Source organism: Salvelinus namaycush, unplaced genomic scaffold (assembly GCF_016432855.1).
Source record: "Salvelinus namaycush isolate Seneca unplaced genomic scaffold, SaNama_1.0 Scaffold862, whole genome shotgun sequence".
NCBI lineage: Eukaryota > Metazoa > Chordata > Actinopteri > Salmoniformes > Salmonidae > Salvelinus > Salvelinus namaycush.
The window spans coordinates 37,855-109,943 of record NW_024061600.1 but is presented as its reverse complement, the minus strand read 5'-3'; the positions used below and the strand labels follow the sequence as shown (position 1 = coordinate 109,943).

Genomic DNA, 72,089 nt, shown 5'->3' with positions numbered 1-72,089 from the left:
ATTGTAGCAGCTGTTGCTAACTCGACGGCTAGGAGATATCACTTCTGTAGTGAATACGAGTTCAAAGTTCATACCATTCACAATCAAAGTCCATGCTGCTGTTGGCTTAGTTCTGTAGTTATTATCTGAACCATTCTGACACCGGATCGTCATCCTGGTGTGCCCGGAACAGAAAGTTATATTCTTGTCAATGGCTTTTATAGTGGAGGGAGAGGGGTGTGTCTGAAAAGTTTATAACCCATGCCTCTTCACAGGGGCATGCCACTGTGAGCAGAGGAAAACTTATGAAAGCACAAATCTCTCATTTGGAAGCTAAAATTAAATTTCATCTCTTCACAAATAATTTCATATTCAAACATTTGAATTAAACAACAATTCCATGTGAATCCGATACCTCTGACGTTTAGACTTTCCACAGTAGAGTTTGTCATTCTATCATTGATGAGAATGTCAGAGGAGCCAGAGGAGCGTGCATTAATCCTGCTGAAGGACTCATTGCGGCCAGCACTGGCAGGTCAAAATAACGACTAAAATGAACATAGCCACGAGTAGGTCAAAAAGCGTTGATCAAAAATAATGAATTGTTTGAAAACTGCACACCTCTACCGTCTTCCAGCTGATGGCAAAACTCAGGTGGCACCGCATTATTTCTGCCTCATGCACAAATTGTTGTTACTCCTATGAACAGAGAGTGACATATTCCTCGATATTGAAAAAGACCCCTGCCACTATTAATAACAACGCAAGCCTATCGATACACTTTCCTACTCATTCATTACAGCTGCAGTGCTGGCTGTAGCGCAAGTGGAAGTAGGATGAGGTTGCATTTTATTGCTCATAAAAGTGTTGAATAAAAAGTGTTGACAGTGCTGAGTAGGAACTTAAACATGAACTCACTCGTAAAAACAGCAGCTCTTTGCTGTATTAATTGACAGTCTCTCTCTAGTCATGGTTTTAAATGTTTTAATCTCACAATATCAACTTTGCTGTACCTTTCTTTTACACCTGCTACGTTACTGCAGACACTGTAATCTGAGCCATGCGATTGGCCAGCAGTAGGCTTGTAGTGCACTTGAGTTGCTCTCTGGACCCTCCGGGGGAAAGAATGGGGACACTTCACCTATCCAGTGCGCAGGGCAGCTGAATTCGCTGCACCTACCGCCAACACCCTCTAAAAAACAAGAACAGCAAATATAAATAAAAACAAATGTAAGGCTTCATGTTTTTTTTTTTACATAAATGTTTGCCGATTGACTAGGAATGCCTTGGAGATCAACCAGTTGATCGCGATTGACCGGTTGCTGACCACTGATATATAGCCAATAATTATTTACTCCATTGTTTGTAAACCACAACTTTTACAGGACAGAAACCATGGCAGGTAGCTGTGTTGGGGAGAGCGACGGCCTGACATTCTGGGTGGCTGAACAAAAGGACTACGATGACGTCATGTCCATTTCTGTTAACATCTACGGAGGGAATGACTACCTGCCTCATCGATATGCCGGTTGGATGACGGAGCCTGACAGAGTAGTTATCCTGGGACGCAGAGACCGGCAAATTGGTCAGTGTGTAGTGCTCTCACTCTCTCTCGCTACTTCCATCCATCCCTATTTATTCCTTCTGTATCTCTCCCTCCCTCCATCCCTCCCTCTCTACCATCCATCCTTCCATCCCTAAATCCATCGTCATCCCTCCCCTCTCCCCCAGGTGGCGCTGGAGTCTGGTCTAATCGTTGACGAGGGGTGTACGGTGGTGGTGGAGGGGTTGAGGGTGTGCCCCAGCGAGAGGGGTCGTGGCGTGGCTAGGGTTATCCAGAGGTTTGCTGATCTTTTTATATGATTTATTCCTTTGCAGATTTTTTTTTTACACACAACAAAAAAGAACAGCAACAAACATAGTAAACACCAAATAACGTCACATACACAGCTCAAGTCCATCGTAAATTAAAGACAAATGTACGAAATGTATACATATACAGATTTGCTGACCAGTACATCCAGCAGCTGTACCCCAGCGTCAGGACCAAGAGACTAACCAAGGTTGACGACCCTTCAGCTGGGCCCACACAGGCATTATCCAAGTTCACAGAGCTAGGGAGACGGGTGAGTTATAATTCACACTATACTAATATATACTATACTACTGTATACTTTACTATATATATTTTTCTGTGTATAGTTTACTGTACTATACAAACCCTCAACTTTTTTTTTATCTGAGTGGTGTAGAAAACTGTTTGAAGGGTTTTGTTTACCGTAACCCTCAACCACAACCCTAACCCAAACCCTCAACCACAACCCAACACAGGGACCCAACCCAATACACACCAAGACCTCTCTGGGGTGGTGACTATGGAGAAAGGGGTAAAGGTGGAGAAAGTTGTGATGATCGGACAAAACAAAGGGAAAAACAATCCTGACAGTTTCCCTTCTGAACCCTCCCCAATACTAACCTCTCCACCTACCTCCTACCCAACCCACACAGTCTGTTTCCCAGAGCCCATTGTGAGACTCTCCCGCTTACCTTCACCAAGACAATCCACCACAACATCCCCAGCCTGAGATAAACCTGACACGGAACCCAAACCGGATACGCGGGTGCGCCATCGTGCATACATTTATTTTGTCCCCCCCACACCAAACGTGATCACGACACGCAGGTTAAAATATCAAAACAAACTTTGAACCAATGACATTAATTTAGGAAATGGAATTATGGAAATGGAATGTAGCTAGTTAGCTTGCACTTGCTAGCTCATTTGTCCTATTTAGCTAGCTTGCTGTTGCTAGCTAATTTGTCCTGGGATATAAACATTGAGTTGTTATTTTACCTGAAATGCACAAGGTCCTCTACACAGACAATTAATCCACACACAAAACGGTCAACCGAATTGTTTCTAGTCATCTCTCCTCCTTCCAGGCTTTTTCATCATTGAACTTATATGGTGATTGGCATCTAAACCTTCATAGTATTACCACGACGACCGGCAACACAGTTCGTCTTTCAATCACTCACGTGGGTATAACCAATGAGGAGATGGCACGTGGGTACCTGCTTCTATAAACCAATGAGGAGATGGGAGAGGCAGAACTTGCAGCGCGATCTGCGTCAGAAATAGAACTGATTTCTATTTTAGCGCTTGGCAACGCAGACGCGCAGTGTGGGTGCAATAATTGAATAACATAGATTTCTACATTTATTTTGCAACGCTCGTGTGCGCGACGCGAGCGGTGTGGTCAGGGTATAAGACTTACTCATAAGTGTTCATAGCATGCTTTTCTTGAACAGAAGTCCGTTTCACAATCTCTAATATGATACGGCGTAGCCTGTATGTACCCAACACTCCTTGTGTAAAAGTGCGTACATTCATGTTACGGCAAAATGTCCGTTATTTTATTTTTTACATAGGAGGATCAGAAGAGATATTACATTATGTTTCAAGTTATAACAACATGTCATGAGTCCTTCAGTTTAATACAGTGTTTATAAAACGTGTTTACATGTAATTTGCGCTATTGGCGCCATTTTCTCTTTGTGACAAAGAGTAGGAATAAAAAGTCCCTCCCTTGCAATCTCTTAGTACTCATATCCTGATTGGTCGTTTATCCAGTAACATATACAGATCATAAGATGTTCTGCTGACTTGCCAAAGGCATCTGTCTTCTATCTCCTGACCTCCTCAGGGCCATTCAGAGTCGTAAGGTGAGGAAGGGAGATCCGTTTTTTGGTCTTGTGATAGGTTGAAAGGGGGCGCTGTCAATAACAGAACTGTTATTAACAGAACTCGTGGGCTCTCGTTACAAACTATGCAACACAAGGGTTACATAGTTTAATAACACAACAAAAAATACTTGAATTCAGCCACAGAACAGATTGCTTGATTTTCCCCCTAACCCAGTGGTCACCAACCTTTTCTGAGTCAAGATCAAATCGCAGATTTCCCACTCCGGGGAAAAAAAAACATGAAAATGTAACATTAACCAAATAAAAACAGTTCTGTAGGAATGAGGTTTGTGAAGTAGGCCTAATACAGTATCACAGCATATTGGCTATATTATATTTCAAAACTCGAGTTTTGATAACAAAATAGATCAGTTTGTGTAACACTTGCAAGGCACAGCTGGGCAAAAATTTGAATAATTTGTTAATTTGCTTTTTAATTTGACTGGACTGATAATAACTGCATCTGATGGTCATGTTGCTTTCAAGATAACTGGGAACTTGGTTAGAGTTTACGAGTTGTATAACCGTTCAAAACGATTTATCCCGGTCTAATCCAGTTCCCAGTTGTCTTGAATGCACTGAAGTCGGAAGTCAAAGATTACCGACTTCTGAGTTCCCAGTTTTTTTGAACACGGCATTAGTATCAGCGGAGGGAGAGAGAGAGAGCAGCAGAGGGGTCCACCTCTCACGGTCTCTACTCTCTCCTTCCTTTCCTCTGGTGAGACTGACCAGAGAGAGAGGACACAGTCTTCCACCTGATGGCGAAACTCGAGTCGCACACGACGGGCTAATAATAATAATGAAAAGGCAGGGCTATCGATACATTTGGCTACTCATTCATTGCAGCTGCAACGCAAGTGGACGTAGAAAGAAGCGCGTTTTATGTTTTGTAGTAGTGTTGAATAAAAACTTACCCCATGTTCCCCCACCCTCTCCAGACCAGACTGATTTACCGCCCCATGTTCCCCCACCCTCTCCAGACCAGACTGATTTACCGCCCCATGTTCCCCCACCCTCTCCAGACCAGACTGATTTACCGCCCCATGTTCCCCCACCCTCTCCAGACCAGACTGATTTACCGCCCCATGTTCCCCCACCCTCTCCAGACCAGACTGATTCACCGCCCCATGTTCCCCCACCCTCTCCAGACCAGACTGATTTACCGCCCCATGTTCCCCCACCCTCTCCAGACCAGACTGATTTACCGCCCCATGTTCCCCCACCCTCTCCAGACCAGACTGATTCACCGCCCCATGTTCCCCCACCCTCTCCAGACCAGACTGATTTACCGCCCCATGTTCCCCCTCCCTCTCCAGACCAGACTGATTTACCGCCCCATGTTCCCCCACCCTCTCCAGACCAGACTGATTTACCGCCCCATGTTCCCCCACCCTCTCCAGACCAGACTGATTTACCGCCCCATGTTCCCCCTCCCTCTCCAGACCAGACTGATTTACCGCCCCATGTTCCCCCACCCTCTCCAGACTGAATTTCCATATACATATGCAGACCGAGGAGGAAGTTGCAATAGGCCCGTGCAACCCACGTTTTTATATCAGCACAAACAGAAACCCTCTTAAACCTTATCCTATAGCTTCATGTCCACATCCCGATTCAAACCTTACCCTAACCTCAACCACAACCCAAACTCTATCTTCATGTTCACATCCTGGTTCAATTTCTAAATTCTGACTCAGCTTATCAATGACAATATTATTCTAGTAATAAAAGTGGTTGAAATAGTCAGCAATTCTGTACATTGTATTTCTACGAATTTTATTTTTGGAATTTTTACTTCTGTGTCAAAGCCATTTGAAAGGCAAATGTCCAGACAGACTGTCTGCATTTCCTATTTCTTATCTTGTCAGTATCTTATAACTGGAAACACAGAGTGGTTAAAAGTCTGTCTCAGCGTGTGGCGTGTGGTGCTCTATACAACTGCCTTTCAAAGAACACCTGACTAAAGGAAGAAACAGCATGTGTGTCTGTCCTAAATGGCACCCTATCCCCTATATAGTGCACTACTTTTGACCAAGGCCCATATGGCTCCAGTGCACTACAGCGCGAATAGGGTGCCATTTGGGATGCAAGCCTGTGTCATGGGTACTGGTGTGGTGAATACAATACGAAACAGTGCTGTGTACTAATGGAAACACTTAGACTGGTTTATTGCGGCAGTAGTCCAATTGAGGACCACATGGAGACCGGTTATATCTAATTTAACTGAGTCAAAGGGTGCGTCCCAAATGGAACCTGTTCCATATAGTGCTCTACTTTTGACCTCAGCCAATAAAGTTGAATGGATGATTTATTCATTGAGTTTCTGAGGGAGCTTGTTAGGGATAGGCTGTGCTTGTATTGCTAAGAGACTTGCGCGCACACACAGATACACACACACACACACAAACTATTGCTGCACCTTTCACAAGGGGGAAAACACCACAATGGACTCGTAATTCAGGTGTCAAACCACCCCTCTTTTTCTTCTTTTTACATCTACCTCCGCTTCATCCCCCTCGTCTATATGTTTGCTCTGTACTGTTTTCACCCACTCTTTTTCTTTCTCTCTCTTCATTTCTCTCTCCCACTCCCTCATTATCTCCCTCCCCCCTCTCTCTCCACCCCATCCCCTCTCAATCTCCCTCTGTCTTTCTCTCTCTCTCTAGGCTGCTCTCTCATTCATCGGGGAGGCCGACAGTTTCGAGGGTTTCGTCTCACACCTGAGGAACAAACTACATTCCACCACAGGAAGTGAGCCAGGTGGGTCCGTCCCTCAAATGGTTCTGATAGAGGATGAGCAACACCTGAAGAACATCCTCCTTGATCCTGAACTCCCCTCCAGGGTTCAACTTCCTGGTGGTGCCATTATCCAAGACTGGCAGCCCTTACAACCAATCGAAGGAAACCTTGAGATCTTAGCAAGGCGAAACCTCACCTGGTTGGCCGACAAGCCGGAAAGACCTTCCTTCCTCAGCTTTTACACTCCGCCTTATCCAATCCCGTACAAGGGAGGATCGCTGAGATTCAATATCGATATGTTTGGAACTGATCTAGTTTCAGCAAAGAGGGCACTTGCCGGCCATTTAGAGAAAGTGAGGGAGAGGAGGGAGGTGAAGGGGAGGGTGATGGTTCATGTGTATCTGAATAAGTCACTATGGGAGGGGGTGAGGGAGTTCTGTGAGGGATACACAGGGGTGAGGAGGTGGAGAGAGTACCGGGAACAACTGTTTCTGGAGAGAGGGATGTGAGGAGATGTGGAAAGGATGAGAGAGAGAGAGAGGGAGGGAGAGAGAGATGAACAGAGGATAGCAAAAGAGAAGACAGTGAGAGAGTGTGCAAATGAGACTTAGAGAAGGGTTTTCCACATTATCTTGCTTTGATTATTTGAATCAGCTGTGTAGTGCTAGGGAAAAAGCTAAACATACCCCCCTGAGGGGGGTTAGCCATGTAATCAATATACATAATATATCACACAGTATGTAAGACTTTTTATATTGATTTGATTGATTGATTGGAACAAAGCCAGCACTTTAGAAGTTAATATGATACAAAAAAAACGATTGGGATGATGCAAGAATTTATAATGGGACATTACAGGAATAACTGTTTTCTTATTAAATCATTGTACATTTTTGTAAAGGCAAGTCTACCAAATCACTGTGATTCATCATGACTATGAAATGCAGATCAGTATCAATAAGAATAAATGAATAGAATGTCGCTGATCATTCTCTCTCTCTCTCTCTCGTATCCATTTATAACTGGAGCAGGTGGAGCTAAAAAGGGGGGAAATGACAGCTAATTGTGTCCGTGTGTCAGCTGCAATGAAAGGGCCATGGAAAACATGAATGAAAGCCTGTTGCTGTCTAAACGATACAGTATGTCTGTTATTCAGTACTGTAGGTAAAAGGTGATTCAGATAATTGAACTCAATGAACTGAATGAAGACTGACGCTGTCGTGCTACTGTACAGTAGCTCTCACAAAACATGGTTACTGACTCACTACATCTCACAGAGAAAAGAGCTGGATATTGTTGCTCCAGTAAACTCAATGATCTTTCTCTGTAAGACAATGAATACATGGTTACTGACTCTTATCTTATAATACAATTGTATCCAGTGGCTTTAGTTTATGATACCTTATCAGCCAGTAACTGTAGCATATCAATATGTGTGAAATCATAATTGACGTCATACCAGACCAGACAAGTATTTCGCTACACCACAAGCATTTCGCTACACTCACAATAACAACTGCTAACCATGTGTATGTGATCAATAACATTTGATTTTATATGTACTGTACAGTACCTGTATATCTTAATAGCATTTGATATCTGACAGTTATCAATGAAACAGGATGGTGTATAGTAAAATATATATTGTAGTTAAAAGGAAGGCCCTTGGTTGGAGGACAGAGCTTTCAGCTTTTAGGTGTTTGTCTGTTCAATCAGAAACACACTCCATTCCGTCCTTCTCAACCAGGGTAAAACGTGTGTGTGTGTTGAGTGCTTGTTCCTGAATACTAAAACACTTTACATACGTATTTACCTAATTAGAATGACTAATTGGATCCCAAAGAGAATTAAAGAACATTACTATCCAACACAGCTCTGTGAGTAACATAGCTTTCATACATTTAGTTACATTGTTGTTCAATTAGGCGCCACCTAGGTACTGTAGCTCTCAACGGGCTGTGTGGTGTTTTCAAGTGGTTTTATTTGGAACAAAATAAAGTACTGGCAGGGGTAACATAAACAGTAGCCAAGGATAAAACAGAATAAAGTATATAAGGAAAGGAGGAACAACAATATTAGACTTACCTATTCAATTATACCTGGTGTATTGTAAAAGCCTTGCTAAGGCAATATAGGAAATGAGAAAGCTTTATAATTTCTAATACATTATCTACAGAATAAGCTTGGTGTGTCAGATCCTCTACCTGCACGTCTTTACTTATGACTATCGCTATTAAGCTCTCAGAGACAATACTGATACGGTTCTACACAGGCAGCCCAATTCTGATCTTTTTTTCATTCTTTGGTCTTTTAACCATCAGATCAGCTCTGAAAGAGATCTGATTTGAAAAGATCTGATGTGATTGGTCAAAAGACTAATTAGTGGGAAAAAAGATCAGAATTGGGCTGCCTGTGTAAACACAGCAATAGATTCCGGCCTCACATCCTCGATCACTGTCTGGTTAGGGAATACGTTTGCCCGGTCCAAGGGCAAACTGCAAAGGATTATCCGGTCTGCTGAGAGGGTTATCAGCTGCCACCTGCCCTCCGTTAAGGTCCTGCACGACTCTAGGGAAAGGTCAATGTGCAGGAAAGATCATTGCTGTTCCATTCTACCCTGGTCTCCCCCTCTTCCAAAGACTCCCCTCTGGAAAAATTGTTCAGGTCAATCACGACCAAACCCCCAGCTCTTTTGTTGTTGCTGACGTTGAGGGAGTGGTTGTTTACCTGGCACCACGCCGTCAGAGTGCCTACCTCCTTGTCGGCCTTTTCATCATTGTTGGCAATCAGGCCTACTACTGTCGTGTCGTCAGCAAACTTGATGATGGAGTTGGTACTGTGTGAGGCCACGCAGTCATGGGTATACAGAGAGTACAAGAGGGGACTGAGGACGCACCATTGTGGGGCCCCCGTGTTGAGAATCGGTGTCGAGGAGGTAACGTTGCCTACATTTACCTCCTGGGGGCAGCCCATCAGGAAGTCCAAGACCTAAGTTCAGTCCCAGGGCCGTGAGCTTTGCAGTGAGCTTCAAGGACACTGGGGTATTGAAGGCTGAGCTGTAGTCGATGAACAGCATCCTCACATGTGCATTCCTTTTGTCCAGGTGGGTGAGGGCAGTGTGCAGTGCAATGGCGATTGCATGGTCCGTGGATCTGTCAGCGTGGTGGACGAATTGGAGAGGGTTGAGTGTGTCGAGGTGGAAGGAGTTGATATGTTTTTATTTTATTTTATTTATTGAATATTCGAAACATACAATATACTTGCGGTGAAGCCGCTCAACAACTACATCATACCAGTCATCCAACAGATTCCAATTCAGAGTGACACACAGAAGCATCCAGGGTCAATGCCCTGCTCAATGGCACGTTGACCGATCTACCACCAGGCCAAAAAACGTGAACCCGAACCCTCCAAGATCCCCCCACAGTTCCCCAATAGCTGTCCCTCAACCATTCGAGACCCCTCCCACAGCCCCCACCCAAGAAGAAGAAAAATAAAAAATACAATTAATTCCATTCCCCAACTCCAAGAACCCCCCAATGCACCAACAACCAAGAGAAAACAAGGAAAAGACAGAAGAAAACAGCAAACAACAACGCAAGAAAATAATAAAACAAAATAATACATGTAAAACAAAGGACATCAAGGACAACTAAAATCACAACAGCAATGCCAACTGTATATGTTTGTGTGCATGTCTGGCACTATTACATGTATGTGTGCGTTTATTTGAATGAGAGTGTGTGTATATGTGTACAAACACCTGCATGGCATCAGCCTCAGGCAAACCGGCATTAGTTGTAAAAACACTGCCCCTCAGTGTCATTGAAATGTACTTTTTTATTATTTTTTATTTAAAAATGTTTTTTAAATCTTTGACCATCATTCTATCTCCCACACAGCAACTCCACTCCCACTTGTCTCCAATTCCGCATACCAAGGTGATATGGTCTTTGACTAGCCTCTCGAAGCACTTCATGATGACGGAGGTGAGTGCTACGGGACAGTTGTCAGTTCAGGTTCTTTCCACTTCTTGGGGACAGGGACGACAGTGGTCACCTTGAAGCAGGTGGGGATAGCGGCCTGAGCTAGAGATGCCGTCTGGCTCGGCAGCCTTGCGAGGGTTGACACGTTTGAATGACTTACGTAAGTACATAGCCCTCGTTTTCCTCGGGGGCTCTCGGCAGCTCAGAGTCGTCGTTGTCCTCAAAGTGTGAGGAGAAAGTGTTAAGCTCGTCCGGTAGGGCGGCATAGTTGTCTACGACGTGACTGGCTTTCTTTTTGCAATCCGTGATCGTTAGGAGACCCTGCCACATACGCCTCGTGTCGGAACCGCTGAATTGCGCTACTTTTTTCCCCTGTACTTGTGTTTTCGCCATCTTTATCGATCTGCGTACGTTGTAATTGCACCGTTTAACCATACTATTGTCCCCGGGTCACCTTGCCGTGTTTATAAGTAGCATCTCTCTCATTCAGTTTCCCTACAAGGCTGCCATCAAACCATGGTTTTTGATTGGTCGGACCAACGGTGTACAGACCTGACCCCCGGAACTTCCCTCTTGAGTCTTTGTTTGTAGACAGGGATCAGCAAATTGTCATCGTGGTCATTTACTGAAATGAGGATGGGAGACGGCCTTATACCCGTGTCTAAAAGGCGTGTAGCAGTGGTCAAGCGTAGAATTTCCACGAGTAGGAAACCTGCATTGTTTAATAATAGGGGCTCGGAGCGAGGGGTCATCTTATGTATGATATATACAATTCTTGTACATTCAAATGTCTTTGGCGTATTTAGGTGATTCTGATTATTTTCTCTTCCCTCCCCCCCATCAGTTTTTATGAATGGACTGCAGTCCCCGCCTCTAGTGGGCAGTAGAGTCAGTCAGTAAAGCTGTCAGGGTGGTGTGTGTGTGTGTGTGTGTGTGTGTGTGTGTGTGTGTGTGTGTGTGTGTGTGCGTGTGCGTGTGCGTGTGTGTGTGCGTGCGTGCGTCCTCTAGTGGGCAGCAGAGAGTCAGACAGTAATTTGTCAGGGCGGTATTGGTGTGGTGGTGTTGCAGTGTAGTGAGTCATAGAAATAATAGCTGGTGGGGAGAGATAATGTAAGTTGCCAGAATGGATGGATGGAGGTAGGGTGGAAGGGACGGAGGGGGCGTAAGAGTCGAGGGGGGAGGTAGGCGAGGGGGGAGTAATGAAAGGGAAAGGGTTTTCAACGGTAAAGTGAGACAGAAAGGAAGAGGGGGTGGGGGGGAGTGAGGCGGAGGTGAGGAAGGGAGGGAGGGAGGTATAGTGGAGTAATGAAAGAGAAAGGGAATAGTTTTAGATGGAGAGTGAAAGTAAGTGAGCAGAAGCAGGTTCTTCAGATTCATTCACCTCGCCTTTCAGAGGGTTGATGGTGCAGTGTGTGCATGTAAAGGGGTAGCAGGAGGTGGGCTGATTTGTTTTCACTGTCTTTCTCTGTCTCTCTCTCTGTCTCTCTCTCTCTCTCTCTCTCTCTCTCTCTCTCTCTCGCTGTCTCTCTCTCTCCCCCCTCTCTCCTTCTCTCTCTCTTGTTTCTTTCTCAACTCTTCATCTCTTCCTTTCTTTCGCTGTCTTCCCCTCTCTCTCGCTATCTCTCTCTCTTTTATTCTCAATTCTTCAACTCTTTCTCTCCCTCTCCATCTCCCTTTCTTTCTCTTCATCAACTCTCTGTCCTCTCTCCAATCTTCCTTTCTTTTCACCTTATTCTCTCTGCTATAATTTTACACTGGTTTCCCACTTGACCCGGCAGTTTGAGAATGACGCATCCCTTAGATGGAGAGAGAAAGCGAGAGAAGGGGGGGGGGATGGGGAGAGAAGGCGAGAGAGAGAGAGAGAGTTAGAGAACGGGGGAGAGAAAGGGGGGGAGAGAGAGACAGGTCCTCAGCTAATCATGATACTTAGGATGGCGATGAACGTAATGACACACTTCCGTTGCTGCTCACACACTAACACACACACACATACACCACACACACTGCTCTCTGTGGCAAATTATCATCAATTTGGACGGCGAGGAAGCTCAAACACGCCTACTTACACTCTCATATTATCTTCTCCTTATCTTTGGATAGTTCTAACCACAGGGGGTTAGTGGTAACTTAATTGGGGAGAACAGGTTCGTGGTAATGGCTGGAGCGGAATCAGTGGAATGGTATCAAATACATCAAACATTGTTTCCAGGTGTTTGATACCATTCCATTCGCACTGTTCCGGACATTATTATGAGTTTTTCTCCCCTCAGCAGACTCATGTAGTTCTAACAGACTAATGCACGTAAAATAATGTGCTATGAGGTAAAGAATATGAATTATGGATACTAGATACAGTAGTTCTTCCACAAAACATTAGATAATAAGTCAAAGCAAATAGGCTAGCCCAAATTGGGAATAGCAGTAGGCTACAATGACATATGTGGCGCTTGTTACAATGACCTATATTGCAGTACAGGTTTCTGACATTTCCAGTCCAAATCCAGGTGAAAAGTCAACTTTAATAACTATTACTCAGAAGGCCCCAATTGGGACTAAAGTTCAATCCCTTCCTGGTATTTATTAGGCAGCCTGGTCTCACAGAAGACGTAACATACTAAATGAAAAGCTGGGACACTCAAATTACTAGGGGCCGATGAGATGTTACATTTGGTATGGTTACATAAGACAGATGGTTACTTAAGGCAAGTAACGCGAATGTCAAGCAACCCAAAGGTTGGGTGTTCAACTCTCATCACGGACAACTTTTGCATTTTAGCTAATTAGCAACTTTGCAATTACTTACTACTTTTTAGCTACTTTGCAATGAATTAGCATGTTAGCTAACCCTAACCTTAACCCTTTAACCTAACTCATAACCTTAACCTTAACCCCTAATGCCTAGTTTAGCTAACCCCCTAACCCTAACCATAAATCCCTTTAACCCAGAGTTCCAAAACTGGTGGCACGCCAAAGGCTGTAAAAACACGAGCAAATCAGCTCCAAGTGATTTCAAATTAGAAAGGATTCCCAGGCATAGAGAGATATACAGTAATAGTCAAAGGTTTGGACACACCTACTCATTCAAAGTGTTAAACAAATCAAATATTTTATATTTTATATTCTTCAATGTAGCAACTTCTTGCCATAATATGGACTTGGTCTTTTACCAAAGAGGGCTATCTTCTGTATACCACCCTTACCTTGTCACAGCACAACTGATTGGCTTAAACGCATTAAGAAGGAAAGAAATTCCACAAATGAACATTTAACAAGGCACACCAGTTAATTGAAATGCATTCCAGGTGATTACCTCATGAAGCTGGTTGAGAGAATGCCAAGCGTGTGCAAAGCTGTCATCAAGGCAAAGGGTGGCTACCTTGAAGAATATAAAATATATTTTGATTTGTTTAACATTTTTTGGTTACTACATAATTCCATATGTGTTATTTGATATTTGTGATGTCTTCACTATTATTCTACAATGTAGAAAATAGTAAAAATAGAGAAAAACCCTGGAATGAGTCGGTGTCCAAACTTTTGACTTGTACTGTATGTGATTGTATACAAATGTAAGAAAGGATTGACATGATGTTTTAGTCAAATATTATATCTGTTTGGGCTCATTGCGGTCAATTTGCAGTTTCTTTAATACTTGAAATAATTTTCCGGCCCCCTGACCATTCGCTCAAGAAAACAAATCAGCCGGCGGCTGTGTCTAGTTAACCTAACTCCTAACCTTAACATTAACATTAACCCTAACCTCAGCCCTAACCTTAACCTTAACCCCTAACCCTAACCATAACTTCTAACTCTAACCACTAGCCTAGCATACAGTTGAAGTCTGAAGTTTACATACACTTAAAACTCGTTTTTCAACCACTCACACTTCTTGTTAACAAACTATAGTTTTGGAAAGTCGGTTAGGACATCTACTTTGAGTATGACACAAGTCATTTTTCCAACAGTTGTTTACAGACAGATTATTTCACTGTATCTCAATTCCAGTGGGTCAGAAGTTTACATACACTAAGTTGACTGTGCCTTTAAACGGCTTGGAAAATTCCAGAAAATGATGTCAAGGCTTTAGTGTCACGTTCGTTGTATTCATAATAAGCGGACCAAGGCACAGCGTGAGTAGAGTTCCACATATTTATTAAAGTGAACCATCAAAACAACAAAGAATAAACGAACGTGCCATACGTAGCGCACATAGCACTAAACCAAAACAATATCCCACAAACGCAGGTGGGAAAAGGACCACACTAAATATGATCCCCAATTAGAGGCAATGATCATCAGCTGCCTCCAATTGGGAACCATACTCACACCAACATAGAAATTCATGACTAGAACACCCCCTAGTCACGCTCTGACCTATTGCACCATAGAGAACCCCGAGGGCTCTCTATGGTCAGGGCGTGACATTTAGAAGCTTCTGATAGGCTAATTGACATCATTTGAGTCAATTGGAGGTGTACCTGTGGATGTATTTCAAGGCCTACCTTCAAACTCAGTGCCTCTTTGCTTGACATCATGGGAAAATCCAAAGAAATCAGCCAAGACCTCAGAAAAAAAATTGTAGACCTCCACAAGTCTGGTTCATTATTGGGAGCATTTTCCAAACGCCTGAAGGTACCACGTTCATCTGTACAAACAATAGTACGCAAGTGTAAACACCATGGGACCCCGCAGCCGTCCTACCGCTCAGGAAGGAGACGCGTTCTGTCTCCTAGAGATGAACGTACTTTGGTGCGAAAAGTGCAAATCAATCCCAGAACAACAGCAAAGGACCTTGTGAAGATGCTGGAAGAAACAGGTACAAAAGTATCTTCATCCACAGTAAAACGAGTCCTATATCGACATAACCTGAATGGCCGCTCAGAGAAAGGAAGAAGGAAGAAGCCACTACTACAAAACCGCCATAAAAAAGCCAGATTACGGTTTGCAACTGTACACAGGGACAAATATCGTACTTTTTTGAGAAATGTCCTCTGGTCTGATGAAACAAAAATAGAACTGTTTGGCCATAATGACCGTTGTTATGTTTGGAGGAAAAAGGGGGATGCTTGCAAGCTGAAGAACACCATCCCAACCGTGAAGCACGGGGGTGTCAGCATCATGTTGGGGGGTGCTTTGCTGCAGGAGGGACTGGTGCACTTCACATAATAGATGGCATCATGAGGGAGGAAAATGATGTGGATATATTGAAGCAACATCTCAAGACATCAGTCAGGAAGTTGAAGCTTGGTTGCAAATGAGTCTTCCAAATGGGCAATGACCCCAAGCATACTTCCAAAGTTATGGCAAAATGGCTTAAGGACAACAAAGTCAAGGTATTGGAGTGGCCATCACAAAGCACTGACCTCAATCCTACGGAAAATTTGTGGGCAGAACTGAAAAAATGTGTGCGAGCAAGGAGGCCTACAAACCTGACTCAGTTACACCAGCTCTGTTAGGAGGAATGGGCCAAAATTCACCCAACTTATTGTGGGAAGCTTGTGGAAGGCTACCCAAAACGTTTGACCCAAGTTAAACAATTTAAAGGCAATGCTACCAAATACTAATTGAGTGTATGTAAACTTCTGACCCACTGGGAATGTGATGAAAGAAATGAAAGCTGAAATAAATAATTATCTCTACTATTATTCTGACATTTCACATTCTTAAAATAAAGTTGTGATCCTAACTGACCTAAGACAGGGATTTTTTACTAGGATTAAATGTCAGGAATTGTGAAAAACTGAGTTTAAATGTATTTGGCTAAGGTGTATGTAAACTTCCGACTTCAACTGTATCATACGAAATGAATGATGGACTTCCACAAATTAAGACATACCATAACAAATGTAAAATACCATAGTCATTGACTTTCCATGATTGCTTATATTATGTTACATCTACCCCTGAGTCCAGGTTGCAGCAGGGGAAAGGGAAAGGCTTCAAACTCGCAATTACTGTTCTCCTAGCAGCAGGATATTGTGCTGGCAGCAGGGGAGTGCAGTTAAAAAAATAAATAAGAGTCCTCCTGCAAAGACATGATAAACTTTGGGGAAAAAAATACATATATATATCGGACTATGGTGCATTACAACTGTTTTACAAAGCATTGCAACCACCTTTAAAAAAATACATAGTTAATTTGATGTATTTGATTTTTATACCAGCATTTCTTTTGAACGTTTACACAAATGCTGGTATGTTGAAAACTATTGTGTAGGCTGTATTTGAAGAAATACACTTTTAATAAAATACAAATGAATGTTATTGGAATTACTCAATAGAGTTTCCAAAACAGAATGCTGGCGACTCCTTACTCCACCCATTTAATTCACTGCAATACAATACACTATACATGGCAGGGGTATTCAACTACTACCCTATGAGGTCTGGAGTCTGCTGGTTTTCTGTTCTACCTGATAATTAATTGCACACGGGTCTAAATCAGTCCCTGATTATTGGGGAACAATGATTGGATTAACTGCGACCAAGGTGGGTTTAAGAAAATCGTTGGAAGGCTCTACATAATTGGAGTGTTAGAAACCTGTAGCAACATGATTTTACTAGGATACTACATCAAAAATATTTTATTTGCCAGGCCAAGTGATTAAATTGATGCATATTTTGGCTCATGTTAAGGCTGGCCTTGGGCTGATCTAAATGTGTAAAGGTGCAGCCATCAACATGACCTTTAGGTTAATGTAGGTCGTTAAAGGGTATGCCAGTTCATCAATGCTGACATTGTGTTTTTGATGCAGTCGGCTTCTCGAACAGTCAACTGCTAAGAATCTGTATTTGGCACCTCCATCTGGGCAAGGACAAGAGTGCTTGAAATTCTAGTATGGAAAGGCTTTTTATTTCACACTGGAAGCAAACAGGGTAAGCAAAAAAAAGTGTTACGGTGTATTGTCTTTCCAACTGATATTCAACACAACATCAGTACATTACTGTATTGTTTTGGAATTAATATAACATACAGGACTAAATGCATATGTCCACAGTGCATTCGGAAGGTTTTCAGACCCCTTCACTTTTTCCACATTTGTTACGTTACAGCCTTATTCTAAAACTGTCTGGGGAACTCAAGGACATTCAGAGACTTGTCCCGAAGCCACTCCTGCGTTGTCTTAGCTGTGTGCTTACTGTAGGGTTGTTGTCCTGTAGGAAGGTGAACCTGAGCGCTCTGTAGAAGGTTTTCATCAAGGATCTCTCTGTACTTTGCTCCGTTCATCTTGCCCTTGATCCTGACTAGTCTCCCAGTCCCTGCTGCTGAAAAACATCCTGCCACCACCATGCTTCACCGTAGGGATGGTGTCAGGTTTCCTCCAGATGTGAAGCTTGGCGTTCAGGCTAAAGAGTTTCATCTTGGATTCATCAGACCAGAGAATCTTGTTTCTCATGGTCTGAGTGTCCTTTAGGTGTCTTTTGGCAAACTCCAAGCGGGCTGTCATGTGCCGTTTACTGAGGAGTGGCTTCCGTCTGGCCACTCTACCATAAAGGCCTGATTGGTGGAGTGCTGTAGAGATGGGTGTCCACCTGCAAGGTTTTCCATCTCCACAGAGGAGCTCTGCAGCTCTGTCAGAGTGACCATCGGGTTCTTGGTGAAGGCCTGACCAAGACCCTTCATCCCACGATGGCTCAGTTTGGCCTGGCGGACAGCTATAGGAAGAGTCTTGGTGGTTCCTAACATCTTCCATTTAACAATGATGGAGGCCACTGTGTTCTTGGGGACATTCAATCCTGCCAAAATGTTTTGGTACCCTTCCCCAGATCTGCGCCTCAACACAATCATGTCTCTGAGCTCTACGGACAACTCCGTTGACCTCATGGCTTGGTTTTTGCTCTGACATGCACTGCCAACTGTGGGACCTTATATAGACAGGTGTGTGCCTTTCCAAATCATGTCCAATCAATTGAATTTAACCACAGTTGGAGACAAATCAAGTTGTAGAAACATCTCAAGGATGATCAATGGAAACAGGATGCACTCAAGCTCAATTTCGAGTCTCATAGCAAAGGGTCTGAACACTTATCTAAATAAGGTAATTCTGTTTTTTAATACATTTGCAAACATTTCAAAAAAACTGTTTTTACTTTGTCATTATGGGGTATTGTGTTTAGATTGATGAGGGATTTGTTTAATTTAATACATTTTAGAATAAGGCTGTAACCTAACAAAATGTGGGAAAAGTCAAGGGGTCTGAATACTTTCCGAATGCAGTAGGAGGACGCATGCTCTCGTTCTTCGCCTCCCCCGAGTCCATAGGGGAGTTGCAGCGATGGGACAAGACTGTAACTATCAATTGGATATTGCAGGGTAAAAAGTAAAATGACACCGTGTCCTAATAGCCTGGTTAATATTCATTACACTTAACATTTTGATAAAAAAACATTTAGCTTTTGTGATTCTTTTTTGTTGTTGAGTGGGTATTGATTTCAGGACAATGGATAGTACCAAGTCATTTAAAGCTGTGATGCTGGATATGTACGACACGGTCCCCATCCAAAACTAACCATATCGAGTTAGTAGAGACCCTACTAAGTATTTTTCACCTCACTTTAGCTGAGACAGGTAGAAAAGTTCTCTCTACAAGCCAATATGTATCCCATGTACAGTCTATAACAGTGTTTTGTATTGGAGGCTATATAGCGGATAGAGTGAAAAGCCAGCAGCAGACCGTGTGACATTATCCCCCTCAAAAACTAACCATATTTGGTTAGTAGAGACTCTACTGAATATTTTCCACCCCACATTAGCTGAGACATAAATTACTAATAGCCTTTTATTGTTGGGACAACAAAAGTGACCATTGCTGAAAATTAAACATCTTTTGAATGATTTAACCATATTGCAATGTTTTGAAATGAGGGCTTTTATTTTGAAGGTTTCCTCATTACCATATAAATATGACGTTATTTTTTGTGCTGCTGGCAGATTACTAGTTAACTCAAGGATTTCCAGGCGACAAAGCAAGTCACGGGGTATGAAACGTTGTTCATTCTCTGTATATAGATTCTTTACACATAAAGTTAATATTTTTTATATCATATTATTTTTCGGATAAAGTTGCAATGAGAAAACGTCTGCTATTGTGATAATGTCCAATGTTTGCAAGTCTAGCCCTATGTTTAACAACTTCTTAATGGAAAAGTAATTGTAACATTGCAACAACAAAGTTGTATGTTTTGTTGGGGTGCATTGAAAACGGATCCCTATATAGCCTAAAATGATTGGTTTTCGATATTGGCTGACATAGCCTGCGTGTATTGTTCTGTGTTGAATGCCTAACTACACCTGCTGCCTGTCTGTCTGATTACAAGCCTACAGTAAATTACAAGCCTACAGTAAATTCAGGGTGGTGATGTTGCAATGTAACAGCTAGGACACTGAATGGCTTTAGAATAGGGTGACCAGACGTCCCCATTCACCGGGGACAGTCCCCGTTTTTGGTGGCCTGTCCCCGGCTGGAGCTGTCCCCGGAAATGTCCCCGTTTTTAACTGTGCGTTAAAAACAGACCGCAAAGTGAAATATTTTACTTGGCAAGAAAGACCGGGCAGCAGAGCCTACCGGCTGACGTCTCAATCGCGTTGTGCTTGTTTTGTCCAGTAGAGGGGGTGCTCGCTATAGCAGCTTCATTCACTCTTCTTCTACTACCTACTTGCTCGCGATAGTTTAAGTGGAAAACTCGGCCAGAAGCTAGCAAGTGTCAAGTGAATCCACAACATCACCACAAACGTATTTTCAAGCCAGGTAAGTTACACTCGTTTGAGATCGTTTGAGATCCTAGCTAGTGATGTTAAGTCACAATTTATTATATAGATAGATGATCTGCTCTATAAGGTTTTAAATAGGTTATGCTAGCTAACGTTAGCTATGTAGACTAAGTTAGCTAGCTAAGTTACTGTTATGGTAGCTAGGTTAAAAAACGTTCACATGTAAACATGCAGTGGACGGGCTATTTTGAAAATATGATTATATTAAATGAATGCACAATTAATTCTGAGAATATTTTTGTAGATTACAATTTTAATGGTTTGGCATTATAATAAGTAGTGTGAAAATATATTTAGAAATGTTCATGGATAACATTAGTAGTGGAGAGGAGGAAGGAGAGTGAAGGAGGCAGAGGAGGAAAGGTAAAGATATGGTTACAGAGCCTGCCAATTTATTATTCCAAACAATGTTTTTGAGATAAAATACAAAAATGAGGCAAGCAATGTGAATCAATTAACCAAAGTATTTTATCTAATAGTATGCTGTTTATTAATACAGATTGGAGAGAAAGGAGAAGGAAAAATTAAGGGAGTAAAAAGAGTGAAGCAAGGAGTGTAGAAGAGTGAGGTGGAAAGGTGAAGAGAAGGAAAGGAAGACCAGTGAAGAAAAGAGGAGGAGAAAGATTGGAGGAGAAGAACAAGTTAAGAGACTAAGAAGAGTGACACAAGGAGAGTGAAGAAAGGAGAGTGAAGAAGAACAGACAGAGGAGATACAATGACTCTTTCCAAGAAACGGAAATGCACTTATGAAAAACATGAGAGAATTTCCATTTATACGCTCAGGTCAAGACGATAGAATTGTTCACTGCACCCTTTGTAATTCCTCTCTTTCAATTGGCAGCCGGAGAAGAACGGCAGTGGTAGAACATCAGCAGACGAAAAAGCATAAAGCCTCTCTGATTGCCCGTGTTGGTATGCCCTCTGTCACCACATTCTTCAAGAAGGTAGAGCCTTCCCAAGAAGAATATGGTTTAGCTGTGCAGGAGGGTGTCTTTCCATACCACACTGTGACACAATCATAGTTACAGATCTATGGACTGCACAGCACAACTGACACGGAAGCTTTGTGAGCCAAAGTTCACATGTGCTAGGACAAAATGTGACGCCATATTGAGTAACGTGTTAGCACCATGGGCAACCACTTTGGTAACACAGGACCTAGACCAAGTTGAATTTGTGTCCCTGTCCATTGATGCGTCCAATCATGGACATGTAAAGCTGCTGCCAATAGTAGTCATATGTAAGATATATGATGGCAGCACATCTGTGGAAACAAAACTGCTTGATTTTGTTGAATTGAATGGAGAAACAGCAGAGGAAATTGCAGCTGAGGTCCTGGTGGTCATCCAAAAATGTAACCCGGAAAACATTCTCTGCCTACAACAAATACCAACTTTGGAGGACTGAATAGGCTGGGGAGGGTCAATGTCCATACTAGAGGTCGACCGATTATGATTTTTCAATGCCGATACCGATACCGATTATTGGAGGACAAAAAAAGCCGATACCGATTAATCGGCCGATTTATTTAAAAAAAAAGTTTTATATATATATCATACACACACACACATTTTTGTAATAATGACAATTGCAACAATACTGAATGAACAATGAACACTTTTATTTTAACTTAATATAATACATAAATACACACACAGCTCTGAAGTGACAATGATACTGAAGAGTCTGCTTAGGAGACAAATACTCTCAACTCTTTGAATAAAAATAGAGTTTAAGTTACCTGTGATGAATGTTGAAAACAAAAACTTGAATTTCTATATGCAGGAAATCCTATTTTAATAATGGGCATGGTAAGAATTGACAACCAAAGTGCGAGTCATAATTCCCATGACACCTTCTAGCAAAATCTGAAAAGCGGTTCCTTCATTTATTCCATAGGATATTTTTAGATTCACTTAAAATAAGGTCTGTGCTTCGTGTAGGCTTACATCACCGTGCCAATTTTATAACTGTGTAGATATCCATAGGACAAGGTAACTCTGATCAATATTGGCTAAATATAAGCGAAGAAACTTTTTTGTAGAGTGGATTTATGAAAATATGTTGACAAACGTTACCTTATCCTAGTGACATTTACACGGGTATCAAAACGTCGAGGCGGTTTAAGCCTGCACGAAACACAGACCTTATTTGAAGTAGATCAAGACATTCTCTATGGAAGACATGAACGGTAAAATAACGAAGGAACCCCTTTCAAATTCAGCCGCAAGTTATTACAGGAATTATAACGCGTCGACTATTTCTCTCTAAACCATATACCTTTGACTAATCCGGAAACTATCACCTCGAAAACAAAACGTTTATTCCGTTCCGTATTTTATCTAACGGGTGGCATCCATGAGTCTAAATATTCCTGTTACATTGCACAACCTTCAATGCTGTCATAATTACGTAAAATTCTGGCAAATTAGTTCGCAAAGAGCCAGGCGGCCCAAACTGTTGCATATACCCTGACTCTGCGTGCAATGAACGCAAGAGAAATTACACAATTTCACCTGGTTAATATTGCCTGCTAACCTGGATTTATTTTAGCTAAATATGCAGGTTTAAAAATATATACTTGTGTATTGATTTTAAGAAAGGCATTGATGTTTATGGTTAAGTACACATTGGAGCAATGACAGTCATTGATTGATTGTTTTTTATAAGATAAGTTTAATGCTAGCTAGCAACTTACCTTAGCTTACTGCATTCGCTAACAGGCAGGCTCCTCGTGGAGTGCAATGTAATCAGGTGTTTGTAGAGTGAAAACTCTAGATGTGCAATACCATTGATCACTCCCACTCCATTGATCACTCCCACTGTCCTGTGGGTTTTCAAGAAAGGCAAATTAATGAAACTGTCTGAATTACATTCCCCTGCTAAGCACAATAGATAGGGCCTATTATATAGTGCCATTGGACTAGTTAACTGTAAGGTTGCAAGATTGGATCCCCCGAGCTGACAAGGTTAAAAATCTGTCGTTCTGCCCGTTCCTAGGCCGTCATTGAAAATAAGAATGTGTCCTTAACTGACTTGCCTAGTTAAATAAAGATTAAATAAAGGTGTAATAAATAAATAAATCGGCAAATCGGCGCCCCAAAATACCGATTACCGATTGTTATGAAAACTTGAAACCGGCCCCGATTAATCGGCCATTCCGATTAATCGGTCGACCTCTAGTCCATACCAAAGTTAAAAATGCTCTGCAGCGGGAGGTGATTGGCTTAGGTTGTCCTGCCCACATCATACATAACACGGCCAGAATAGCTTTGGATATGATGTTGAGTACCTACCCACATCATTCATAACACGGCCAGAACAGCGTTGGATATGATGTTGAGTACCTGCCCACATCATTCATAACACGGCTAGAACAGCGTTGGATATGATGTTGAGTACCTGCCCACATCATTCATAACACGGCCAGAACAGCTTTGGATATGATGTTGAGTACCTGCTCACAAAGATATTTGGATATATTCATATTTTCACCGTCAGAGTAGAAAGACTGAAGGGCTTTTGTGAGTTTGTTGGCCAGGAGTACCATAACATTTTAGGACACAGCAATGTTCGTTGGATCTCCATGCTCCCTGCTCTAGAAAGAGTGATGAAAATGTATGTGCCATTGAAATCCTTTTTCATTTCTGAAGACAAATGCCCTGTTGTCCTGTGAACAATGTTCGAAGATCCACTGACTGAACTTTGGCTGGCCTTTGTCCATGGAAACTTGACCGTATTCAGTGACACGATCAAGATGCTTGGAGGCCAGGATCACTGTGCTGTGGAGTCCGCTGCAATTCTGAGAAACGTTGAAGCAAAATTCACTGCAAGACGTGATGACAACTTCATTCCAGTTTTGGTCAGAGGACTTCTGAGAGAGCTAGAGGAAAATGGAGCCATGTCTAAAGAGTGCTTTCTCAAAACATCCCAATCATTCTTCATTACGGCTGTGAACTACTTGCAAGCATGGGGAAAGCACACAGATAATCTAAAAGATTTACATTGTCTCCTTTTAAAAAGGCAACCTCTGCGTGAAGAGATCCAGAAGGCAGCAGGCAGGCACACTGCAGGAAAAATGCCCCAATGTGACCATCAATGAGGATGCATTGTGTGACGAGGTTACTGGCCTGCAAGAGTTCATAAAGGGGGGATCGCTTGAAGAATGGAAAACATCGGAGACACCGCTTAGTCAGATGGAGCACAGTGGTTACCCACTTCAAAGAGAATGACATCCCACACACTAACCTGGCTAGATTAGCGTCTGTTGTCATGTGCTTACCTGGAAGTAATGCGCCAGTCGAGAGAGTGTTCTCCCAAATGAATGATCTATGGACAGCAGCAAGAAATAGGTTCACTGTTTCTACCATCAAGGCCATGCTTATTGTGAAGATAAACTTCAACCTCCCATGCCAGGAGTTCATGGAGAAGCTGGCCAAAGCAATCCTGAAGAAGATACCTTCTTCTGAGAAATATACAGATTAGGTTGGTATAAGTATATTATGTAGTTACCAATCTCATCAGCATCTTATTTCTTTACTATGTTAAGTATTTCACATATACTATTGTCTGTTTTTTCAATTTTGCTCATGTTCTCTTTTGCTCTTATTCTACCAGGACCACTGAATGGCTGTTCAGATCGGACAGTTCTGTTTTGTCTGTAGTGTTTCTGTAATATAGTTATTTTCTCTGTATCACAGTGTGCCTGTTAGAATAAATACATGAAACCGGAATTGTCCCCCTTTTTTATTTCATAGATAATATAACATTGGCTATTTTAATTATACACTGCTCAAAAAAATAAAGGGAACACTTAAACAACACAATGTAACTCCAAGTCAATCACACTTCTGTGAAATCAAACTGTCCACTTAGGAAGCAACACTGATTGACAATAAATTTCACATGCTGTTGTGCAAATGGAATAGACAAAAGGTGGAAATTATAGGCAATTAGCAAGACACCCCCAAAAAAGGAGTGATTCTGCAGGTGGTGACCACAGACCACTTCTCAGTTCCTATGCTTCCTGGCTGATGTTTTGGTCACTTTTGAATGCTGGTGGTGCTCTCACTCTAGTGGTAGCATGAGACGGAGTCTACAACCCACACAAGTGGCTCAGGTAGTGCAGTTCATCCAGGATGGCACATCAATGCGAGCTGTGGCAAAAAGGTTTGCTGTGTCTGTCAGCGTAGTGTCCAGAGCATGGAGGCGCTACCAGGAGACAGGCCAGTACATCAGGAGACGTGGAGGAGGCCGTAGGAGGGCAACAACCCAGCAGCAGGACCGCTACCTCCGCCTTTGTGCAAGGAGGTGCACTGCCAGAGCCCTGCAAAATGACCTCCAGCAGGCCACAAATGTGCATGTGTCAGCATATGGTCTCACAAGGGGTCTGAGGATCTCATCTCGGTACCTAATGGCAGTCAGGCTACCTCTGGCGAGCACATGGAGGGCTGTGCGGCCCCACAAAGAAATGCCACCCCACACCATGACTGACCCATCCCCAAACCGGTCATGCTGGAGGATGTTGCAGGCAGCAGAACGTTCTCCACGGCGTCTCCAGACTCTGTCACGTCTGTCACATGTGCTCATGTGCTCAGTGTGAACCTGCTTTCATCTGTGAAGAGCACAGGGCGCCAGTGGCGAATTTGCCAATCTTGGTGTTCTCTGGCAAATGCCAAACGTCCTGCACGGTGTTGGGCTGTAAGCACAACCCCCACCTGTGGACGTCGGGCCCTCATACCACCCTCATGGAGTCTGTTTCTGACCGTTTGAGCAGACACATGCACATTTGTGGCCTGCTGGAGGTCATTTTGCAGGGCGCTGGCAGTGCACCTCCTTGCACAAAGGCGGAGGTAGCGGTCCTGCTGCTGGGTTGTTGCCCTCCTACGGCCTCCTCCACGTCTCCTGATGTACTGGCCTGTCTCCTGGTAGCGCCTCCATGCTCTGGACACTACGCTGACAGACACAGCAAACCTTTTTGCCACAGCTCGCATTGATGTGCCATCCTGGATGAACTGCACTACCTGAGCCACTTGTGTGGGTTGTAGACTCCGTCTCATGCTACCACTAGAGTGAGAGCACCACCAGCATTCAAAAGTGACCAAAACATCAGCCAGGAAGCATAGGAACTGAGAAGTGGTCTGTGGTCACCACCTGCAGAATCACTCCTTTTTTGGGGGTGTCTTGCTAATTGCCTATAATTTCCACCTTTTGTCTATTCCATTTGCACAACAGCATGTGAAATTTATTGTCAATCAGTGTTGCTTCCTAAGTGGACAGTTTGATTTCACAGAAGTGTGATTGACTTGGAGTTACATTGTGATGTTTAAGTGTTCCCTTTATTTTTTTGAGCAGTGTATATTGACCACCGAACTGGAAATGTCCCCGGTTTTCATTTCAGAAATCTGGTCACCTTACTTTAGAACCGACGTGGGACACTGACCGGTGTTGGGGAAGCTACTCTGAAAATACAGTTTACCAAGTTAGCAATTACTTCACACTGGAAGAAGTTAAGCTACACTAAATCTACCTTTAAGAAAAATACTGTTGACTTAATTTAAGTTACTTTGAAAAAGTAGTTCACTACATCGTGTAATTTAGCCTATTAACTATTAAACACAAAAATGATGTTTCAAGTGAGAAATAGGCCAGTCTGAAGCTGAAAAAGAAAGGAAATGATTGCCTAATTCACCAATACTTTGTTTTATTACATTTTTTATTAACTACTGAAAACACTTCCTAGATTTTAATTTAGTTCAACTACCACCAACCCCCTGGGCACAGGTTTACATGTGGTTGAGTTGTCAATGTGAATTCAACATGAAATCAACAACAAAAAAATCACCATGTCACTGGATTTAGACTAAAAGTTGGGTGAAAAAAGACAATGCCCTTATGTTAACTTTTTGCAAATCGAATATGTTTCCCACGTTGATTCAACGTCATCACATACTTTTTGGAGATTGAAATGGCGTGGAAACAATGTTGATTGAACCAGTTTTTGCCCAGTGGGAAGCTACTGCAAAATGTAGTTAAATTACCAGTTGAACTATATGTAGCTCACTACTCCTCAACACTTTCACTGACACGTACGCATAAAGACACAGAAATCGACGAGCATACAGATGCCGGAAATACGTTTATTTAACTAGATAACAAGCAGCAATACTCAACATTCTCAATCCATTTTTTTAAACTTTTAAATTAATTATATATAGCAATAGTCACCAACATTTGAGTCAAGATCACTTTGAGTCAAAATGCAAGCCGAGATCTATTGCTCTGATTTTTTTTTAATGACTTAAAACGTAAGCCTATGCAACATTACCCTAAAAACAGTACTGTAGCAATGAGGTTTGTGCAGAAGGCTATAGGCCCAATACATTATCACCGCATTTTGGCTTTGCTTGAATTGCCCTGCCAATGCATTGTTGTTCAAACCATTTTTATTTGCATTATTCAAATTGGATTAAATATTAAAAAAAATAATCTCACTCATCCTACACACAATACCCATAATGACAAAGTGAAAACATGTTTTTAGACATTTTTGCAAATGTATTTAAAATTAAAACAGAAACATCTAATTTACATAAGTTTTCACACCCCTGAGTCAATACATGTTAGAATCACTGTTGGCAGGAATTACAGCCGTGAGTCTTTCTGTGTACGTTTCTAAGACCTTTGCACACCTGGATTGTACAATATTTGCCCATTATTCTTTTCAAAATTCTTCAAGCTCTGTCAAATTGAATGTTGATCATTGCTCGACAACTATTTTCAAGTCTTGTCATAGATTTTCAAGAAGATTTAAGTAAAAACTGTAACTCGGCCACTCAGGAACATTCACTGTATTCTTGGTAAGCAACTCCAGTGTAGATTTGGCCATGTGTTTTAGGTTATTGTCCTGCTGAAATGTGAATTCATCTCCCAGTGTCTGGTGGAAAGCAGACTGAACTGAGTTTTCCTCAAGGATTTTGCCTGTGCTTAGCTCTATTCCATTTAATTTTTGTCCTGAAAAACTCCCCATCTCTTAACGATAACAAGCATACCCATAACATGATGCAGCCACCACTATGCTTGAAAATATGGAGAGTGGTACTTAGTAATGTGTTGTATTGGATTTGCACCAAACATAACGCTTTCTATTCAGGACCATAAGTTAATTGCTTGGCCACATTTTTTTAGCATTATTATAGTGCCTTGTTGCAAACAGGATGCATTTTTAGGAATATTTGTATTCTGTACAAGCTTCCTTCTTTTCACTCTGTCAATTAGGTTGTTATATATTGTGGAGTAATTACAATGTTGTTGATCCATCCTCAGTTTTCTCCTAGTACAGCAAATAAACTCTGTAAGTGTTTTAAATGCACCATTGGCCTCATGGTGAAATCCCTGAGCGGTTTCCTTCCTCTCCGGCAACTGAGTTAGGAAGGACACCTGTCATTGTAATGACTGGGTGTTTTGATAAACCATCTAACCTATAATTAATAACTTCACCATGGTCAAAGGGATATTCAATGTTTTCAATTGTTTTACCAATATACCCAATAGGTGCCCTTTGCGAGGCATTGGAAAACCTTCTTGGTCTTTGTGGTTGAATCTGTGTTTAAAATTCACTCCTCGACTGAGGGACCTTACAGATAATTGCATGTGTGGGGTACAGAGATGAGGCAGTCATTCAAAAATCATGTTAAACACTATTATTGCACACAGAGTGAGTCCATGTGTCCATGTCCATGAATCCGCTGTGTGACTCGTTAAGCAAATTTTTACTTTCCGTAACAAAGGGGTTGAATACGTATTAACTCAAGACATTTCAGCTTTTCATTTTTAATTAATTTGTAAAAAATATTAAGTGAAAAACATAATTTTGACACTGACATTATGGGGTATTATGTGTAGGCCAGTGACAAAAACATCTACATTTCGTCCATTTTAAATTGAGGCTGTAACACAACAAAATGTGGAAAAAGTAAAGGGGTGTGAATACTTTGTTGATTGCTAGGCATAACAATACGATTATTTCTTTATACGTTTGAAACGAGGTCTAGTTGTAGCCGTAACTGGACTAGATTATCAATGACTCTTGGCGGAATGCATTGCTTGACTGCCGTGAGGATGATAATTAGCCTGACGACACACAAAATGATTCCGCTGCTCTGTTATTCGCTACATACTTCTCATTGTGGAGAAGAAACTAATGTCCGTGGGCGTTGGCCAGAGCAAGGAGTATGGGTAGCCAGGCAAGATGATAAGCACAGTCGTTTGCGAACTGCAACCCCAAAACGAATCGTTCTCGAGTTCGAGTTTGTTAAGCAGAGGTTGTGTAATGTAAGTTTTGGTTCTACAAAGCTGTATCCATAACATTCAATAATCAATTAGCTGCAGTCATTTTTGCACCATGCGATCAATTATCATTTCTAAACATGTATTTTTCTTCTCTATGCTCTTGATCTATTTTCCTGCGCGCATATGACAGACCGTTGGTGGTCGGAGCACGTCTCTGGAGCCAGAGGAGCGTGCATTAATCCTGCTGAAGGACTCATTGCGGCCAGCACTAGCAGGTCAAACGGACTACTAAAATGAACGAGTCACTAGCAGGTCAAAAAGCGTTGATCAAAATTAATGAATTGTTTGCGAACTGCACACCTCTACCGTCTTCCAGCTGATGGCAAAACTCAGGTGGCACCGCATTATTTCTGCCTCATGCACAAATTGTTGTTACTCCTATGAACAGAGTGACATATTCCTCGATATTAAAAAAGACCCCTGCCACTAATAATAACAACGCAAGCCTATCGATACACTTTCCTACTCATTCATTACAGCTGCAGTGCTGGCTGTAGCGCAAGTGGAAGTAGGATGAGGTTGCATTTTATTGCTCATAAAAGTGTTGAATAAAAAGTGTTGACAGTGCTGAGTAGGAACTTAAACATGAACTCACTCGTAAAAACAGCAGCTCTTTGCTGTATTAATTGACAGTCTCTCTCTAGTCATGGTTTTAAACGTTTTAATCTCACAATATCAACTTTGCTGTACCTTTCTTTTACACCTGCTACGTTACTGCAGACACTGTAATCTGAGCCATGCGATTGGCCAGCAGTAGGCTTGTAGTGCACTTGAGTTGCTCTCTGGACCCTCCGGGGGAAAAAATGGGAACACTTCACCTATCCAGTGCGCAGGGCAGCTGAAACGGCTGCACCTACCGCCAACACCCTCTAAAAACAAAAACAACTATAAACAGCAAAAATAAATTAAAACAAATGTAAGTCTTCATGTTTTTGTTTTTTTACATAAATGTTTGCCGATTGACTAGGAATGCCTTGGAGATCAACCAGTTGATCGCGATTGACCAGTTGCTGACCACTGATATAATAAGCCAATAATTCTTTACTCCACTGTTTGTAAACCACAACTTTTACAGGACAGAAACCATGGCAGGTAGCTGTGTTGGGGAGAGCGACGGCCTGACATTCTGGGTGGCTGAACAAAAGGACTACGATGACGTCATGTCCATTTCTGTTAAAATCTACGGAGGGAATGACTACCTGCCTCATCGATATGCCGGTTGGATGACTGAGCCTGACAGAGTGGTTATACTGGGACGCAGAGACGGCAAATTGGTCAGTGTGTAGTGCTCTCGCTCTCTCTCTCTACTTCCATCATCCCTATTTCTTCCTTCTGTATCTCTCCCTCCATCCCTCCGTCTCTACCATCCATCCTTCCCTCCCTCTGCCTCCTCCATCCATCCCTAAATCCATCGTCATCCCTCCCCTCTCCCCCAGGTGGCGCTGGAGTCTGGTCTAATCGTTGACGAGGGGTGTACGGTGGTGGTGGAGGGGTTGAGGGTGTGCCCCAGCGAGAGGGGTCGTGGCGTGGCTAGGGTTATCCAGAGGTTTGCTGATCTTTTTATATGATTTATTTATTTGCAGATTTCTTTTTTACACACAACAAAAAAGAACAGCAACAAACATAGTAAACACCAAATAACGTCACATACACAGCTCAAGTCCATCGTAAATTGAAGACAAATGTACGGAATGTATACATATACAGATTTGCTGACCAGTACATCCAGCAGCTGTACCCCAGCGTCAGGACCAAGAGACAAACCAAGGCTGACGACCCTTCAGCTGGGCCCACACAGGCATTATCCAAGTTCACAGAGCTAGGGAGACGGGTGAGTTATAATTCATACTATACTAATATATACTATACTACTGTATACTTTACTATATATAATTTACTATGTATAATTTACTTTACTGTACTATACAAACCCTCAACTTTTTTTATCTGAGTGGTGTAGAAAACTGTTTGAAGGGTTTTTACCGTAACCCTCAACCACAACCCTAACCCAAACCCTCAACCACAACCCAACACAGGGACCCAACCCAATACACACCAAGACCTCTCTGGGGTGGTGACTATGGAGAAAGGGGTAAAGGTGGAGAAAGTTGTGATGATCGGACAAAACAAAGGGAAAAACAATCCTGACAGTTTCCCTTCTGAACCCTCCCCAATACTAACCTCTCCACCTACCTCCTACCCAACCCACACAGTCTGTTTCCCAGAGCCCATTGTGAGACTCTCCCACTTACCTTCACCAAGACAATCCACCACAACATCCCCAGCCTGAGATAAACCTGACACGGAACCCAAACCGGATGCGCGCCATCGTGCATACATTTATTTTGTCCCCCTACACCAAACATGATCACGACACACAGGTTAAAATATCAAAACAAACTCTGAACCAATGACATTAATTTAGGAAATGGAATTATGGAAATGGAAATGTAGCTAGTTAGCTTGCACTTGCTAGCTCATTTGTCCTATTTAGCTAGCTTGCTGTTGCTAGCTAATTTGTCCTGGGATATAAACATTGAGTTGTTATTTTACCTGAAATGCACAAGGTCCTCTACTAAGACAATTAATCCACACATAAAACGGTCAACCGAATCGTTTCTAGTCATCTCTCCTCCTTCCAGGCTTTTTCATCATTGAACTTATATGGTGATCGGCATCTAAACTTTCATAGTATTACCACGACGACCGGCAACACAGTTCGTCTTTCAATCACCCACGTGGATATAACCAATGGAGTTGGCACGTGGGTATCTGCTTCTATAAACCAATGAGGAGATGGGAGAGGCAGAACTTGCAGCGCGAACTGCGTCAGAAATATAACTGATCTATTTTAGCCCTTGGCAACGCAGACGCTCGTTGACATGCGCGAGCAGTGTGGGTGCAATAATTGAATAACATAGATTTCTACATTTATTTTGCAACGCTCGTGCGCGCGACGTGAGCGGTGTGGTCAGGGTATAAGACTTACTCATAAGTGTTCATAGCATGCTTTTCTTGAACAGAAGTCCGTTTCACAATCTCTAACATGATATGGCGTAGCCTGTATGTACCCAACACTCCTTGTGTAAAAGTGTGTACATTCATGTTACGGCAAAATGTCCGTTATTTTATTTTTTACATAGGAGGATCAGAAGAGATATTACATTGTTTCAAGTTATAACAACATGTCATGAGTCCTTCAGTTTAATACAGTGTTTATAAAACGTGTTTACATGTAATTTGCGCTATTGCCGGCATTTTCTTTTTGTGACAGAGTAGGAATAAAAAGTCCCTCCCTTGCAATCTCTTAGTACTCATATCCTGATTGGTCGTTTATCCAGTAACATATACAGATCATAAGATGTTCTGCTGACTTGCCAAAGGCATCTGTCTTCTATCTCCTGACCTCCTCAGGGCCATTCAGAGTCGTAAAGGGAGATCCGTCTATTGGTCTTGTGATAGGTTGAAAGGGGGCGCTGTCAATAACAGAACTGTTATTAACAGAACTCGTGGGCTCTCGTTACAAACTATGCAACACAAGGGTTACATAATTTAATAACACAACAAAAAATACTTGAATTCAGCCACAGAACAGATTGCTTGATTTTCCCCCTAACCCAGTGGTCACCAACCTTTTCTGAGTCAAGATCAAATCGCAGATTTCCCACTCCGGGAAAAAAAAACATAAATGTAACATTAACCAAATAAAAACAGTTCTGTAGGAATGAGGTTTGTGAAGTAGGCCTAATACAGTATCACAGCATATTGGCTATTTGCCAATATTGTTATTCTCAGACCATATTATATTTCAAAACTCGAGTTTTGATAACAAAATAGATCAGTTTGTGTAACACTTGCAAGGCACAGCTAGGCAAAAATTGGAATAATTTGTTAATAATTTGCTTTTTAATTTTACTGGACTGATAATACCTGCATCTGATGGTCATGTTGCTTTCAAGATAACTGGGAATTTGGTTAGAGTTTACGAGTTGTATAACTGTTCAAAACGATTTTTCCCGGTCTAATCCAGTTCCCAGTTGTCTTGAATGCACTGAAGTCGGAAGTCAAAGATTACCGACTTCTGAGTTCCCAGTTTTTTTGAACACGGCATTAGTATCAGCGGAGAGAGGGAGAGAGCAGCAGAGGGGTCCACCTCTCACGGTCTCTACTCTCTCCTTCCTTTCCTCTGGTGAGACTGACCAGAGAGAGAGGACACAGTCTTCCACCTGATGGCGAAACTCGAGTCGCACACGACGGGCTGCTAATAATAATAAAAAGGCAGGGCTATCGATACACTTGGCTACTCATTCATTGCAGCTGCAACGCAAGTGGACGTAGAAAGAAGCGCGTTTTGTAGTAGTGTTGAATAAAAACTTACCCCCATGTTCCCCCACCCTCTCCAGACCAGACTGATTTACCGCCCCATGTTCCCCCACCCTCTCCAGACCAGACTGATTTACCGCCCCATGTTCCCCCACCCTCTCCAGACCAGACTGATTTACCGCCCCATGTTCCCCCACCCTCTCCAGACTGAATTTCCATATACATATGCAGACCGAGGAGGAAGTTGCAATAGGCCCGTGCAACCCACGTTTTTATATCAGCACAAACAGAAACCCTCTTAAACCTTATCCTATAGCTTCATGTCCACATCCCGATTCAAACCTTACCCTAACCTCAAACACAACCCAAACCCTATCTTCATGTCCACATCCTGGTTCAATCTCTAAATTCTGACTCAGCTTATCAATGACAATATTATTCTAGTAATAAAAGTGGTTGAAATAGTCAGCACTTCTGTACATTGTATTTCTATGAATTTTATTTTTGGAATTTTTACTTCTGTGTCAAAGCCATTTGAAAGGCAAATGTCCAGACAGTCTGTCTGCATTTCCTATTTCTTCCTAGAAACCAGCCCAAAAATGTCAGTATCTTATACCTGGAAACACAGAGGGGTTAAAAGTCTGTCTCAGCGTGTGGCTGTGTGGTGCTCTATACAACAGCCTTTCAAAGAACACCTGACTAAAGGAAGAAACAGCATGTTCTCTGTCCTAAATGGCACCCTATCCCCTATATAGTGCACTACTTTTGACCAAGGCCCATAGGGCTCCAGTGCGAATAGGGTGCCATTTGGGATGCAAGCCTGTGTCATGGGTACTGGTGTGGTGAATACAATACGAAACAGTGCTGTGTACTAATGGAAACACTTAGACTGGTTTATTGCGGCAGTAGTCCAATTGAGGACCACATGGAGACCGGTTATATCTAATTTAACTGAGTCAAAGTGTGCGTCCCAAATGGAACCTGTTCCATATATTGCTCTACTTTTGACCTCAGCCAATAAAGTTGAATGGATGATTTATTCATTGAGTTTCTGAGGGAGCTTGTTAGGGATAGGCTGTGCTTGTATTGCTAAGAGACTTGCGCGCACACACAGATACACACACACACACACAAACTATTGCTGCACCTTTCACAAGGGGGAAAACACCACAATGGACTCGTAATTCAGGTGTCAAACCACCCCTCTTTTTCTTCTTTTTACATCTACCTCCGCTTCATCCCCCTCGTCTATATGTTTGCTCTGTACTGTTTTCACCCACTCTTTTTCTTTCTCTCTCTTCATTTCTCTCTCCCACTCCCTCATTATCTCCCTCCCCCCTCTCTCTCCACCCCATCCCCTCTCAATCTCCCTCTGTCTTTCTCTCTCTCTCTAGGCTGCTCTCTCATTCATCGGGGAGGCCGACAGTTTCGAGGGTTTCGTCTCACACCTGAGGAACAAACTACATTCCACCACAGGAAGTGAGCCAGGTGGGTCCGTCCCTCAAATGGTTCTGATAGAGGATGAGCAACACCTGAAGAACATCCTCCTTGATCCTGAACTCCCCTCCAGGGTTCAACTTCCTGGTGGTGCCATTATCCAAGACTGGCAGCCCTTACAACCAATCAAAGGCAACCTTGAGATCTTAGCAAGGCGAAACCTCACCTGGTTGGCCGACAAGCCGGAAAGACCTTCCTTCCTCAGCTTTTACACTCCGCCTTATCCAATCCCGTACAAGGGAGGATCGCTGAGATTCAATATCGATATGTTTGCTGAAACTAGATCAGTTCCAAAGAGGGCACTTGCTGGCCATTTTGAGAAAGTGAGGGAGAGGAGGGAGGTGAAGGGGAGGGTGATGGTTCATGTGTATCTGAATAAGTCGCTATGGGAGGGGGTGAGGGAGTTCTGTGAGGGATACACAGGGGTGAGGAGGTGTAGAGAGTACTGGGAACAACTGTTTCTGGAGAGAGGGATGTGAGGAGATGTGGAAAGGATGAGAGAGAGAGATGAACAGAGGATAGCAAAAGAGAAGACAGTGAGAGAGTGTGCAAATGAGACTTAGAGAAGGGTTTTCCACATCTTGCTTTGATTATTTGAATCAGCTGTGTAGTGCTAGGGAAAAACCTAAACATACCCCCCTGGGGGGGGGGGGGTTAGCCATGTAATCAATATACATAATATATCATACAGTATGTAAGACTTTTTATATTGATTTGATTGATTGGAACAAAGCCAGCACTTTAGAAGTTAATATGATAAAAAAAAAATGATTGGGATGATGCAAGAATTTATAATGGGACATTACAGGAATAAATGTTTTCTTATTAAATCATTATACATTTTTGTAAAGACAAGTCTACCAAATCACTGTGATTCATCATGACTATGAAATGCAAATCAGTATCAATAAGAATAAATGAATAGAATGTCGCTGATCATTCTCTCTCTCTCTCTCGTATCCATTTATAACTGGAGCAGGTGGAGCTAAAAAGGGGGGAAATGACAGCTAATTGTGTCCGTGTGTCAGCTGCAATGAAAGGGCCATGGAAAACATGAATGAAAGCCTGTTGCTGTCTAATCGATACAGTATGTCTGTTATTCAGTACTGTAGGTAAAAGGTGATTCAGATAATTGAACTCAATGAACTGAATGAAGACTGACGCTGTCGTGCTACTGTACAGTAGCTCTCACAAAACATGGTTACTGACTCACTACATCTCACAGAGAAAAGAGCTGGATATTGTTGCTCCAGTAAACTCAATGATCTTTCTCTGTAAGACAATGAATACATGGTTACTGACTCTTATCTTATAATACAATTGTATCCAGTGGCTTTAGTTTATGATACCTTATCAGCCAGTAACTGTAGCATATCAATATGTGTGAAATCATAATTGACGTCATACCAGACCAGACAAGTATTTCGCTACACCACAAGCATTTCGCTACACTCACAATAACAACTGCTAACCATGTGTATGTGATCAATAACATTTGATTTTATATGTACTGTACAGTACCTGTATATCTTAATAGCAGTTGATATCTGACAGTTATCAATGAAACAGGATGGTGTATAGTAAAATATATATTGTAGTTAAAAGGAAGGCCCTTGGTTGGAGGACAGAGCTTTCAGCTTTTAGGTGTTTGTCTGTTCAATCAGAAACACACTCCATTCCGTCCTTCTCAACCAGGGTAAAACGTGTGTGTGTGTTGAGTGCTTGTTCCTGAATACTAATTAGAATGACTAATTGGATCCCAAAGAGAATTAAAGAACATTACTATCCAACACAGCTCTGTGAGTAACAGCTTTCATACATTTAGTTACATTGTTGTTCAATTAGGCACCACCTTGGTACTGTAGCTCTCAACGGGCTGTGTGGTGTTTTCAAGTGGTTTTATTTGGAACAAAATAAAGTACTGGCAGGGGTAACAAACAGTAGCCAAGGATAAAACAGAATAAAGTATATAAGGAAAGGAGGAACAATAATATTAGACTTACCTATTCAATTATACATGGTGTATTGTAAAAGCCTTGCTAAGGCAATATAGGAAATGAGAAAGCTTTATAATTTCTAATACATTATCTACAGAATAAGCTTGGTGTGTCAGATCCTCTACCTGCACGTCTTTACTTATGACTATCGCTATTAAGCTCTCAGAGACAATACTGATACGGTTCTACACAGGCAGCCCAATTCTGATCTTTTTTTCATTCTTTGGTCTTTTAACCATCAGATCAGCTCTGAAAGAGATCTGATTTGAAAAGATCTGATGTGATTGGTCAAAAGACTAATTAGTGGAAAAAAAGATCAGAATTGGGCTGCCTGTGTAAACACAGCAATAGATTCCGTCCTCACATCCTCGATCACTGTCTGGTTAGGGAATACGTCTGCCCGGTCCAAGGGCAAACTGCAAAGGATTGTCCGGTCTGCTGAGAGAGTTATCAGCTGCCACCTGCCCTCCGTTAAGGTCCTGCACGACTCTAGGGAAAGGTCACTGTGCAGGAAAGATCCTTGCTGTTCCATTCTACCCTGGTCTCCCCCTCTTCCAAAGACTCCCCTCTGGAAAAATTGTTCAGGTCAATCACGACCAAACCCCCAGCTCTTTTGTTGTTGCTGACGTTGAGGGAGTGGTTGTTTACCTGGCACCACGCCGTCAGAGTGCCTACCTCCTTGTCGGCCTTTTCATCATTGTTGGCAATCAGGCCTACTACTGTCGTGTCGTCAGCAAACTTGATGATGGAGTTGGTACTGTGTGAGGCCACGCAGTCATGGGTATACAGAGAGTACAAGAGGGGACTGAGGACGCACCATTGTGGGGCCCCCGTGTTGAGAATCGGTGTCGAGGAGGTAACGTTGCTTACATTTACCTCCTGGGGGCAGCCCATCAGGAAGTCCAAGACCTAAGTTCAGTCCCAGGGCCGTGAGCTTTGCAGTGAGCTTCAAGGACACTGGGGTATTGAAGGCTGAGCTGTAGTCGATGAACAGCATCCTCACATGTGCATTCCTTTTGTCCAGGTGGGTGAGGGCAGTGTGCAGTGCAATGGCGATTGCATGGTCCGTGGATCTGTCAGCGTGGTGGACGAATTGGAGAGGGTTGAGTGTGTCGAGGTGGAAGGAGTTGATATGTTTTTATTTTATTTTATTTATTGAATATTCGAAACATACAATATACTTGCGGTGAAGCCGCTCAACAACTACATCATACCATTCATCCAACAGATTCCAATTCAGAGTGACACACAGAAGCATCCAGGGTCAATGCCCTGCTCAATGGCACGTTGACCGATCTACCACCAGGCCAAAAAACGTGAACCCGAACCCTCCAAGATCCCCCCACAGTTCCCCAATAGCTGTCCCTCAACCATTCGAGACCCCTCCCACAGCCCCCACCCAAGAAGAAGAAAAATAAAAAATACAATTAATTCCATTCCCCAACCCCAAGAACCCCCCAATGCACCAACAACCAAGAGACAAAAAGGAAAAGACAGAAGAAAACAGCAAACAACAACGCAAGAAAATAATAAAACAAAATAATACATTTAAAACAAAGGACATCAAGGACAACTAAAATCACAACAGCAATGCCAACTGTATATGTTTGTGTGCATGTCTGGCACTATTACATGTATGTGTGCGTTTATTTGAATGAGAGTGTGTGTATATGTGTACAAACACCTGCATGGCATCAGCCTCAGGCAAACCGGCATTAGTTGTAAAAACACTGCCCCTCAGTGTCATTGAAATGTACTTTTTTATTATTTTTTATTTAAAAATGTTTTTTAAATCTTTGACCATCATTCTATCTCCCACACAGCAACTCCACTCCCACTTGTCTCCAATTCCGCATACCAAGGTGATATGGTCTTTGACTAGCCTCTCGAAGCACTTCATGATGACGGAGGTGAGTGCTACGGGACGGTTGTCAGTTCAGGTTCTTTCCACTTCTTGGGGACAGGGACGACAGTGGTCACCTTGAAGCAGGTGGGGATAGCGGCCTGAGCTAGAGATGCCGTCTGGCTCGGCAGCCTTGCGAGGGTTGACACGTTTGAATGACTTACGTAAGTACATAGCCCTCGTTTTCCTCGGGGGCTCTCGGCAGCTCAGAGTCGTCGTTGTCCTCAAAGTGTGAGGAGAAAGTGTTAAGCTCGTCCGGTAGGGCGGCATAGTTGTCTACGACGTGACTGGCTTTCTTTTTGCAATCCGTGATCGTTAGGAGACCCTGCCACATACGCCTCGTGTCGGAACCGCTGAATTGCGCTACTTTTTTCCCCTGTACTTGTGTTTTCGCCATCTTTATCGATCTGCGTACGTTGTAATTGCACCGTTTAACCATACTATTGTCCCCGGGTCACCTTGCCGTGTTTATAAGTAGCATCTCTCTCATTCAGTTTCCCTACAAGGCTGCCATCAAACCATGGTTTTTGATTGGTCGGACCAACGGTGTACAGACCTGACCCCCGGAACTTCCCTCTTGAGTCTTTGTTTGTAGACAGGGATCAGCAAATTGTCATCGTGGTCATTTACTGAAATGAGGATGGGAGACGGCCTTATACCCGTGTCTAAAAGGCGTGTAGCAGTGGTCAAGCGTAGAATTTCCACGAGTAGGAAACCTGCATTGTTTAATAATAGGGGCTCGGAGCGAGGGGTCATCTTATGTATGATATATACAATTCTTGTACATTCAAATGTCTTTGGCGTATTTAGGTGATTCTGATTATTTTCTCTTCCCTCCCCCCCATCAGTTTTTATGAATGGACTGCAGTCCCCGCCTCTAGTGGGCAGTAGAGTCAGTCAGTAAAGCTGTCAGGGTTGTGTGTGTGTGTGTGTGTGTGTGTGTGTGTGTGTGTGTGTGTGTGTGTGTGTGTGTGTGTGTGTGTGTGTGTGTGTGTGTGTGTGTGTGTGTGTGTGTGTGTGTGTGTGTGTGTGTGTGTGTGTGTGTGTGTGTGTGTGTGTGTGTGTGTGTGTGTGTGTGTGTGTGCGTGCGTGCGTCCTCTAGTGGGCAGCAGAGAGTCAGACAGTAATTTGTCAGGGCGGTATTGGTGTGGTGGTGTTGCAGTGTAGTGAGTCATAGAAATAATAGCTGGTGGGGAGAGATAATGTAAGTTGCCAGAATGGATGGATGGAGGTAGGGTGGAAGGGACGGAGGGGGCGTAAGAGTCGAGGGGGGAGGTAGGCGAGGGGGGAGTAATGAAAGGGAAAGGGTTTTCAACGGTAAAGTGAGACAGAAAGGAAGAGGGGGTGGGGGGGAGTGAGGCGGAGGTGAGGAAGGGAGGGAGGGAGGTATAGTGGAGTAATGAAAGAGAAAGGGAATAGTTTTAGATGGAGAGTGAAAGTAAGTGAGCAGAAGCAGGTTCTTCAGATTCATTCACCTCGCCTTTCAGAGGGTTGATGGTGCAGTGTGTGCATGTAAAGGGGTAGCAGGAGGTGGGCTGATTTGTTTTCACTGTCTTTCTCTGTCTCTCTCTCTGTCTCTCTCTCTCTCTCTCTCTCTCTCTCTCTCTCTCTCTCTCTCGCTGTCTCTCTCTCTCCCCCCTCTCTCCTTCTCTCTCTCTTGTTTCTTTCTCAACTCTTCATCTCTTCCTTTCTTTCGCTGTCTTCCCCTCTCTCTCGCTATCTCTCTCTCTTTTATTCTCAATTCTTCAACTCTTTCTCTCCCTCTCCATCTCCCTTTCTTTCTCTTCATCAACTCTCTGTCCTCTCTCCAATCTTCCTTTCTTTTCACCTTATTCTCTCTGCTATAATTTTACACTGGTTTCCCACTTGACCCGGCAGTTTGAGAATGACGCATCCCTTAGATGGAGAGAGAAAGCGAGAGAAGGGGGGGGGGATGGGGAGAGAAGGCGAGAGAGAGAGAGAGAGAGTTAGAGAACGGGGGAGAGAAAGGGGGGGAGAGAGAGACAGGTCCTCAGCTAATCATGATACTTAGGATGGCGATGAACGTAATGACACACTTCCGTTGCTGCTCACACACTAACACACACACACATACACCACACACACTGCTCTCTGTGGCAAATTATCATCAATTTGGACGGCGAGGAAGCTCAAACACGCCTACTTACACTCTCATATTATCTTCTCCTTATCTTTGGATAGTTCTAACCACAGGGGGTTAGTGGTAACTTAATTGGGGAGAACAGGTTCGTGGTAATGGCTGGAGCGGAATCAGTGGAATGGTATCAAATACATCAAACATTGTTTCCAGGTGTTTGATACCATTCCATTCGCACTGTTACGGACATTATTATGAGTTTTCTCCCCTCAGCAGACTCATGTAGTTCTAACAGACTAATGCACGTAAAATAATGTGCTATGAGGTAAAGAATATGAATTATGGATACTAGATACAGTAGTTCTTCCACAAAACATTAGATAATAAGTCAAAGCAAATAGGCTAGCCCAAATTGGGAATAGCAGTAGGCTACAATGACATATGTGGCGCTTGTTACAATGACCTATATTGCAGTACAGGTTTCTGACATTTCCAGTCCAAATCCAGGTGAAAAGTCAACTTTAATAACTATTACTCAGAAGGCCCCAATTGGGACTAAAGTTCAATCCCTTCCTGGTATTTATTAGGCAGCCTGGTTTCACAGAAGACGTAACATACTAAATGAAAAGCTGGGACACTCAAATTACTAGGGGCCGATGAGATGTTACATTTGGTATGGTTACATAAGACAGATGGTTACTTAAGGCAAGTAACGCGAATGTCAAGCAACCCAAAGGTTGGGTGTTCAACTCTCATCACGGACAACTTTAGCATTTTAGCTAATTAGCAACTTTGCAATTACTTACTACTTTTTAGCTACTTTGCAATGAATTAGCATGTTAGCTAACCCTAACCTTAACCCTTTAACCTAACTCATAACCTTAACCTTAACCCCTAATGCCTAGTTTAGCTAACCCCCTAACCCTAACCATAAATCCCTTTAACCCAGAGTTCCAAAACTGGTGGCACGCCAAAGGCTGTAAAAACACGAGCAAATCAGCTCCAAGTGATTTCAAATTAGAAAGGATTCCCAGGCATAGAGAGATATACAGTAATAGTCAAAGGTTTGGACACACCTACTCATTCAAAGTGTTAAACAAATCAAATATTTTATATTTTATATTCTTCAATGTAGCAACTTCTTGCCATAATATGGACTTGGTCTTTTACCAAAGAGGGCTATCTTCTGTATACCACCCTTACCTTGTCACAGCACAACTGATTGGCTTAAACGCATTAAGAAGGAAAGAAATTCCACAAATGAACATTTAACAAGGCACACCAGTTAATTGAAATGCATTCCAGGTGATTACCTCATGAAGCTGGTTGAGAGAATGCCAAGCGTGTGCAAAGCTGTCATCAAGGCAAAGGGTGGCTACCTTGAAGAATATAAAATATATTTTGATTTGTTTAACACTTTTTTGGTTACTACATAATTCCATATGTGTTATTTGATATTTGTGATGTCTTCACTATTATTCTACAATGTAGAAAATAGTAAAAATAGAGAAAAACCCTGGAATGAGTCGGTGTCCAAAATTTTGACTGTATGTGATTGTATACAAATGTAAGAAAGGATTGACATGATGTTTTAGTCAAATATTATATCTGTTTGGGCTCATTGCGGTCAATTTGCAGTTTCTTTAATACTTGAAATAATTTTCCGGCCCCCTGACCATTCGCTCAAGAAAACAAATCAGCCGGCGGCTGTGTCTAGTTAACCTAACTCCTAACCTTAACATTAACATTAACCCTAACCTCAGCCCTAACCTTAACCTTAACCCCTAACCCTAACCATAACTTCTAACTCTAACCACTAGCCTAGCATACAGTTGAAGTCTGAAGTTTACATACACTTAAAACTCGTTTTTCAACCACTCACACTTCTTGTTAACAAACTATAGTTTTGGAAAGTCGGTTAGGACATCTACTTTGAGTATGACACGAGTCATTTTTCCAACAGTTGTTTACAGACAGATTATTTCACTGTATCTCAATTCCAGTGGGTCAGAAGTTTACATACACTAAGTTGACTGTGCCTTTAAACGGCTTGGAAAATTCCAGAAAATGATGTCAAGGCTTTAGTGTCACGTTCGTTGTATTCATAATAAGCGGACCAAGGCACAGCGTGAGTAGAGTTCCACATATTTATTAAAGTGAACCATCAAAACAACAAAGAATAAACGAACGTGCCATACGTAGCGCACATAGCACTAAACCAAAACAATATCCCACAAACGCAGGTGGGAAAAGGACCACACTAAATATGATCCCCAATTAGAGGCAATGATCATCAGCTGCCTCCAATTGGGAACCATACTCACACCAACATAGAAATTCATGACTAGAACACCCCCTAGTCACGCTCTGACCTATTGCACCATAGAGAACCCCGAGGGCTCTCTATGGTCAGGGCGTGACATTTAGAAGCTTCTGATAGGCTAATTGACATCATTTGAGTCAATTGGAGGTGTACCTGTGGATGTATTTCAAGGCCTACCTTCAAACTCAGTGCCTCTTTGCTTGACATCATGGGAAAATCCAAAGAAATCAGCCAAGACCTCAGAAAAAAAATTGTAGACCTCCACAAGTCTGGTTCATTATTGGGAGCATTTTCCAAACGCCTGAAGGTACCACGTTCATCTGTACAAACAATAGTACGCAAGTGTAAACACCATGGGACCCCGCAGCCGTCCTACCGCTCAGGAAGGAGACGCATTCTGTCTCCTAGAGATGAACGTACTTTGGTGCGAAAAGTGCAAATCAATCCCAGAACAACAGCAAAGGACCTTGTGAAGATGCTGGAAGAAACAGGTACAAAAGTATCTTCATCCACAGTAAAACGAGTCCTATATAGACATAACCTGAATGGCCGCTCAGAGAAAGGAAGAAGGAAGAAGCCACTACTACAAAACCGCCATAAAAAAGCCAGATTACGGTTTGCAACTGTACACAGGGACAAATATCGTACTTTTTTGAGAAATGTCCTCTGGTCTGATGAAACAAAAATAGAACTGTTTGGCCATAATGACCGTTGTTATGTTTGGAGGAAAAAGGGGGATGCTTGCAAGCTGAAGAACACCATCCCAACCGTGAAGCACGGGGGTGTCAGCATCATGTTGGGGGGTGCTTTGCTGCAGGAGGGACTGGTGCACTTCACATAATAGATGGCATCATGAGGGAGGAAAATGATGTGGATATATTGAAGCAACATCTCAAGACATCAGTCAGGAAGTTGAAGCTTGGTTGCAAATGAGTCTTCCAAATGGGCAATGACCCCAAGCATACTTCCAAAGTTGTGGCAAAATGGCTTAAGGACAACAAAGTCAAGGTATTGGAGTGACCATCACAAAGCACTGACCTCAATCCTACGGAAAATTTGTGGGCAGAACTGAAAAAATGTGTGCGAGCAAGGAGGCCTACAAACCTGACTCAGTTACACCAGCTCTGTTAGGAGGAATGGGCCAAAATTCACCCAACTTATTGTGGGAAGCTTGTGGAAGGCTACCCAAAACGTTTGACCCAAGTTAAACAATTTAAAGGCAATGCTACCAAATACTAATTGAGTGTATGTAAACTTCTGACCCACTGGGAATGTGATGAAAGAAATGAAAGCTGAAATAAATAATTATCTCTACTATTATTCTGACATTTCACATTCTTAAAATAAAGTTGTGATCCTAACTGACCTAAGACAGGGATTTTTTACTAGGATTAAATGTCAGGAATTGTGAAAAACTGAGTTTAAATGTATTTGGCTAAGGTGTATGTAAACTTCCGACTTCAACTGTATCATACGAAATGAATGATGGACTTCCACAAATTAAGACATACCATAACAAATGTAAAATACCGTAGTCATTGAGTTTCCATGATTGCTTATATTATGTTACATCTACCCCTGAGTCCAGGTTGCAGCAGGGGAAAGGGAAAGGCTTCAAACTCGCAATTACTGTTCTCCTAGCAGCAGGATATTGTGCTGGCAGCAGGGGAGTGCAGTTAAAAAAATAAATAAGAGTCCTCCTGCAAAGACATGATAAACTTTGGGGAAAAAAAATACATATATATATATATCGGACTATGGTGCATTACAACTGTTTTACAAAGCATTGCAACCACCTTTAAAAAAATACATTGTTAATTTGATGTATTTGATTTTTATACCAGCATTTCTTTTGAACGTTTACACAAATGCTGGTATGTTGAAAACTATTGTGTAGGCTGTATTTGAAGAAATACACTTTTAATAAAATACAAATGAATGTTATTGGAATTACTCAATAGAGTTTCCAAAACAGAATGCTGGCGACTCCTTACTCCACCCATTCCATTCACTGCAATACAATACACTATACATGGCAGGGGTATTCAACTACTACCCTATGAGGTCTGGAGTCTGCTGGTTTTCTGTTCTACCTGATAATTAATTGCACACGGGTCTAAATCAGTCCCTGATTATTGGGGAACAATGATTGGATTAACTGCGACCAAGGTGGGTTTAAGAAAATCGTTGGAAGGCTCTACATAATTGGAGTGTTAGAAACCTGTAGCAACATGATTTTACTAGGATACTACATCAAAAATATTTTATTTGCCAGGCCAAGTGATTAAATTGATGCATATTTTGGCTCATGTTAAGGCTGGCCTTGGGCTGATCTAAATGTGTAAAGGTGCAGCCATCAACATGACCTTTAGGTTAATGTAGGTCGTTAAAGGGTATGCCAGTCCATCAATGCTGACATTGTGTTTTTGATGCAGTCGGCTTCTCGAACAGTCAACTGCTAAGAATCTGTATTTGGCACCTCCATCTGGGCAAGGACAAGAGTGCTTGAAATTCTAGTATGGAAAGGCTTTTTATTTCACACTGGAAGCAAACAGGGTAAGCAAAAAAAAGTGTTACGGTGTATTGTCTTTCCAACTGATATTCAACACAACATCAGTACATTACTGTATTGTTTTGGAATTAATATAACATACAGGACTAAATGCATATGTCCACAGTGCATTCGGAAGGTTTTCAGACCCCTTCACTTTTTCCACATTTGTTACGTTACAGCCTTATTCTAAAACTGTCTGGGGAACTCAAGGACATTCAGAGACTTGTCCCGAAGCCACTCCTGCGTTGTCTTAGCTGTGTGCTTACTGTAGGGTTGTTGTCCTGTAGGAAGGTGAACCTGAGCGCTCTGTAGAAGGTTTTCATCAAGGATCTCTCTGTACTTTGCTCCGTTCATCTTGCCCTTGATCCTGACTAGTTTCCCAGTCCCTGCTGCTGAAAAACATTCTGCCACCACCATGCTTCACCGTAGGGATGGTGTCAGGTTTCCTCCAGATGTGAAGCTTGGCGTTCAGGCTATAGAGTTTCATCTTGGATTCATCAGACCAGAGAATCTTGTTTTTCATGGTCTGAGAGTCCTTTAGGTGTCTTTTGGCAAACTCCAAGCGGGCTGTCATGTGCCTTTTACTGAGGAGTGGCTTCCGTCTGGCCACTCTACCATAAAGGCCTGATTGGTGGAGTGCTGTAGAGATGGGTGTCCACCTGCAAGGTTTTCCATCTCCACAGAGTGAGCTCTGCAGCTCTGTCAGAGTGACCATCGGGTTCTTGGTGAAGGCCTGACCAAGACCCTTCATCCCACGATGGCTCAGTTTGGCCTGGCGGACAGCTATAGGAAGAGTATTGGTGGTTCCTAACATCTTCCATTTAACAATGATGGAGGCCACTGTGTTCTTGGGGACATTCAATCCTGCCGAAATGTTTTGGTACCCTTCCCCAGATCTGCGCCTCAACACAATCATGTCTCTGAGCTCTACGGACAATTCCGTTGACCTCATGGCTTGGTTTTTGCTCTGACATGCACTGCCAACTGTGGGACCTTATATAGACAGGTGTGTGCCTTTCCAAATCATGTCCAATCAATTGAATTTAACCACAGTTGGAGACAAATCAAGTTGTAGAAACATCTCAAGGATGATCAATGGAAACAGGATGCACTCAAGCTCAATTTCGAGTCTCATAGCAAAGGGTCTGAACACTTATCTAAATAAGGTAATTCTGTTTTTTAATACATTTGCAAACATTTCAAAAAAACTGTTTTTACTTTGTCATTATGGGGTATTGTGTTTAGATTGATGAGGGATTTGTTTAATTTAATCAATTTTAGAATAAGGCTGTAACCTAACAAAATGTGGGAAAAGTCAAGGGGTCTGAATACTTTCCGAATGCACTAGGAGGACGCATGGCTCTCGTTCTTCGCCTCCCCCGAGTCCATAGGGGAGTTGCAGCGATGGGACAAGACTGTAACTATCAATTGGATATCGCAGGGTAAAAAGTAAAATTACACTGTGTCCTAATAGCCTGGTTAATATTCATTACATTTAACTTGTAAATACATTTGATTTTCATTTTAATAAAAAAACATTTAGCTTTTGTGATTCTTTTTTTGTTGTTGAGTGGGTATTGATTTCAGGACAATGGATAGTACCAAAGTAATTTAAAGCTGTGTTGCTGGATATGTACGACACAGTCCCCATCCAAAACTAACCATATCGAGTTAGTAGTATTAAGTATTTACTAAGTATTTTTCACCTCACTTTAGCTGAGACAGGTAGAAAAGTTCTCTCTACAAGCCAATATGTATCCCATGTACAGTCTATAACAGTGTTTTGTATTGGAGGCTATATAGCGGATAGAGTGAAAAGCCAGCAGCAGACCGTGTGACATTATCCCCCTCAAAAACTAACCATATTTGGTTAGTAGAGACTCTACTGAATATTTTCCACCCCACATTAGCTGAGACATAAATTACTAATAGCCTTTTATTGTTGGGACAACAAAAGTGGCCATTGCTGAAAATTAAACATCTTTTGAATGATTTAACCATATTGCAATGTTTTGAAATGCGGGCTTTTATTTTGAAGGTTTCTTATTACCATATAAATATGACGTTATTTTTTGTGCTGCTGGCAGATTACTAGTAAACTCAAGGATTTCCAGGCGACAAAGCAAGTCACGGGGTATGAAACGTTGTTCATTCTCTGTATATAGATTCTTTACACATAAAGTTAATCTTTTTTTAATCATATTATTTTTCAGATAAAGTTGCAATGAGAAAACGTCTGCTATTGTGATAATGTCCAGTGTTTGCAAGTCTAGCCCTATGTTTAACAACTTCTTAATGGAAAAGTAATTGTACCATTGCAACAACAAAGTTATATGTTTTGTTGGGGTGCATTGAAAACGGATCCCTATATAGCCTAAAATTGATTGGTTTTTGATATTGGCTGACATAGCCTGCGTGTATTGTTCTGTGTTGAATGTCTAACTACACCTGCTGTCTGTCTGTCTGATTACAAACCTACTGTAAATTACAAGCCTACAGTAAATTCAGGGTGGTGATGTTGCAATGTAACAGCTAGGACACTGAATGGCTTTAGAATAGGTTGACCAGACGTCCCCATTTTCCGGGGACAGTCCCCGTTTTTGGTGGCCTGTGGCCACTCTACCTGTTTTTAACTGTGCGTTAAAAACAGACCGCAAAGTGAAATACTTTACTTGGCAAGAAAGACCGGGCAGCAGAGCCTACCGGCTGACGTCTCAATCGCGTTGTGCTTGTTTTGTCCAGTAGAGGGGGCTGCTCGCTATAGCAGCTTCATTCACTCTTCTTCTACTACCTACTTGCTTGCGATAGTTTTAGAGAAAACTGCTGTGGGAAACTCGGCCAGAAGCTAGCAAGTGTCAAGTGAATCCACAACATCAACACATCACCACAAACGTCTTTTCAAGCCAGGTAAGTTACACTCGTTTGAGATCCTAGCTAGTGATGTTAAGTCACAATTTATTATATAGATAGATGATCTGCTCTATAAGGTTTTAAATAGGTTATGCTAGCTAACGTTAGCTATGTAGACTAAGTTAGCTAGCTAAGTTACTGTTATGGTAGCTAGGTTAAAAAACGTTCACATGTAAACATGCAGTGGACGGGCTATTTTGAAAATATGATTATATTAAATGAATGCACAATTAATTCTGAGAATATTTTTGTAGATTACAATTTTAATGGTTTGGCATTATAATAAGTAGTGTGAAAATATATTTAGAAATGTTCATGGATAACATTAGTAGTGGAGAGGAAGGAGAGTGAAGGAGACAGAGGAGGAAAGGTAAAGATATGGTTACAGAGCCTGCCAATTTATACCACACTATGTGACATAATCATAGTTACAGATCTATGGACTGCACAGCACAACTGACACGAAAGCTTTATGAGCCAACGTTTACATGTGGTAGGACAAAATGTGACGCCATATTGAGTAACGTGTTAGCACCATGGGCAACTACTTTGGTAACACAGGACCTAGACCAGGTTGAATTTGTGTCCCTGTCCATTGATGCGTCCAATCATGGACATGTAAGCTGCTGCCAATAGTAGTCATATGTAAGATATGTGATGGCAGCACATCTGTGGAAACAAAACTGCTTGATTTTGTTGAATTTAATGGAGAAACAGCAGAGGAAATTGCAGCTGAGGTCCTGGTGGTCATCCAAAAATGTTACCCGGAAAACATTCTCTGCCGACAACAAATACCAACTTTGGAGGACTGAATAGGTTGGGGAGGGCCAATGTCCATACCATAGTTAACAATGCTCTGCAGCGGGAGGTGATTGGCTTAGGTTGTCCTGCCCACATCATTCATAACACGGCCAGAATAGCTTTGGATATGATGTTGAGTACCTGCCCACATCATTCATAACACGGCCAGAACAGCGTTGGATATGATGTTGAGTACCTGCCCACATCATTCATAACACGGCCAGAACAGCGTTGGATATGATGTTGAGTACCTGCCCACATCATTCATAACACGGCCAGAACAGTGTTGGATATGATGTTGAGTACCTGCCCACATCATTCATAACACGGCCAGAACAGCGTTGGATATGATGTTGAGTACCTGCCCACATCATTCATAACACGGCCAGAACAGCGTTGGATATGATGTTGAGTACCTGCCCACATCATTCATAACACGGCCAGAACAGCGTTGGATATGATGTTGAGTACCTGCCCACATCATTCATAACACGGCCAGAACAGCGTTGGATATGATGTTGAGTACCTGCTCAAAAAGATATTTGGATATGTTCATATTTTCACCGTCAGAGTAGAAAGACTGAAGGGCTTTTGTGAGTTTGTTGGCCAGGAGTACCATAACATTTTAGGACACAGCAATGTTCGTTGGATGTCCATGATCCCTGCTCTAGAAAGAGTGATGAAAATGTATGTGCCATTTGAAATCCTTTTTTATTTCTGAAGACAAATGCCCTGTTGTCCTGCGAACAATGTTCGAAGATCCACTGACTGAACTTTGGCTAGCCTTTGTCCATGGAAACTTGACCGTATTCAGTGACACGATCAAGATGCTTGGAGGCCAGGACCACGGTGCTGTGGAGTCTGCTGCAATTCGGAGAAACGTTGAGGCAAAATTCAACTCAAGACGTGATGACAACTTCATTCCAGTTTTGGTCAGAGGACTTCTGAGAGAGCTAGAGGAAAATGGAGCCATGTCTAAAGAGAGCTTTCTCAAAACATCACAATCATTCTTCACTACGGCTGTTCACTACGGCTGTGAACTACTTGCAAGCATGGGGAAAGCACACAGATAATCTAAAAGATTTACATTGTCTCCTTTTAAAAAGGCAACCTCTGCGTGAAGAGATCCAGAAGGCAGCAGGCAGGCACACTGCAGGACAAATCGTGTAATTTAGCCTATTAACTATTAAACACAAAAACGATGTTTCAAGTGAGAAATAGGCCAGTCTGAAGCTGAAAAAGAAAGGAAATACTTTGTTTTATTACATTTTTTATTTTTTTTATTAACTACTGAAAACACTTCCTAGATTTTAATTTAGTTCAACTACCACCAACCCCCTGGGCACAGGTTTACATGTGGTTGAGTTGTCAATGTGAATTCAACATGAAATCAACAACAAAAAAATCACCATGTCACTGGATTTAGGCTAAAAGTTGGGTGAAAAAGACAAAATGCCCTTATGTTAACTTTTTACAAATCGAATATGTTTCCCACGTTGATTCAACGTCATCACATACTTTTTGGAGGTTGAAATGGCGTGGAAACAATGTTGATTTAACCAGTTTTTGCCCAGTGGGAAGCTACTGCAAAATGTAGTTAAATTACCAGTTGAACTATATGTAGCTCACTACTCCTCAACACTTTCACTGACACGTACGCATAAAGACACAGAAATCGACAAGCATACAGATGCCGGAAATACGTTTATTTAACTAGATGATAACAAGCGGCAATACTTAACATTCTCAATCCATTTTTTTAACTTTTAAATTAATTATATATAGCAATGGTCACCAACATTTTCTGAGTCAAGATCACTTTCTGAGTCAAAATGCAAGCCGAGATCTATTGCTCTGATTTTTTTTAAATGACTTAAAAAAACGTAAGCCTATGCAACATTACCCTAAAAACAGTACTGTAGCAATGAGGTTTGTGCAGAAGGCTATAGGCCCAATACATTATCACCGCATTTTGGCTTTGCTTGAATTGCCCTGCCAATGCATTGTTGTTCAGACCATTGTTCTTTGCATTATTCAAATTGAATTCAATATTTTTTTTTAAATCTCACTCATCCTACACACAATACCCATAATGACAAAGTGAAAACATGTTTTTAGACATTTTTGCAAATGTATTGAAAATGAAAACGGAAACATCTAATTTACATACGTTTTCACACCCCTGAGTCAATACATGTTAGAATCACTGTTGGCAGGAATTACAGCCGTGAGTCTTTCTGTGTACGTTTCTAAGACCTTTGCACACCTGGATTGTACAATATTTGCCCATTATTCTTTTCAAAATTCTTCAAGCTCTGTCAAATTGAATGTTGATCATTGCTCGACAACTATTTTCAAGTCTTGTCATAGATTTTCAAGAAGATTTAAGTAAAAACTGTAACTCGGCCACTCAGGAACATTCACTGTATTCTTGGTAAGCAACTCCAGTGTAGATTTGGCCTTGTGTTTTAGGTTATTGTCCTGCTGAAATGTGAATTCATCTCCCAGTGTCTGGTGGAAAGCAGACTGAACCGAGTTTTCCTCAAGGATTTTGCCTGTGCTTAGCTCTATTCCATTTAATTTTTGTCCTGAAAAACTCCCCATCTCTTAACGATAACAAGCATACCCATAACATGATGCAGCCACCACTATGCTTGAAAATATGGAGAGTGGTACTTAGTAATGTATTGGATTTGCACCAAACATAACGCTTTCTATTCAGGACCATAAGTTAATTGCTTGGCCACATTTTTTTTGCATTATTACTTTAGTGTCTTGTTGCAAACAGGATGCATTTTTAGGAATATTTGTATTCTGTACAAGCTTCCTTCTTTTCACTCTGTCAATTAGGTTGTTATATATTGTGGAGTAATTACAATGTTGTTGATCCATCCTCAGTTTTCTCCTAGTACAGCAAATAAACTCTGTAAGTGTTTTAAATGCACCATTGGCCTCATGGTGAAATTCCTGAGCGGTTTCCTTCCTCTCCGGCAACTGAGTTAGGAAGGACACCTGTATCATTGTAATAACTGGGTGTTTTGATAAACCATCTAACCTATAATTAATAACTTCACCATGGTCAAAGGGATATTCAATGTTTTCAATTGTTTTACCAATATACCCAATAGGTGCCCTTCTTTGCGAGGCATTGGAAAACCTTCTTGGTCTTTGTGGTTGAATCTGTGTTTAAAATTCACTCCTCGACTGAGGGACCTTACAGATAATTGCATGCGTGGGGTACAGAGATGAGGTAGTCATTCAAAAATCATGTTAAACACTATTATTGCACACAGAGTGAGTCCATGTCCATGAATCCGCTGTGTGACTCGTTAAGCAAACTTTTACTTTCCATAACAAAGGGGTTGAATACGTATTAACTCAAGACATTTCAGCTTTTCATTTTTAATTAATTTGAAAAAATATTAAGTGAAAAACATAATTTTGACACTGACATTATGGGGTATTATGTGTAGGCCAGTGACAAAAACATCTACATTTCGTCCATTTTAAATTGAGGCTGTAACACAACAAAATGTGGAAAAAGTAAAGGGGTGTGAATACTTTGTTGATTGCTAGGCATAACAATACGATTATTTCTTTATACGTTTGAAACGAGGTCTAGTTGTGGCCGTAACTGGACTAGATTATCAATGACTCTTGGCATTGCCTGACTGCCGTGAGGATGATAATTAGCCTGACGACACACAAAATGATTCCGCTGCTCTGTTATTCGCTACATACTTCTCATTGTGGAGAAGAAACGAATGTCCGTGGGCGTTGGCCAGAGCAAGGAGTATGGGTAGCCAGGTGTCGTGTCTTTGACTATGCCAGATTAATTGCTATGACATGCTATTCTATAAAATAATTTCTCCGTAATTAATATTACCTGATTGAACTAATCATGTAAATGTTAATTAACTAGAGAGGGACACCACGAAAGAATATTTATAGAGCTGTTATCTTTCGAATAAACTCTTAAAGATTTAGTAAGATTTTACATCCATAACAGTCACATTAATCGTCATTTTATTCAGTCTCATCTGAAAGTTGTAAATCCTTGATTATCTGCAAGAATCCTGGCTAACAAGTTGAATCAGCAATACAAAATTGGGTTTAATAATTTATTTACTAAATACCTAACTAATCACACAGAATCACACATATACAATTAAATCATAACTTGATCACAAATTACGTCATACAGGAAAACGTCCCTAGCGGGCGGAATAGATATGACAGCTTGTTACACAAAGAAAAGGGGCGGGGTTTTAGTGAAAGAGCGGGAGACTGGAACATAGGCGAGCTGTGCTATCGTAAATACAGTATCTTATGCATTCTAAATTACCGCCCATTTGAAAAGGAAAATGCAATAAATATTTACTCTGAGCTGCGCTTCAGTAGGTTGGTGGTAGATGGAAGACCGTATCGCCAACCCGAGTCCTCTGTCCTTTGGAGAATGTCTCTGGTAGTCACTGGATACGTTGGAGTAACGTTGTGTGTAGTAGACGGGATACTCGGACTGTCCTTCCTAACCTGCGATTGTAGCAGCTGTTGCTAACTCGACGGCTAGGAGATATCACTTCTGTAGTGAATACGAGTTCAAAGTTCATACCATTCACAATCAAAGTCCATGCTGCTGTTGGCTTAGTTCTGTAGTTATTATCTGAACCATTCTGACACCGGATCGTCATCCTGGTGTGCCCGGAACAGAAAGTTATATTCTTGTCAATGGCTTTTATAGTGGAGGGAGAGGGGTGTGTCTGAAAAGTTTATAACCCATGCCTCTTCACAGGGGCATGCCACTGTGAGCAGAGGAAAACTTATGAAAGCACAAATCTCTCATTTGGAAGCTAAAATTAAATTTCATCTCTTCACAAATAATTTCATATTCAAACATTTGAATTAAACAACAATTCCATGTGAATCCGATACCTCTGACGTTTAGACTTTCCACAGTAGAGTTTGTCATTCTATCATTGATGAGAATGTCAGAGGGCAACCGAACTGACATAATATACCTTAAGTACCACCGCATATGTTCAGTTGGTCGGATTACCAGAATATAGTTCATTTCCCCCCACTTCTGATGTTCCCAGAATCTCTATGTTAACCAAGGGGTTTTCTTATGTCACATCAGTTATAGTAGGGAGAGAGAAAAAGGGGGAAAGAGGTATTTATGACTGTCATAAACCTACCCCCCAACCCAACGTCATGACACAGGCAAGATGATAAGCACAGTCGTTCGCGAACTGCAACCCCAAAACGAATCGTTCTCGAGTTCGAGTTTGTTAGCAGAGGCTGTGTAATGTAAGTTTTGGTTCTACAAAGCTGTATCCATAACATTCAATAATCAATTAGCTGCAGTCATTTTTGCACCATGCGATCAATTATCATTTCTAAACATGTATTTTTCTTTTCTATGCTCTTGATCTATTTTCCTGCGCGCATATGACAGACCGTTGGTGGTCGGAGCACGTCTCTGGAGCCAGAGGAGCGTGCATTAATCCTGCTGAAGGACTCATTGCGGCCAGCACTGGCAGGTCAAAATAACGACTAAAATGAACATAGCCACGAGTAGGTCAAAAAGCGTTGATCAAAAATAATAAATTGTTTGAAAACTGCACACCTCTACCATCTTCCAGCTGATGGCAAAACTCAGGTGGCACCGCATTATTTCTGCCTCATGCACAAATTGTTGTTACTCCTATGAACAGAGAGTGACATATTCCTCGATATTGAAAAAGACCCCTGCCACTATTAATAACAACGCAAGCCTATCGATACACTTTCCTACTCATTCATTACAGCTGCAGTGCTGGCTGTAGCGCAAGTGGAAGTAGGATGAGGTTGCATTTTATTGCTCATAAAAGTGTTGAATAAAAAGTGTTGACAGTGCTGAGTAGGAACTTAAACATGAACTCACTCGTAAAAACAGCAGCTCTTTGCTGTATTAATTGACAGTCTCTCTCTAGTCATGGTTTTAAATATTTTAATCTCACAATATCAACTTTGCTGTACCTTTCTTTTACACCTGCTACGTTACTGCAGACACTGTAATCTGAGCCATGCGATTGGCCAGCAGTAGGCTTGTAGTGCACTTGAGTTGCTCTCTGGACCCTCCGGGGGAAAGAATGGGGACACTTCACCTATCCAGTGCGCAGGGCAGCTGAATTCGCTGCACCTACCGCCAACACCCTCTAAAAACAAGAACAGCAAATATAAATAAAAACAAATGTAAGGCTTCATGTTTTTTTTTTTACATAAATGCTTGCCGATTGACTAGGAATGCCTTGGAGATCAACCAGTTGATCGCGATTGACCGGTTGCTGACCACTGATATATAGCCAATAATTATTTACTCCATTGTTTGTAAACCACAACTTTTACAGGACAGAAACCATGGCAGGTAGCTGTGTTGGGGAGAGCGACGGCCTGACATTCTGGGTGGCTGAACAAAAGGACTACGATGACTGTCATGTCCATTTCTGTTAACATCTACGGAGGGAATGACTACCTGCCTCATCGATATGCCGGTTGGATGACGGAGCCTGACAGAGTAGTTATCCTGGGACGCAGAGACGGCAAATTGGTCAGTGTGTAGTGCTCTCACTCTCTCTCGCTACTTCCATCCATCCCTATTTATTCCTTCTGTATCTCTCCCTCCCTCCATCCCTCCCTCTCTACCATCCATCCTTCCATCCCTAAATCCATCGTCATCCCTCCCCTCTCCCCCAGGTGGCGCTGGAGTCTGGTCTAATCGTTGACGAGGGGTGTACGGTGGTGGTGGAGGGGTTGAGGGTGTGCCCCAGCGAGAGGGGTCGTGGCGTGGCTAGGGTTATCCAGAGGTTTGCTGATCTTTTTATATGATTTATTCGTTTGCAGATTTTTTTTTTTACACACAACAAAAAAGAACAGCAACAAACATAGTAAACACCAAATAACGTCACATACACAGCTCAAGTCCATCGTAAATTAAAGACAAATGTACGAAATGTATACATATACAGATTTGCTGACCAGTACATCCAGCAGCTGTACCCCAGCGTCAGGACCAAGAGACTAACCAAGGTTGACGACCCTTCAGCTGGGCCCACACAGGCATTATCCAAGTTCACAGAGCTAGGGAGACGGGTGAGTTATAATTCACACTATACTAATATATACTATACTACTGTATACTTTACTATATATATTTTTCTGTGTATAGTTTACTGTACTATACAAACCCTCAACTTTTTTTTTATCTGAGTGGTGTAGAAAACTGTTTGAAGGGTTTTGTTTACCGTAACCCTCAACCACAACCCTAACCCAAACCCTCAACCACAACCCAACACAGGGACCCAACCCAATACACACCAAGACCTCTCTGGGGTGGTGACTATGGAGAAAGGGGTAAAGGTGGAGAAAGTTGTGATGATCGGACAAAACAAAGGGAAAAACAATCCTGACAGTTTCCCTTCTGAACCCTCCCCAATACTAACCTCTCCACCTACCTCCTACCCAACCCACACAGTCTGTTTCCCAGAGCCCATTGTGAGACTCTCCCGCTTACCTTCACCAAGACAATCCACCACAACATCCCCAGCCTGAGATAAACCTGACACGGAACCCAAACCGGATACGCGGGTGCGCCATCGTGCATACATTTATTTTGTCCCCCCCACACCAAACGTGATCACGACACGCAGGTTAAAATATCAAAACAAACTTTGAACCAATGACATTAATTTAGGAAATGGAATTATGGAAATGGAATGTAGCTAGTTAGCTTGCACTTGCTAGCTCATTTGTCCTATTTAGCTAGCTTGCTGTTGCTAGCTAATTTGTCCTGGGATATAAACATTGAGTTGTTATTTTACCTGAAATGCACAAGGTCCTCTACACAGACAATTAATCCACACACAAAACGGTCAACCGAATTGTTTCTAGTCATCTCTCCTCCTTCCAGGCTTTTTCATCATTGAACTTATATGGTGATTGGCATCTAAACCTTCATAGTATTACCACGACGACCGGCAACACAGTTCGTCTTTCAATCACTCACGTGGGTATAACCAATGAGGAGATGGCACGTGGGTACCTGCTTCTATAAACCAATGAGGAGATGGGAGAGGCAGAACTTGCAGCGCGATCTGCGTCAGAAATAGAACTGATTTCTATTTTAGCGCTTGGCAACGCAGACGCGCAGTGTGGGTGCAATAATTGAATAACATAGATTTCTACATTTATTTTGCAACGCTCGTGTGCGCGACGCGAGCGGTGTGGTCAGGGTATAAGACTTACTCATAAGTGTTCATAGCATGCTTTTCTTGAACAGAAGTCCGTTTCACAATCTCTAATATGATACGGCGTAGCCTGTATGTACCCAACACTCCTTGTGTAAAAGTGCGTACATTCATGTTACGGCAAAATGTCCGTTATTTTATTTTTTACATAGGAGGATCAGAAGAGATATTACATTATGTTTCAAGTTATAACAACATGTCATGAGTCCTTCAGTTTAATACAGTGTTTATAAAACGTGTTTACATGTAATTTGCGCTATTGGCGCCATTTTCTCTTTGTGACAAAGAGTAGGAATAAAAAGTCCCTCCCTTGCAATCTCTTAGTACTCATATCCTGATTGGTCGTTTATCCAGTAACATATACAGATCATAAGATGTTCTGCTGACTTGCCAAAGGCATCTGTCTTCTATCTCCTGACCTCCTCAGGGCCATTCAGAGTCGTAAGGTGAGGAAGGGAGATCCGTTTTTTGGTCTTGTGATAGGTTGAAAGGGGGCGCTGTCAATAACAGAACTGTTATTAACAGAACTCGTGGGCTCTCGTTACAAACTATGCAACACAAGGGTTACATAGTTTAATAACACAACAAAAAATACTTGAATTCAGCCACAGAACAGATTGCTTGATTTTCCCCCTAACCCAGTGGTCACCAACCTTTTCTGAGTCAAGATCAAATCGCAGATTTCCCACTCCGGGGAAAAAAAAACATGAAAATGTAACATTAACCAAATAAAAACAGTTCTGTAGGAATGAGGTTTGTGAAGTAGGCCTAATACAGTATCACAGCATATTGGCTATATTATATTTCAAAACTCGAGTTTTGATAACAAAATAGATCAGTTTGTGTAACACTTGCAAGGCACAGCTGGGCAAAAATTTGAATAATTTGTTAATTTGCTTTTTAATTTGACTGGACTGATAATAACTGCATCTGATGGTCATGTTGCTTTCAAGATAACTGGGAACTTGGTTAGAGTTTACGAGTTGTATAACCGTTCAAAATGATTTATCCCGGTCTAATCCAGTTCCCAGTTGTCTTGAATGCACTGAAGTCGGAAGTCAAAGATTACCGACTTCTGAGTTCCCAGTTTTTTTGAACACGGCATTAGTATCAGCGGAGGGAGAGAGAGAGAGCAGCAGAGGGGTCCACCTCTCACGGTCTCTACTCTCTCCTTCCTTTCCTCTGGTGAGACTGACCAGAGAGAGAGGACACAGTCTTCCACCTGATGGCGAAACTCGAGTCGCACACGACGGGCTAATAATAATAATGAAAAGGCAGGGCTATCGATACATTTGGCTACTCATTCATTGCAGCTGCAACGCAAGTGGACGTAGAAAGAAGCGCGTTTTATGTTTTGTAGTAGTGTTGAATAAAAACTTACCCCATGTTCCCCCACCCTCTCCAGACCAGACTGATTTACCGCCCCATGTTCCCCCACCCTCTCCAGACCAGACTGATTTACCGCCCCATGTTCCCCCACCCTCTCCAGACCAGACTGATTTACCGCCCCATGTTCCCCCACCCTCTCCAGACCAGACTGATTTACCGCCCCATGTTCCCCCACCCTCTCCAGACCAGACTGATTCACCGCCCCATGTTCCCCCACCCTCTCCAGACCAGACTGATTTACCGCCCCATGTTCCCCCACCCTCTCCAGACCAGACTGATTTACCGCCCCATGTTCCCCCACCCTCTCCAGACCAGACTGATTCACCGCCCCATGTTCCCCCACCCTCTCCAGACCAGACTGATTTACCGCCCCATGTTCCCCCTCCCTCTCCAGACCAGACTGATTTACCGCCCCATGTTCCCCCACCCTCTCCAGACCAGACTGATTTACCGCCCCATGTTCCCCCACCCTCTCCAGACCAGACTGATTTACCGCCCCATGTTCCCCCTCCCTCTCCAGACCAGACTGATTTACCGCCCCATGTTCCCCCTCCCTCTCCAGACCAGACTGATTTACCGCCCCATGTTCCCCCACCCTCTCCAGACCAGACTGATTTACCGCCCCATGTTCCCCCTCCCTCTCCAGACCAGACTGATTTACCGCCCCATGTTCCCCCACCCTCTCCACACCAGACTGATTCACCGCCCCATGTTCCCCCTCCCTCTCCAGACCAGACTGATTCACCGCCCCATGTTCCCCCACCCTCTCCAGACCAGACTGATTCACCGCCCCATGTTCCCCCACCCTCTCCAGACCAGACTGATTTACCGCCCCATGTTCCCCCACCCTCTCCAGACTGAATTTCCATATACATATGCAGACCGAGGAGGAAGTTGCAATAGGCCCGTGCAACCCACGTTTTTATATCAGCACAAACAGAAACCCTCTTAAACCTTATCCTATAGCTTCATGTCCACATCCCGATTCAAACCTTACCCTAACCTCAACCACAACCCAAACTCTATCTTCATGTTCACATCCTGGTTCAATTTCTAAATTCTGACTCAGCTTATCAATGACAATATTATTCTAGTAATAAAAGTGGTTGAAATAGTCAGCAATTCTGTACATTGTATTTCTACGAATTTTATTTTTGGAATTTTTACTTCTGTGTCAAAGCCATTTGAAAGGCAAATGTCCAGACAGACTGTCTGCATTTCCTATTTCTTATCTTGTCAGTATCTTATAACTGGAAACACAGAGTGGTTAAAAGTCTGTCTCAGCGTGTGGCGTGTGGTGCTCTATACAACTGCCTTTCAAAGAACACCTGACTAAAGGAAGAAACAGCATGTGTGTCTGTCCTAAATGGCACCCTATCCCCTATATAGTGCACTACTTTTGACCAAGGCCCATATGGCTCCAGTGCACTACAGCGCGAATAGGGTGCCATTTGGGATGCAAGCCTGTGTCATGGGTACTGGTGTGGTGAATACAATACGAAACAGTGCTGTGTACTAATTGAAACACTTAGACTGGTTTATTGCGGCAGTAGTCCAATTGAGGACCACATGGAGACCGGTTATATCTAATTTAACTGAGTCAAAGGGTGCGTCCCAAATGGAACCTGTTCCATATAGTGCTCTACTTTTGACCTCAGCCAATAAAGTTGAATGGATGATTTATTCATTGAGTTTCTGAGGGAGCTTGTTAGGGATAGGCTGTGCTTGTATTGCTAAGAGACTTGCGCGCACACACAGATACACACACAAACACACAAACTATTGCTGCACCTTTCACAAGGGGGAAAACACCACAATGGACTCGTAATTCAGGTGTCAAACCACCCCTCTTTCTTCTTTTTACATCTACCTCCGCTTCATCCCCCTCGTCTATATGTTTGCTCTGTACTGTTTTCACCCACTCTTTTTCTTTCTCTCTCTTAATTTCTCTCTCCCACTCCCTCATTATCTCTCTCCACCCATCCCCTCTTAATCTCCCTCTGTCTTTCTCTCTCTCTCTCTAGGCTGCTCTCTCATTCATCGGGGAGGCCGACAGTTTCGAGGGTTTCGTCTCACACCTGAGGAACAAACTACATTCCACCACAGGAAGTGAGCCAGGTGGGTCCGTCCCTCAAATGGTTCTGATAGAGGATGAGCAACACCTGAAGAACATCCTCCTTGATCCTGAACTCCCCTCCAGGGTTCAACTTCCTGGTGGTGCCATTATCCAAGACTGGCAGCCCTTACAACCAATCGAAGGAAACCTTGAGATCTTAGCAAGGCGAAACCTCACCTGGTTGGCCGACAAGCCGGAAAGACCTTCCTTCCTCAGCTTTTACACTCCGCCTTATCCAATCCCGTACAAGGGAGGATCGCTGAGATTCAATATCGATATGTTTGGAACTGATCTAGTTTCAGCAAAGAGGGCACTTGCCGGCCATTTAGAGAAAGTGAGGGAGAGGAGGGAGGTGAAGGGGAGGGTGATGGTTCATGTGTATCTGAATAAGTCGCTATGGGAGGGGGTGAGGGAGTTCTGTGAGGGATACACAGGGGTGAGGAGGTGGAGAGAGTACCGGGAACAACTGTTTCTGGAGAGAGGGATGTGAGGAGATGTGGAAAGGATGAGAAAGAGAGATGAACAGAGGATAGCAAAAGAGAAGACAGTGAGAGAGTGTGCAAATGAGACTTAGAGAAGGGTTTTCCACATTATCTTGCTTTGATTATTTGAATCAGCTGTGTAGTGCTAGGGAAAAAGCTAAACATACCCCCCTGAGGGGGGTTAGCCATGTAATCAATATACATAATATATCATACAGTATGTAAGACTTTTTATATTGATTTGATTGATTGATTGGAACAAAGCCAGCACTTTAGAAGTTAATATGATACAAAAAAAACGATTGGGATGATGCAAGAATTTATAATGGGACATTACAGGAATAACTGTTTTCTTATTAAATCATTGTACATTTTTGTAAAGGCAAGTCTACCAAATCACTGTGATTCATCATGACTATGAAATGCAGATCAGTATCAATAAGAATAAATGAATAGAATGTCGCTGATCATTCTCTCTCTCTCTCTCGTATCCATTTATAACTGGAGCAGGTGGAGCTAAAAAGGGGGGAAATGACAGCTAATTGTGTCCGTGTGTCAGCTGCAATGAAAGGGCCATGGAAAACATGAATGAAAGCCTGTTGCTGTCTAATCGATACAGTATGTCTGTTATTCAGTACTGTAGGTAAAAGGTGATTCAGATAATTGAACTCAATGAACTGAATGAAGACTGACGCTGTCGTGCTACTGTACAGTAGCTCTCACAAAACATGGTTACTGACTCACTACATCTCACAGAGAAAAGAGCTGGATATTGTTGCTCCAGTAAACTCAATGATCTTTCTCTGTAAGACAATGAATACATGGTTACTGACTCTTATCTTATAATACAATTGTATCCAGTGGCTTTAGTTTATGATACCTTATCAGCCAGTAACTGTAGCATATCAATATGTGTGAAATCATAATTGACGTCATACCAGACCAGACAAGTATTTCGCTACACCACAAGCATTTCGCTACACTCACAATAACAACTGCTAACCATGTGTATGTGATCAATAACATTTGATTTTATATGTACTGTACAGTACCTGTATATCTTAATAGCAGTTGATATCTGACAGTTATCAATGAAACAGGATGGTGTATAGTAAAATATATATTGTAGTTAAAAGGAAGGCCCTTGGTTGGAGGACAGAGCTTTCAGCTTTTAGGTGTTTGTCTGTTCAATCAGAAACACACTCCATTCCGTCCTTCTCAACCAGGGTAAAACGTGTGTGTGTGTTGAGTGCTTGTTCCTGAATACTAAAACACTTTACATACGTATTTACCTAATTAGAATGACTAATTGGATCCCAAAGAGAATTAAAGAACATTACTATCCAACACAGCTCTGTGAGTAACATAGCTTTCATACATTTAGTTACATTGTTGTTCAATTAGGCGCCACCTAGGTACTGTAGCTCTCAACGGGCTGTGTGGTGTTTTCAAGTGGTTTTATTTGGAACAAAATAAAGTACTGGCAGGGGTAACATAAACAGTAGCCAAGGATAAAACAGAATAAAGTATATAAGGAAAGGAGGAACAACAATATTAGACTTACCTATTCAATTATACCTGGTGTATTGTAAAAGCCTTGCTAAGGCAATATAGGAAATGAGAAAGCTTTATAATTTCTAATACATTATCTACAGAATAAGCTTGGTGTGTCAGATCCTCTACCTGCACGTCTTTACTTATGACTATCGCTATTAAGCTCTCAGAGACAATACTGATACGGTTCTACACAGGCAGCCCAATTCTGATCTTTTTTTCATTCTTTGGTCTTTTAACCATCAGATCAGCTCTGAAAGAGATCTGATTTGAAAAGATCTGATGTGATTGGTCAAAAGACTAATTAGTGGGAAAAAAGATCAGAATTGGGCTGCCTGTGTAAACACAGCAATAGATTCCGGCCTCACATCCTCGATCACTGTCTGGTTAGGGAATACGTTTGCCCGGTCCAAGGGCAAACTGCAAAGGATTATCCGGTCTGCTGAGAGGGTTATCAGCTGCCACCTGCCCTCCGTTAAGGTCCTGCACGACTCTAGGGAAAGGTCAATGTGCAGGAAAGATCATTGCTGTTCCATTCTACCCTGGTCTCCCCCTCTTCCAAAGACTCCCCTCTGGAAAAATTGTTCAGGTCAATCACGACCAAACCCCCAGCTCTTTTGTTGTTGCTGACGTTGAGGGAGTGGTTGTTTACCTGGCACCACGCCGTCAGAGTGCCTACCTCCTTGTCGGCCTTTTCATCATTGTTGGCAATCAGGCCTACTACTGTCGTGTCGTCAGCAAACTTGATGATGGAGTTGGTACTGTGTGAGGCCACGCAGTCATGGGTATACAGAGAGTACAAGAGGGGACTGAGGACGCACCATTGTGGGGCCCCCGTGTTGAGAATCGGTGTCGAGGAGGTAACGTTGCCTACATTTACCTCCTGGGGGCAGCCCATCAGGAAGTCCAAGACCTAAGTTCAGTCCCAGGGCCGTGAGCTTTGCAGTGAGCTTCAAGGACACTGGGGTATTGAAGGCTGAGCTGTAGTCGATGAACAGCATCCTCACATGTGCATTCCTTTTGTCCAGGTGGGTGAGGGCAGTGTGCAGTGCAATGGCGATTGCATGGTCCGTGGATCTGTCAGCGTGGTGGACGAATTGGAGAGGGTTGAGTGTGTCGAGGTGGAAGGAGTTGATATGTTTTTTTTTTATTTTATTTATTGAATATTCGAAACATACAATATACTTGCGGTGAAGCCGCTCAACAACTACATCATACCAGTCATCCAACAGATTCCAATTCAGAGTGACACACAGAAGCATCCAGGGTCAATGCCCTGCTCAATGGCACGTTGACCGATCTACCACCAGGCCAAAAAACGTGAACCCGAACCCTCCAAGATCCCCCCACAGTTCCCCAATAGCTGTCCCTCAACCATTCGAGACCCCTCCCACAGCCCCCACCCAAGAAGAAGAAAAATAAAAAATACAATTAATTCCATTCCCCAACTCCAAGAACCCCCCAATGCACCAACAACCAAGAGAAAACAAGGAAAAGACAGAAGAAAACAGCAAACAACAACGCAAGAAAATAATAAAACAAAATAATACATGTAAAACAAAGGACATCAAGGACAACTAAAATCACAACAGCAATGCCAACTGTATATGTTTGTGTGCATGTCTGGCACTATTACATGTATGTGTGCGTTTATTTGAATGAGAGTGTGTGTATATGTGTACAAACACCTGCATGGCATCAGCCTCAGGCAAACCGGCATTAGTTGTAAAAACACTGCCCCTCAGTGTCATTGAAATGTACTTTTTTATTATTTTTTATTTAAAAATGTTTTTTAAATCTTTGACCATCATTCTATCTCCCACACAGCAACTCCACTCCCACTTGTCTCCAATTCCGCATACCAAGGTGATATGGTCTTTGACTAGCCTCTCGAAGCACTTCATGATGACGGAGGTGAGTGCTACGGGACAGTTGTCAGTTCAGGTTCTTTCCACTTCTTGGGGACAGGGACGACAGTGGTCACCTTGAAGCAGGTGGGGATAGCGGCCTGAGCTAGAGATGCCGTCTGGCTCGGCAGCCTTGCGAGGGTTGACACGTTTGAATGACTTACGTAAGTACATAGCCCTCGTTTTCCTCGGGGGCTCTCGGCAGCTCAGAGTCGTCGTTGTCCTCAAAGTGTGAGGAGAAAGTGTTAAGCTCGTCCGGTAGGGCGGCATAGTTGTCTACGACGTGACTGGCTTTCTTTTTGCAATCCGTGATCGTTAGGAGACCCTGCCACATACGCCTCGTGTCGGAACCGCTGAATTGCGCTACTTTTTTCCCCTGTACTTGTGTTTTCGCCATCTTTATCGATCTGCGTACGTTGTAATTGCACCGTTTAACCATACTATTGTCCCCGGGTCACCTTGCCGTGTTTATAAGTAGCATCTCTCTCATTCAGTTTCCCTACAAGGCTGCCATCAAACCATGGTTTTTGATTGGTCGGACCAACGGTGTACAGACCTGACCCCCGGAACTTCCCTCTTGAGTCTTTGTTTGTAGACAGGGATCAGCAAATTGTCATCGTGGTCATTTACTGAAATGAGGATGGGAGACGGCCTTATACCCGTGTCTAAAAGGCGTGTGGCAGTGGTCAAGCGTAGAATTTCCACGAGTAGGAAACCTGCATTGTTTAATAATAGGGGCTCGGAGCGAGGGGTCATCTTATGTATGATATATACAATTCTTGTACATTCAAATGTCTTTGGCGTATTTAGGTGATTCTGATTATTTTCTCTTCCCTCCCCCCCATCAGTTTTTATGAATGGACTGCAGTCCCCGCCTCTAGTGGGCAGTAGAGTCAGTCAGTAAAGCTGTCAGGGTGGTGTGTGTGTGTGTGTGTGTGTGTGTGTGTGTGTGTGTGTGTGTGTGTGTGTGTGTGTGTGTGTGTGTGTGCGTGTGCGTGTGCGTGTGCGTGCGCGTGCGCGTGCGCGCGTGTGCGTGTGTGTGCGTGCGTGCGTCCTCTAGTGGGCAGCAGAGAGTCAGACAGTAATTTGTCAGGGCGGTATTGGTGTGGTGGTGTTGCAGTGTAGTGAGTCATAGAAATAATAGCTGGTGGGGAGAGATAATGTAAGTTGCCAGAATGGATGGATGGAGGTAGGGTGGAAGGGACGGAGGGGGCGTAAGAGTCGAGGGGGGAGGTAGGCGAGGGGGGAGTAATGAAAGGGAAAGGGTTTTCAACGGTAAAGTGAGACAGAAAGGAAGAGGGGGTGGGGGGGAGTGAGGCGGAGGTGAGGAAGGGAGGGAGGGAGGTATAGTGGAGTAATGAAAGAGAAAGGGAATAGTTTTAGATGGAGAGTGAAAGTAAGTGAGCAGAAGCAGGTTCTTCAGATTCATTCACCTCGCCTTTCAGAGGGTTGATGGTGCAGTGTGTGCATGTAAAGGGGTAGCAGGAGGTGGGCTGATTTGTTTTCACTGTCTTTCTCTGTCTCTCTCTCTGTCTCTCTCTCTCTCTCTCTCTCTCTCTCTCTCTCTCTCTCGCTGTCTCTCTCTCTCCCCCCTCTCTCCTTCTCTCTCTCTTGTTTCTTTCTCAACTCTTCATCTCTTCCTTTCTTTCGCTGTCTTCCCCTCTCTCTCGCTATCTCTCTCTCTTTTATTCTCAATTCTTCAACTCTTTCTCTCCCTCTCCATCTCCCTTTCTTTCTCTTCATCAACTCTCTGTCCTCTCTCCAATCTTCCTTTCTTTTCACCTTATTCTCTCTGCTATAATTTTACACTGGTTTCCCACTTGACCCGGCAGTTTGAGAATGACGCATCCCTTAGATGGAGAGAGAAAGCGAGAGAAGGGGGGGGGGATGGGGAGAGAAGGCGAGAGAGAGAGAGAGAGTTAGAGAACGGGGGAGAGAAAGGGGGGGAGAGAGAGACAGGTCCTCAGCTAATCATGATACTTAGGATGGCGATGAACGTAATGACACACTTCCGTTGCTGCTCACACACTAACACACACACACATACACCACACACACTGCTCTCTGTGGCAAATTATCATCAATTTGGACGGCGAGGAAGCTCAAACACGCCTACTTACACTCTCATATTATCTTCTCCTTATCTTTGGATAGTTCTAACCACAGGGGGTTAGTGGTAACTTAATTGGGGAGAACAGGTTCGTGGTAATGGCTGGAGCGGAATCAGTGGAATGGTATCAAATACATCAAACATTGTTTCCAGGTGTTTGATACCATTCCATTCGCACTGTTCCGGACATTATTATGAGTTTTTCTCCCCTCAGCAGACTCATGTAGTTCTAACAGACTAATGCACGTAAAATAATGTGCTATGAGGTAAAGAATATGAATTATGGATACTAGATACAGTAGTTCTTCCACAAAACATTAGATAATAAGTCAAAGCAAATAGGCTAGCCCAAATTGGGAATAGCAGTAGGCTACAATGACATATGTGGCGCTTGTTACAATGACCTATATTGCAGTACAGGTTTCTGACATTTCCAGTCCAAATCCAGGTGAAAAGTCAACTTTAATAACTATTACTCAGAAGGCCCCAATTGGGACTAAAGTTCAATCCCTTCCTGGTATTTATTAGGCAGCCTGGTCTCACAGAAGACGTAACATACTAAATGAAAAGCTGGGACACTCAAATTACTAGGGGCCGATGAGATGTTACATTTGGTATGGTTACATAAGACAGATGGTTACTTAAGGCAAGTAACGCGAATGTCAAGCAACCCAAAGGTTGGGTGTTCAACTCTCATCACGGACAACTTTTGCATTTTAGCTAATTAGCAACTTTGCAATTACTTACTACTTTTTAGCTACTTTGCAATGAATTAGCATGTTAGCTAACCCTAACCTTAACCCTTTAACCTAACTCATAACCTTAACCTTAACCCCTAATGCCTAGTTTAGCTAACCCCCTAACCCTAACCATAAATCCCTTTAACCCAGAGTTCCAAAACTGGTGGCACGCCAAAGGCTGTAAAAACACGAGCAAATCAGCTCCAAGTGATTTCAAATTAGAAAGGATTCCCAGGCATAGAGAGATATACAGTAATAGTCAAAGGTTTGGACACACCTACTCATTCAAAGTGTTAAACAAATCAAATATTTTATATTTTATATTCTTCAATGTAGCAACTTCTTGCCATAATATGGACTTGGTCTTTTACCAAAGAGGGCTATCTTCTGTATACCACCCTTACCTTGTCACAGCACAACTGATTGGCTTAAACGCATTAAGAAGGAAAGAAATTCCACAAATGAACATTTAACAAGGCACACCAGTTAATTGAAATGCATTCCAGGTGATTACCTCATGAAGCTGGTTGAGAGAATGCCAAGCGTGTGCAAAGCTGTCATCAAGGCAAAGGGTGGCTACCTTGAAGAATATAAAATATATTTTGATTTGTTTAACATTTTTTGGTTACTACATAATTCCATATGTGTTATTTGATATTTGTGATGTCTTCACTATTATTCTACAATGTAGAAAATAGTAAAAATAGAGAAAAACCCTGGAATGAGTCGGTGTCCAAACTTTTGACTTGTACTGTATGTGATTGTATACAAATGTAAGAAAGGATTGACATGATGTTTTAGTCAAATATTATATCTGTTTGGGCTCATTGCGGTCAATTTGCAGTTTCTTTAATACTTGAAATAATTTTCCGGCCCCCTGACCATTCGCTCAAGAAAACAAATCAGCCGGCGGCTGTGTCTAGTTAACCTAACTCCTAACCTTAACATTAACATTAACCCTAACCTCAGCCCTAACCTTAACCTTAACCCCTAACCCTAACCATAACTTCTAACTCTAACCACTAGCCTAGCATACAGTTGAAGTCTGAAGTTTACATACACTTAAAACTCGTTTTTCAACCACTCACACTTCTTGTTAACAAACTATAGTTTTGGAAAGTCGGTTAGGACATCTACTTTGAGTATGACACAAGTCATTTTTCCAACAGTTGTTTACAGACAGATTATTTCACTGTATCTCAATTCCAGTGGGTCAGAAGTTTACATACACTAAGTTGACTGTGCCTTTAAACGGCTTGGAAAATTCCAGAAAATGATGTCAAGGCTTTAGTGTCACGTTCGTTGTATTCATAATAAGCGGACCAAGGCACAGCGTGAGTAGAGTTCCACATATTTATTAAAGTGAACCATCAAAACAACAAAGAATAAACGAACGTGCCATACGTAGCGCACATAGCACTAAACCAAAACAATATCCCACAAACGCAGGTGGGAAAAGGACCACACTAAATATGATCCCCAATTAGAGGCAATGATCATCAGCTGCCTCCAATTGGGAACCATACTCACACCAACATAGAAATTCATGACTAGAACACCCCCTAGTCACGCTCTGACCTATTGCACCATAGAGAACCCCGAGGGCTCTCTATGGTCAGGGCGTGACATTTAGAAGCTTCTGATAGGCTAATTGACATCATTTGAGTCAATTGGAGGTGTACCTGTGGATGTATTTCAAGGCCTACCTTCAAACTCAGTGCCTCTTTGCTTGACATCATGGGAAAATCCAAAGAAATCAGCCAAGACCTCAGAAAAAAAATTGTAGACCTCCACAAGTCTGGTTCATTATTGGGAGCATTTTCCAAACGCCTGAAGGTACCACGTTCATCTGTACAAACAATAGTACGCAAGTGTAAACACCATGGGACCCCGCAGCCGTCCTACCGCTCAGGAAGGAGACGCGTTCTGTCTCCTAGAGATGAACGTACTTTGGTGCGAAAAGTGCAAATCAATCCCAGAACAACAGCAAAGGACCTTGTGAAGATGCTGGAAGAAACAGGTACAAAAGTATCTTCATCCACAGTAAAACGAGTCCTATATCGACATAACCTGAATGGCCGCTCAGAGAAAGGAAGAAGGAAGAAGCCACTACTACAAAACCGCCATAAAAAAGCCAGATTACGGTTTGCAACTGTACACAGGGACAAATATCGTACTTTTTTGAGAAATGTCCTCTGGTCTGATGAAACAAAAATAGAACTGTTTGGCCATAATGACCGTTGTTATGTTTGGAGGAAAAAGGGGGATGCTTGCAAGCTGAAGAACACCATCCCAACCGTGAAGCACGGGGGTGTCAGCATCATGTTGGGGGGTGCTTTGCTGCAGGAGGGACTGGTGCACTTCACATAATAGATGGCATCATGAGGGAGGAAAATGATGTGGATATATTGAAGCAACATCTCAAGACATCAGTCAGGAAGTTGAAGCTTGGTTGCAAATGAGTCTTCCAAATGGGCAATGACCCCAAGCATACTTCCAAAGTTATGGCAAAATGGCTTAAGGACAACAAAGTCAAGGTATTGGAGTGGCCATCACAAAGCACTGACCTCAATCCTACGGAAAATTTGTGGGCAGAACTGAAAAAATGTGTGCGAGCAAGGAGGCCTACAAACCTGACTCAGTTACACCAGCTCTGTTAGGAGGAATGGGCCAAAATTCACCCAACTTATTGTGGGAAGCTTGTGGAAGGCTACCCAAAACGTTTGACCCAAGTTAAACAATTTAAAGGCAATGCTACCAAATACTAATTGAGTGTATGTAAACTTCTGACCCACTGGGAATGTGATGAAAGAAATGAAAGCTGAAATAAATAATTATCTCTACTATTATTCTGACATTTCACATTCTTAAAATAAAGTTGTGATCCTAACTGACCTAAGACAGGGATTTTTTACTAGGATTAAATGTCAGGAATTGTGAAAAACTGAGTTTAAATGTATTTGGCTAAGGTGTATGTAAACTTCCGACTTCAACTGTATCATACGAAATGAATGATGGACTTCCACAAATTAAGACATACCATAACAAATGTAAAATACCATAGTCATTGACTTTCCATGATTGCTTATATTATGTTACATCTACCCCTGAGTCCAGGTTGCAGCAGGGGAAAGGGAAAGGCTTCAAACTCGCAATTACTGTTCTCCTAGCAGCAGGATATTGTGCTGGCAGCAGGGGAGTGCAGTTAAAAAAATAAATAAGAGTCCTCCTGCAAAGACATGATAAACTTTGGGGAAAAAAATACATATATATATCGGACTATGGTGCATTACAACTGTTTTACAAAGCATTGCAACCACCTTTAAAAAAATACATAGTTAATTTGATGTATTTGATTTTTATACCAGCATTTCTTTTGAACGTTTACACAAATGCTGGTATGTTGAAAACTATTGTGTAGGCTGTATTTGAAGAAATACACTTTTAATAAAATACAAATGAATGTTATTGGAATTACTCAATAGAGTTTCCAAAACAGAATGCTGGCGACTCCTTACTCCACCCA

At 42.4% G+C, this 72,089-nt stretch overlaps 3 protein-coding genes across 4 annotated transcripts; all 3 read left to right on the top strand.

The window, feature by feature from the left end:
• The first annotated feature begins 1,331 nt into the window (after positions 1-1,331).
• Positions 1,332-7,451, top strand: LOC120043090 (probable N-acetyltransferase 16). Its single transcript, XM_038987818.1, has 4 exons — positions 1,332-1,572; positions 1,711-1,820; positions 1,982-2,105; positions 6,393-7,451. Exons 1-4 carry the CDS (start codon positions 1,375-1,377, stop codon positions 6,972-6,974), a joined length of 1,014 nt encoding a protein of 337 aa, XP_038843746.1. The 5' UTR covers positions 1,332-1,374; the 3' UTR covers positions 6,975-7,451.
• An 11,921-nt stretch (positions 7,452-19,372) lies between these two features.
• On the top strand, positions 19,373-36,325 carry LOC120043089 (probable N-acetyltransferase 16). Of its 2 annotated transcripts, none has more exons than XM_038987816.1 (5): positions 19,373-19,430; positions 30,650-30,848; positions 31,011-31,120; positions 31,282-31,405; positions 35,292-36,325. In XM_038987816.1, the coding sequence occupies exons 2-5, from the start codon at positions 30,660-30,662 to the stop codon at positions 35,871-35,873; spliced, it is 1,005 nt and encodes a 334-aa protein (XP_038843744.1). In that variant the 5' UTR covers positions 19,373-19,430; positions 30,650-30,659; the 3' UTR covers positions 35,874-36,325. The 2 variants fall into 2 exon arrangements, with proteins under 2 accessions (XP_038843744.1, XP_038843745.1); XM_038987817.1 differs by lacking the exon at positions 19,373-19,430 and adding an exon at positions 20,124-20,200.
• A 12,032-nt stretch (positions 36,326-48,357) lies between these two features.
• LOC120043087 (probable N-acetyltransferase 16) lies at positions 48,358-62,719 on the top strand. The gene is given in 6 exon segments (XM_038987811.1): positions 48,358-48,403; positions 56,370-56,451; positions 56,453-56,569; positions 56,716-56,825; positions 56,988-57,111; positions 61,679-62,719. Coding segments are annotated over 5 exon segments (1,005 nt in total). The 5' UTR covers positions 48,358-48,403; positions 56,370-56,379; the 3' UTR covers positions 62,261-62,719.
• Positions 62,720-72,089: the final 9,370 nt, after the last annotated feature.

Coding starts and splice junctions, on each gene's coding strand:
- LOC120043090 (XM_038987818.1), top strand. CDS start 1,375: ATGGCAGGTAGCTGTGTTGGGGAGAGCGACGGCCTGACATTCTGGGTG. Junction 1,821..1,981: donor GTGGCTAGGGTTATCCAGAG/GTTTGCTGATCT, acceptor ATACATATACAG/ATTTGCTGACCAGTACATCC. Junction 2,106..6,392: donor TCACAGAGCTAGGGAGACGG/GTGAGTTATAAT, acceptor CTCTCTCTCTAG/GCTGCTCTCTCATTCATCGG.
- LOC120043089 (XM_038987816.1), top strand. CDS start 30,660: ATGGCAGGTAGCTGTGTTGGGGAGAGCGACGGCCTGACATTCTGGGTG. Junction 30,849..31,010: donor GACGCAGAGACGGCAAATTG/GTCAGTGTGTAG, acceptor CCTCTCCCCCAG/GTGGCGCTGGAGTCTGGTCT. Junction 31,121..31,281: donor GTGGCTAGGGTTATCCAGAG/GTTTGCTGATCT, acceptor ATACATATACAG/ATTTGCTGACCAGTACATCC.